This window comes from Camelus bactrianus, chromosome 15 (assembly GCF_048773025.1).
Source record: "Camelus bactrianus isolate YW-2024 breed Bactrian camel chromosome 15, ASM4877302v1, whole genome shotgun sequence".
Classification (NCBI taxonomy): Eukaryota; Metazoa; Chordata; class Mammalia; order Artiodactyla; family Camelidae; genus Camelus; species Camelus bactrianus.
In genome coordinates, this window is record NC_133553.1 from 64,837,055 (window position 1) to 64,894,737 (window position 57,683).

The window sequence follows — 57,683 nt, forward strand, 5'->3', positions numbered from 1 at the left end:
TCCTTGTTCCCCAAAAAGGGCTGTATGTGATTGGGGTTTCTCTGAGACCCAGGCCCTCCTCCTTCAGGCAGGAAAATAGCTGGGCTGGGTTTTCTCTGCAAAACTGGGTGGTGATCGCTTTGCTTGGGGCTGGTGTCTGTCCTGTCGTCCCTCAGTCGGAAGCTCTGTGCTCTGCAGGGCCTCGGCCGCGCTGAGTGTCCCGTGCCCTTTCCCCAGGTGGGATCGTGCTCATCTCAGGGACAGGCTCCAACTGCAGGCTCATCAATCCCGACGGCTCTGAGAGCGGCTGCGGCGGCTGGGGCCACATGATGGGAGACGAGGGCTCAGGTGAGTGCACGCCGACTGGGCTGGCTCAGGGTCCTGGACCCTTCCCTCCCTGCAGCTCCCCATCTTCCTCTCGCCGCCTCCCCTTGGCCTGCCGACGCCTGGGGGCTCTCTGGGACACCTCCTGAATCTGAGGGCAGGGTAATGACTGGGATCATGGAGATGGAGCTGTGGGACTCCTGGCTGGCCTTGGTCTTCAGCAGCGATTTGCACCCAGGACTCAAGAGCCATGCCTCAGCCTAATGGCTGTTGCCTATCTGTGCTGACTGTTGGAGTCCTTAGGAAGGACCTGACACTACGAAGGTTAAGGCTGTAGCCGTACCAGTCTGCTCGTGGGAAGGAGGGATGGAAGCTCCCACCACCACCTCTATATGGGTAGCAGGTGTACGTTTGCATAAGGGCCCTTAGGGCCCCGCTCCTGGCAGTGACCGTGGTGGTTTGTGTGATAGCTGACTGACCGTGTCTGTCTGCGGGGGTAGGAGCTGGTGTGACCCAGCTTCACCTGTTCTGTCTTCCCCCTCCAGCTTTCCATCATGTGGGTCAGTCAGATACAGTTTAGTTAGAGGACCCCAGGCTGGGAATCGGGGCACCTAATTCTCTGTAATACCCAACCCTGTCTAGGTCTGAGTTCCCTTCCCTGTGAGCTTGGGGAGATTGCCCCCATCTTCTTAGCCCTCTCTGCTCTCTGCAGCCTACTGGATTGCACACCAAGCAGTGAAAATAGTGTTTGACTCCATCGACAACCTAGAGGCGGCTCCGCATGACATTGGCTATGTCAAACAGGCCATGTTCAACTACTTCCAGGTACTTCCCCTGCCCCCTGGTAAACGTGCACACCTGGGATAGGGCTGTGGGAGACTGTGCAGGGGTGAACGCAGGAGAGGGGCTGGGTGAGCCAGAGGGAGGTCGGGGTGAGTTGTGGGTCAGAGCTGGAGGATGGAGAAGTCATAGGTGAGGACAGGATTCAGAATGAGGCAGGTGGTGCATTCCAGGAGGGTTCCGGGCATGAGGAGGGGGTAGGGTAGGGACAAGCTAGACTTCACTCTTGGGCAGCGAGACTCTGCTGAGAGGTGAAGGCAGGTGCCATTTTAGGCTGGAATGGGAAGGGCGGGGTGAGATCGGGGGCGGTGCACACAGACACAGGGACAGCGGGGAAAGTCAACAGATGTGTTGGACAGTGAGCTGCCTCTGACCTGCACAGGCCACGGAGGAGAGCGCATTCAGGAAATGGGCGGGGAGGGTTCTTGGGAAGGTACAGCCTCCTACCCCAGGCATCAGGGACTGACCGCCCTTCTTGGTTTGGGCTGTGCTCATTTGTAGTGGATTAGGAAACAGCTGCCTGGAGCTGAAGCAGAGGTGAAAGGTGGGAGAGGAGAAGGGAGGTAAATTTATCTGATAGACGTCTCTCTGGACGAGGGCCACTTAGGTGAGCTGGGGCCAGGGTCAAGGAAGAGTAGAGATGCTGGAAAGAAGGACCTGTATTCTCAAGGCTTAGGGATTGACGATTGAAGAGGAACTCTGGCTTGGGCCAAGGTAAGGAGTATGGAGGGGCCAGGAAGAGAAATCACTTCTCATGGCAGTTGCTGTGGGAAGTGGAGTTAAGCAACAGATTGGTTCCAAGCTCCCACTGACATGTCTGCTAGTCCCTCTCTTATCCTTTAGTCATTCTCATTAGGTCGTTACAAAGGTTGAATGACACAGTGTGTATAACATGCTTAGTACGTTGCCGTAAATGCTCACAATTTAGCCCCCACCCCCTCTTCCTTCCATTTTGCCGGGGGATCTCTGGTTCCTCAGGACCTTCAGAGGTGTTACAGGGGTGTAAGCTGGTTGAGGAAGAAGATAGATCTTGTGGTCAAATAAGAGGGGAGAAACAAATCAATTTCCTGGTTAGGACTTCTCGGAGCCCTTGATCTGCCCTGTGACTCTCTTTAAGAGAGGGGTGCAGTGTGCGGTGTCCTTAGATTCCTTCGGCCCAAGAAATCTTTTCAAGAGCTCCTCGGGGAACTACAGAATACTCTGGTGGGCACATATGTGTGTTCTATGTTGCGTCCAAGCTAACCTCTAAAGAGCAGCAGGGTCCATGTTGGGGAAAACGGACCTTTCTCAAATGAGAAATCTCAAATCCTTGGACTCTCTAGAGCGTAAACATTTCCCCAGCTTTTCAAACAGTAGAGATATCGGGAAGGCCAACTGGGTGGGCACACTGGGGGTCTTCCTTTGCTGCTGCTGACTGTCTTGTGCCCTTTCTGCCTCTCAGGTGCCAGATCGGCTAGGAATTCTCACCCACCTGTACAGAGACTTTGATAAATGCAGGTTTGCTGGCTTTTGCCGGAAAGTTGCAGAAGGTACTGGAGGTGGGGCAGGGCTTTATCTGGTTTTGTTCTGCAAAGACCTCCCCAATTGGAGGGTGGAGTAGGGGTCACATGGGGATTGGAAGCCAATTTCCCTTTGTCCAGGTGACCTGTTTTCTGCCACCATGGGCCTTGGTACTGGTGGGCCTTGGGGTGGAGGCAGGACACACAGGTTGTAATGACAATTGTTTTATGTAACCTGGTCCTTTTGACAGCTGTCATGGCTTGTGCAGGCTGTGTGTCTGTTTCTGAGAAACGTATGAGGCTGTTGTCCTTTGGGCAAATCTATAACTTGCTTTTTTAACCGATGATACCCACAGAACTAGGGGATCCTGGACAGGCGAGGCGTGTTTGGCTGGGTATCAGGAGAAGCTGAACCACAGGGCATGTTTGTTTGCACATTTCTTTCTCCATTATACAGCCCACACTCCCTTCATTTGGATTCCTGAAGCCTCGGGGCATTGTAGGTCCCTCTGAGATCTGCTGGTCTGAGGCCCCTTCAGAGCAGAGCAAGGAGGGGGCTGGGCTGACCACCAGCAGACTGTTAGAGGCGGGTGGGGGGCCCCGACAGGAGTACCGGCCAGCTGCTCAGGTAGGGTCCTGGGGCCCCAGAGCTGAGAGACCTTCAGGGACCGACTGAAGAACTCAGTGTGAGTTGGAGTACAGACCTCCAGTGCCAGTGTGCCCCCTAGGGGGGTTCCCCTTCTCAAGTGCCTGGAATGAGCCACCTCTGTACAGGGCACCCTTCCTGGGTGGAAATTCCTGGTGGGGGCCGAGGGAGTAAGGACAAAGGGCAGCTTTGGAGGCTGGCTTAGCCCCGTGCCATGCCGTGAGCATCTGTTCCTGATTCAGACCTTGGCTGCCTCTCGGTACTCCTACCTCCCACTGTTGCTGCCCTGCAGCAGAGAGAGAGAGAGTAACTGAGGACCAGTGGCTCCCCATTGTTCACCAGCTCTGTTCCCTCCTCCCTACCCAGGTGCTCAGCAGGGAGACCCCCTCTCCCGGTATATCTTCAGGAAGGCTGGGGAGATGCTGGGCAGACACGTGGTGGCAGTGTTGCCTGAGATTGACCCGGTGAGTTGAGGTGGGAAATGAGGGGTGGGGAGCTGCTGGGCCAGATTTGACCCTTCCCCATTAGGGGTGAGACTTTCCCATAAAACTGTGTAAATGGGATATAATTTGAAAGGAACTCTGGGTATGAGAAAACATCTGTGGGAAGTGTGTAACAGAGAAGTGCTTGGGTTCAGTGCCTCCCCTCTGGCTGGTCCCAGGCCAGTATACATAGAGTCAGTTGTTCAATGTGGTGAATGCGCTGCGCCCTTTCTTTCAGTCCTGCTTCTGTCTGTTTCCCTCCCTTCTCTTTCCTTCCTCTGTTGTTGCTTAACCCCCTTTTTCCTTTCCCTTCTCTCCCTCACATTTATGACTCTCCCTATTTTCTACCCTTTATTCTTGACTCCATCTCCTGGTCCCTGGCTAGAGGGGAGGAATTGGGCTAGAGTGGGCTGGTCTTAAGAAACTCCCCACTTTGGCACTGGAGAGGCTCGGTTGCCCCCAATCTCCATTTCTGCTCTCTGCCCAGGTCTTGTTCCAGGGTGAGATTGGCCTCCCCATCCTGTGTGTGGGCTCTGTGTGGAAGAGCTGGGATCTGCTGAAGGAAGGTGAGAAGAGGTGGGGGCAGGTGGGGATGGGCAAGGGTGAGGGGTGGGGCTGGGAAGGAGGTGGCCTGGGAGAACTGGGAGGACTTGGTTACCTGGGCACTGAGGCCTGGACAGGCCACTGAAGTCTCAAACCAAGACCCTCAAACTTCACTTTTCCAGGGAGCCCTTTTACAACGTCTCATCCAGCTTCCTTGAAGTCACAAAAAGGTCTTTTTTCCCAAAGAATATATTAAATAAGCATCACCTTTTAAAAATTAAAGACAAATGTAACTTTGGAAGTCGGAGCTTCTGACCAGTATGTGGCAACATCCTCATCACCATAATCCTGGCCAGAAGGAAAGAAATGTGCTGTCCGCACCTTTGCAGCTTGTTTTGGGTGGCTGTGTGGTTCCCATTAGACATTCTGAAGTAGCTCAAAGGCCTCTGATGCTCCCTTGGAGCCCTTGAGTGGCACTGGGTGCTGGGGCCCCACAGCTGTCCCTGGGCTCCCACACCTGGTGCGCCATCCGTTAGGGATTTGGCATGTGGGACCTCCATGCAAAGCCTCAGGGCCTGGGCCTCTTCTTTCCCTCCCTCTTCATCCCCACCTTCTCCCTGGTCTCTCATCTCCGCCCTCTGTGTTCTTTCCTGCAGGTTTCCTTTTGGCGCTGACCCAGGGCAGAGAGATCCAGGCTCAGAACTCCTTCTCCAGCTTCACCCTGATGAAGCTGCGGCACTCCTCCGCCCTGGGCGGGGCCAGCCTGGGGGCCAGGCACATCGGGCACCTGCTCCCCATGGACTACAGCGTCAATGCCATTGCCTTCTACTCCTACACCTTCTCCTAGGGGGCTGGCCCTGGCTCCACCCCCTCCAAGCCCAGTGGACATTGGGTGCTGGAAGGGAAGGGAGGAGGCTCTTTCTTTTTTTCCCTTTTTAAAAAAAAAAAAAAAAAAACACATATAGAAGAAAATAAACGCACTTTACCCACTCCCCAATTGGATGGTGTTATCAGGCACACATGCTGTGTACAGCCTCAGCTCACCTGCCAGGAGGTTATCCCAGAGGGCTCAGAAATGGTTTTAGCTCAGGGTTTAAAGCCCCACTCGAGGTGCTTGGCCTGTGGTCACAGTCTGCTCGCCCAGCAGCCAGGCAGGTCATTTATGTGTGTGCTGCCCCCCCACCACATTAGCATACTCCTATGCCGTGTGGCTGCCACTTCACCTGTGGTCTCAGTTTTCCCCTGTCCAAGTGGGTAAAGATCCCTGCCTGACCATCTTTAGTGAAACTAAGTGTTCTCCATGCAACATCCCCAGAAGTAACCTTAGACACAGCACACCCTGTCTTCATAGTCCCAGTAGGATTTTGGGGATGGTACAATTCTAATCTGGGAGAATTTTTACCTCACTGGATTTGGTACTTAGAGGTAAAGGGCACATTGTGCAGTTTTTCTGCATGAATGAGTTCTTAAGAGGTTATGAGGATGGCTGAGGTCCCAGAAGGCCAACTAGACACAAATGGGTGGTCTACCTATTCCTGGAGACTGCTGGCCTGGCTCTGGTTACAGGATGACAACTTTGCATTTGTTGTGTGGCACCGGAAATGACGAACGTCAGTGGAAAGCAGATAGGATTCCTGTATAGGATTCCTGTCCTGTGGATACTGTAGTTTGATCAGTAAAGACAAGCCCGGGGCTTCCTGTTCTGCCTGTGCTGGGTGAAGACTGAAGACAGTCTTGACCCACAGCGGCTGCCTCTCCGGGTGTTCAGAGTGGAAGCTGTTACAAGGCATGGATTGTGTCCTAAACATCAGTTCTCAAGCTTCTGTGCATCAGTTATTCACAGACTTGTTTTAAACTCTGATTTTCATTTTTTCCCCCCTTTTGTAAGGTGTCTGATTCAGTAGATCAAGGATGAGATGAGATGGGAAATTGTCATTTTTGCTAAATAACCTTGGGTCATTTCTGCTGCAGAGGTCCACGATCTGCACTTGGGGGAGCTCTCCCCGGTAACTTTGGAGTTCTGATTCAGCTCTTGAATACCCGTTTCCCAAGTCAAATGACACTGTTCTTTCACTGTGTACAACAGGACGGTGGTGGCTCTCATCCCGTCAGCTCTAGCTCAACACAGCAATAAGAACTCAAGCCATGTCCCTTCCTGGGGGACAGTCAGCCCTCTTCACATCTAGGTGTGGTCCCAACAGCTGGGGGCCAGCTATCAGTGAATCCCCAGTACATCATATGGTGAATAGCTTGCAAAGAACAGGGACCCAGCAGAGGGGCCTCGACAGGATCTGACAGTCCTAAGAACACTTTACTAATGAGTGGCCTCAAGACCAGGATCAAGCAGTAGTTTGGATTTAGAATCTAAAACTGTATGAGTTTATAAATAAGAGACATCTGTTCTTCAGGATACAACCATCACTTCCTTACCATTGCCTAGCCTCTGCTGTTCCAGTTGGACAGGAGGTTTAGAGCACAGCAAGGAGCACATCATGACGGATTTTTAATGCCAACATGTAAGTGTTGACTAAACGTTAGTTGGAAAAACGAAGGCGGTATTAACGTGCACAAGGTCAGATGTGTTCCCAGTTCCCATGACCAAAGGAGATGTGATGAGTTGGCTTTTTCTCCAACTAGTCAGGCTCCATTACACGGAGGTTGCAATGCATAAAGCGATGTTTGATGAGATTCTCTCCCTTTAATTTAAAATGTATAACCTCCTTCCCTATAAGATACCAGGAACAATGAAAAGGATGCCGTAATGCCAAGGCGCTGGATATATGATTCATATCTGAGCTTTAACAGCCTTTGGACAAGGCAGGAGAGCTTGGAGCAAGAACAGGACTTGAAGAGGCCAGCGCTGCCTTAATCTACCTGTGTGATCTCGTGGACGGCACAGCCTCGTCTGTACCATTCAGCAAACATTCACTGCATGTCTTCTAGCTGTGATGAGTGCTCTAAGAATTTTTAATCTAAGGATGAAAAATGAGTGTACCCTTACACCTTACACCAACAGAAAGTGGTTGAAAATTTAAGGAACTGCACAGTTTACAGTATCTGCACTTTTCTGTAGTATATTATACTTAAGTTTAATGACAATTTTAAATGAATGAATACCCCATTCACTTCAAGGCTGTGACCAATCCAGGCCCTGTATAAATAGAACTATAGCTGTAAACAGGCAAGTGAGCTCAGAATTTTTTAAAACCTGATTGTAGGAAAAAGGCAAAGAAAAGACAGCACTCAAAGCAAAACCCATGGGCTACGGTCTAGTCCTGTGATCTTTTTAACATATAATAAAGCCGAGCACGGATGATGTCTGCTTGTTAACCCCTGCAGCCCTGGCCCCTAGGACAGTGCTTGGTACCTAGCAGGTGCTCAGACGTGTTGAGTGGTTGAAAGGCAGATATAGAACCCCTTTGTTTTCTAGACGAGTCAGTTTTGCCCAGCAATAGGAAAATGACAGCTACCCAATTTCCCTTCAAGCCCAAGGATTTCCTGTTACCACCTCTGTTCAACGCTACACACATTATTGCCACAGTTACTACCATGGATTGAGTGTCTATTATATGCGACCCAGGAGTCTGAAATTAAATTCAGCCTAATTTTCACAATAACCCCAGGAGGAAGGTGTTACACCATCACAAATAAACAGGTTCAGGCCAAAGGCACAAAGTAGTGGAGGTGGGATTCAATCAGGCCTGTGACTTCCAAGACAATGCTTTTACTACTTTGTAACACTATTTACAATGGAGAATTACACAACTAAAACTGATCTACATTGAGACAAAAACCAAACCAAACACACACCATACACCCGCTGTAATAGAAGGACCCAACTGTAGGAAAAAGGGTACCACTGCCAGCAAATGTATTTTATTCTCATTTTAATGAGACTTTCAACAGCTGCCATTTGGTTTGTGTAGCAAATTTTTTAAAAAGTAACTTTTTTCCATTTTTGATATTTTTATGAAAATCATTTTCTTCAGTTTTAAAGCCCTGTCCCTCCCCCAAAGAAGTATTAATAACTACCATGTAATGTTTACTTAGGAAAAGAAAAAAAAAGGAACAGAAAGAGCTTTTAAAAACTTGAGAAACAGGGATAAAGGTCCAAAGCCCCGCCCCGGGCCCGCTGGACGTGCTCAGCTGCAGGCACCGGCCGCACTTTACTCTCCACGCTGGCAGATGCGTGGGCCATACACAAACCCTCTGGGGACCCCTTGTACCACAAAGTCCACTCCCCTTCTCCTCTTGACCTTCTCTGCTGGCTGCCCTCTTTCCTTCCAAATCGGTCCAACAAAGGCAGCACGATCTTTAATACAGGTTCAGCTTTGTAACGGAGAAGGCACTGCATTGAGAAAGTTCAGAGATTCCCCCATCCAGTCGGGGAGGAAAAAATATCCAACACAGTACTGATGGTTTCACTTTCTTGTCCGCTCAAACACATGCTTGTACTTATTAAACTGTCAGATGCTTCGGAAGCCCTGACGTGTAGACGGCACAGGAGTTTCATATAAAAAAGAAGTTGCAAAATTATTATAAAAATTTCTGCAGCAGTTCAGGCCTCAGAAGCTTCAGGTGGAGATTCTGATGACAAAGCTGGTTCTGATAAGCCGTTCCTCTGACATGCACAGCCGCTTCCCCGTGAGTCCTGTGTTCTGAGGGTTCCATTTAGACCACAAGAGGTTGAAATCCAAGTTTAAAAGACTCTCTGCTGACAAACTGGTAATATCCACCAATGGAATATTATTCAGCAATAAAAAAGGAACAGACTACTAATACAAGCTTTATGTCATGGGTGAACCTCGAAAATACACTCAGTGACAAAAGCCAGATCCAAGAGACTATATTTTGTATGTTTCCATTGAGGTGATGCCCAGAAAAGGCAAATTTACAGAGATTAGTGGTTGCCTAGAGCTAGGAACAGGTATTATCATGTAAATAGGCATGAAGGATCTTATTGAGGGAGATAAAAATGTTCTAAAACTGAGAACTGTATAGCTGCACCACTCAAGAAAGTTACTAAAATCAGTGAATTGTACACTTGAAATGGGTGAATTTTATGATATGTAAAACATGCCTCAATAAAGTTGTTTAAAAAAAATAATAAAGTCCTTGCCTCCCAAATGATCCATCAAGTATTAAACACTTCTGCAGGCTCCCAACCAACAGGACAGTATTATCAGTGTTGAGTTAGAGTGAAAACGCTGTACTAACTCATAGTACACAGCTTAGAGTGTTCTTCATTAGTTACAATATTAAAAGTAGCCAGTCAGAAGGTAGGATTGGGGAGGAAAGGTCGGCAGACCTCACAAATGACTCCTAGTAACAAAATCTAAGGGGGCTTTTTCTTTCAGAATAAAGATGATGCATCTGTCCCTTTGTCGATTTCTCTTCTGTCCCCCCGGGGACAGGGTGGTGAGTCTCTTGGCAGCATCCTGTAGAGATCAGTGTACTCAGCTGTCCTATTTGTATGACCCCCCACCCCCACCCCCGAAGTCTAGACTGAGGACAGCAGAAGGTGCTGGGCAATGAGGCAGGAGGCCAAGTAGCCAGCAGGGCAGTTGAGTGTTTCCTTGGGTCAGCCTCCTATTCCCCTGTCCTTTGTCACTAATTGCAGCTTTAAGATGGGAGAAACAAAAACAAAATTAAAAACAAAGGGGCAAAAAAAAGCCCTTTCAAAATTGTAACTAACCAAGCCTACGGATGAAATTCACAAGGCAGCAGAGCAGTGGCTGCAGAAAAGTACTCTGTGTACCACACAGGGACCAGAAGGACTAATGGTCTCTGTGGGCAATGAGGGGGGAAATGACTCACGTGGGGAACTGTGGGCAGAGGCAGGAGGAAATCAAGTTTCCTGATAGCTCTGGGTCCCGACCAGATCCAGGTCAATCCTTCTGTTCTCTCCACCCGCTTCCCAAACTAAAGAGATCTGCAATTATCCTGGAGGACAGTGGCTGTGCAGTCTTCCAGGCGCACACCTCCAAACCTTGGTCAAATCTGTCAGGCCTCTGCCTGAGCCCACCCCCCAACATCACCAAAACTAAGCAACATTATTAACCTGTGATGCCAGGATGTTTATCAAAGAACACTTGCTACCCCCAGTCTCAGCGGTGTTGGCTCCTGGGCTCCTGATGTTTATACAGACATGGGTTTTGCAGCGGCACGAACACAACAAGATTCAGTCAAGCTGTTTCCTTTGGCTACTTCTTCACACAACTTTCCTCTCTGACGTTATATTAATTTCTACTCTGAGGTCACAGGGTTTGACTGACATCCTTACTTCCCAACCTCTTCAAAAATCAAGACAAAATTTTGACATTATAGCAATGCACAACTTGAAAAATGGTGATTGTTTCACTAAAAACATTTTTAAAGCCACCCTTAGCATTAGAACCCTAATTAAAGAGACGCTGGCTGTTCTGGCTTTGGGAACTAGAGGTGTTGGTAAGGTTCAGCCTTTTCCTAATGATCTTTTTGGGTATGACTTTGTATGATCCCCAAAAGTCAACTGCTGCAGTCAGAAACTGGTCCAAAGACCCACAGCTGTAGGTCTCAGGCCTAGGCTGCATCCATCAAGCTTTCTGCTACAGTTCAAAGGCCATTTCCTTTTTTTTTTTTTTTCCCTCTGGAAGACCAAGAGATAAAATAATTTTCATTTTGGAGTCTCAGAGTGCAGTAAACACAAAAATAAGAAATCAATCACTAATAAACTGACACTGGGACCAGCCAGAATTGGCAATTGTTAAAAATACATATTCGGTTTCTGTACTTAAACTTCTAGTTGCCAATAAAAACAGCTTAAACTGTAGTGGCTTAAACTCAACATCAAAGGGGTCACTTGCAATACCAGTCACCCTTAAAGGGTCAGGTGTCTAGCCTGCCTTGCACCCAGAACCTATCCGATGAGGAAAAGTCTGAGACAGAGGTTCCCAGCCTTTCTGAGTGAAGAGCCAACAAGACCCGCACATATTTTCTGCTGAGAAGCTGGCAAACTCTGACTGTAGCTGAGCCTGTGGTCTGGGTGACAACTGTGCTCCCACCTCATAACGTAAAATAGAAGGAGAAAAGAGTAGGCTTAAAGAGGAACCGTTGGAAGCACAAACCCATGCGTTAAAAAGGGGGGCACACTGCTAGCTGCTTTCTGATTCTGAAGTCAGCACGCTGGTTCTGCACAGGACTGGGAAGCCCAGCCCTCAGGCTCCACTGCTCGTCCAGCAGGAAGCTTTCTTCGTCCTGACCAAACATGCCTTGTGAAACCGGGCTGAAGACTGACATCCAAGCCGAAACCCCACAGCAGGTGGAAAGACAAGCCCTGCGGACTGCACCTCACACCTTCGCTTATCCTGGTGTCGGAAGAGCAAGCCTTCTTCAGGATGAAGGAACGGCTTAATCTGGACCCCTCTAGGACTTCTCAGACCAGGAGCCACACAACAAGAATGCACAATGCTGTCTGTGATGGAAGACACCACCGGCTGGAAAACGCCTCTTTCTGCAATCCCGACACACTTCCAGCAGCCTTTAGAATTCTGAGCTTGGACGAGTGAATGGAGATGGGAGGAGGAAAAGCCACCCCCGCAGGGAGAGGCCTCTGCCTGCACTTCCAAGGCCCTCTCCTTATTAAAGGTAACAACTCCAGCTGAAAGCTGCCCTGGAATTAAGATGTTTCTTTATTTGTAGCCCTCCCTGAAAACGAGTTACGAGTTTCACTCTCTTGATGTAGAGGCTTTGGGAATTCATAAGCACACCTGGCAATACCAGCTCCCTCCCTAAGCTACTTCCCTGTGACCTGTGACCTCACAAGGAGGGCATCTTTCAAATGACACCATCCTACAGACTTGAATGAGGGAATGATGTGGGTTCATATTTTCAATCCGACATTAGCCTGTGGCCGTTCAAAGAGTCAACAAGGGAGCTCATAAGAAAAAGGACAAATTCTGAAGCTTTCCAAACCCTAGTCTTTTCCTTTCAACCTCTGTCCCACATCCACATACTGTATTTACAGACTTTGTTTCAAGTTACACCATCTTTTCCTGACAGGCCGATCACACGGCGGCGGCAGCAGCCATACAGAAGCCGCTGTCCTTCTCAGGCCCCTGCGAGGACGGGCAGGACTGGATGCGTTCTTTCAGCTCTGACTCTGCTGCTGACACCTCTATCACACAAAAGCAGCTCCTAGCGCCCGGTTTAGTTCCTCACGAGTACTAACAACCAAAAACCCCTGTGACTCGTAGGCAGGAAAGAACGTACCCAGAACGTCCAACCAGGAAAACTCAAAAAGCTTCGGTGTGTGGGAACAGCAAAACTCTCTAACTGCTAAAGCTGTCCCAGTGGGTCACAGGGCCACAGGGTCAGGCGGGGCTCATTCTCCTGGGCTTTTGTGTAGTTATTCTGCACAATTCTGTAAGGTGGGGAGAAGCATCCAACGTGTAAACTGAGCTTCTTGTTAGTGTCTTGAAAAATACATTTACTTGTACAAGTGCATAAACCTTTCTAAGGATACCAGGCGGACCAACTCATCATGAGGCTGGAAAAAACCTGTCAAAATAAACTTAAGCTCCAACTAGCAGGATTCAGAGATGACTTCTCCAGGCTGAAGCTGACGACCAGCACAGCACACCTCTCCTATACCTTTGGCAACAACATCTTTTCTTAAAAACAAAGTAGGGCTGGTGTGGAAAGGAGACAGGGGACCGGACAACATGAGGGATGAAGTGGCAAACCCACCCCCGTGCTCTTTTACCTTGTAAGTGATGAGTCTGATGGTAGCTGGAATCAGAGGCTTAAGAGCAGGCCAGCAGCAACTGAATGACCCAAGTGATAATCACCGGCCCAGTCCTCTCCTTCGGATTTACAGCGTTCACCTACCATAAATGGGTGCTTCACTAACCATCCGAAGTACCAGTAAGGCAGCGCTTTAAGCCTGGGCCTTCCTGAATGGGTTTCAGGGCAGGGAGGCACAGGCTCAGCAGGCCATGGCAATCCCAGTTCATCGCAGGAAATCCCACGGGGTCGGGGAGCTGCTTTCTCTGGTTCCAACACCTGCTTCTCCCGCTCATCCCTCTCGCCACCCAGACTCAACAAGTAGTTCTGCAGGTGTTCAACGCCCTTGGTAGTAAGCTTACAGCAGGGTGAGAAGGGCATTCTTAAATTAAACACCTGGGCTTTCTCGGTCAGCTTATTTTGCTTCAACACACACAGTAGAACATTCCTGATGAAAGGGGAAAGAAGACTGCAATTTCCTTAAGTCAAAAAGCTAATAACAGTAATAGGAAATTGCTCTGAATGAAATCAGTAGAACAAAAGAGCAATACTCAGAGGCTTGTAGAGTCAGACTGAGCGCATTGGTTAACTCTAGTCACAGTGTCAAGTTAAACCACTGTTCCCCTTCCCCGCTGCGCACCCCTTGCCCACCCCATCCCTCTCTTCAGCTCTGCCGTTTTGTGCAGCACTGTCCCCAGATGTGGGGACATACAAGTCCTCCTCAAAGCTTTCTTCCAGCTCAGTACTTCACTCCTGGAATAAATTCCTTGGCATCCGGATTCAGGTTACTTTTGCTCTGAAATAAGAACCAAGAGATAATAAATCCCAAGGCAAGCTGCACTTTCAAACTTATTTTCTTCCTGCTTCCAGTATTACCAGTACCTTCCTCTCTGCTTTAAGGAGAGGGAAAAAAAAAATTCCCTGCAACTCCAGCTGTCACTGCTGGGATGCTCTCAGTGGCTCCTACGTATTAAGCCCTGCTAACCTCATTCTCTCCTTCCTGCTTTAGACTCCTATTCCCTTCATGGTGCTTTCGTTAGAGGCTTGTTAAGTGCAACTCTAAAAATAATTTTTTAATTCATTGAGTACCTTAGCTTAATGAAAATCAGAGTACTCCAGCAAGCCAGTTTGGTTACCACAATCCCTAGTTGGTTTTTTTTTTTTCCTCTCCATTCTGCTGCATTCTCTTTGGTATCTACTCTCGGGAGAGTTGCCATATCTAAAACATTGGCAAACTGCAGGGCACAATCATTCAAAACATGAGTTGTGTTGAGAATGGTATCACTTACAGAATTCTGACATTACGTAACTGTGGAAGGCAGGGAATTCATTTATCCGGTCTTCTAATTACATGTGAAAAATGGCCTCTTAGGAGTATGTTCCTTCCACAATGAACAGGCAGTTTTTCTAACAGCATCATTCAAAACTATAAATACAGATTTGCGGGCTAGTAAAAGGAAAGGACAGCAGCAGATGATAATCTGAAACCAAACCTCTTCCACGCTCAAATTTTTATCCTTAATCCCAGTTCTGCTTTGAGAAGCCCACTGGAGAAAATGAAAGCTGGTGATGTTGCAATAATGACGCTTTCACAGCGCTCTGAGTGGTGCATCTTCAATGTACCCTCTTATTAACACGCAGGTGATGAGTGAAGGAACAGCAGCTCAGAGGGCCCCAGAGCTCGCCCAAGGTTGGAGGGCCGAAGGGAGAGCCTGTGACTCCAAATCCCACACTCTTTTCGCTATGTCACACGTCGAACTACATATGCTCTTACCAAAATATCTTCAGAATCATGACCATCACTGACCGACAGTCCATTGAACTGTTGCTGCAACTGGCCCATGGCCTGAGGCAGGTCTCGCGATGGAATAAACCAGTCTTGGTCTTCCTCATCCAGCATCTCCTGGAAGCAGCGGTCAAGGAACTCTTGCTCCTGCAGCTCCTCCTCCACCTAGCAAGCAAGGGCAAGAGCTCAGACTTACTGTCCCAGTGGGACTCACACCTTTTTTCTCCACCACTTTCTTTCAGAGGTTATTACTCTGCAATTAAGAATGATCTTCCAGATATCCCACGCTCCTGGATTGGAAGAATCAATATTGTTAAAATGGCCACACTGCCCAAGGCAATCTACAGATTTAATGCAATCCCTATCAAATTACCCAGGACAGATTTCACAGAACTAGAACAAATCATAATAAAATTTATATGGAACCATCAAAGACCTAGAACTGCCAAAGCAGTACTGAAGAGAAAGAAAGAGGCTGGAGGAATAACTCTCCCAGACTTCAGACAACTCTATAGAGCTACAGTCATCAAGACAGCATGGTATTGGTACAAAAACAGACATAGAGACCAATGGAACAGAATAGAGAGCCCACAAATGAACCCACAAACTTTTGGTTAACTAATCTTCGACAAAGGAGGCAAGAATATACAATGGAATAAAGACAGTCTCTTCAGCAAATGGTGTTGGGAAAACTGGACAGCAGCATGTAAAGCAATAAAGCTAGAACACTCCCTTACACCGTACACAAAAATAAACTCAAAATGGATCAAAGACTTAAACATAAGACAAGATACAATAAACCTCCTACAGGAAAATATAGGCAAAACATTATCTGACATACATCTCAAAAATTTTCTCTTAGAAGAAATAAAAGCAAGAATAAACAAATGGGACCTAATGAAACTTACAAGCTTCTGCACAGCAAAGGAAACCATAAGTAAAACAAAAAGACAACCTATAGAATGGGAGAAAATTTTTGCAAATGAAACCGACAAAGGCTTGATCTCCAGAACGTATAAGCAGCTCACACGACTTAATAAGAAACAACCAAACAACCCAATCCAAAAATGGGCAAAAGATCTAAACAAGCAATTCTCCAAGGAAGACATACAAATGATCAATAGGCACATGAAAAAATGTTCAGTATCACTAATTATCAGAGAAATGCAAATCAAAACTACAATGAGGTATCACCTCACACCAGTCAGAATGGCCATCATTCAAAAATCCACAAATGACAAATGCTGGAGAGGCTGTGGAGAAAGGGGAACCCTCCTACACTTCTTGTGGGAATGCAGTTTGGTGCAGCCACTATGGAAAACAGTATGGAGATTCCTCAAAAGACTAGGAATAGACTTACTGTATGACCCAGGAATCCCGCTCCTGGGCTTATATCCAGAAGGAACCCCACTTCAGGATGACACCTGCACCCCAGTGTTCATAGCAGCACTATTTACAATAGCCAAGACATGGAAACAGCCTAAATGTCCATCAACAGATGACTGGATAAAGAAGATGTGGTATACTTATACAATGGAATACTACTCAGCCATAAAAACCGACAACATAACGCCATTTGCAGCAACATGGATGCTCCTGGAGAATGTCATTCTAAGTGAAGTAAGCCAGAAAGAGAAAGAAGAATACCATATGAGATCGCTTATATGTGGAATCTAAAAAACAAAAACAAAAACAAAAACAAAAAACAAAAACAAAAAAAACAAAGCATAAATACAAAACAGAAATAGACTCACAGACATAGAATACAAACTTTTGGTTGCCAAAGGGATGGAGGGTGGGATGGGATAGATGGGATTTCAAAATTGTAGAATATATAAACAAGATTATACTGTATAGCACAGGGAACTATATACAAGATCTTGTGGTAGCTCACAGAGAAAAAAATGTGACAATGAATATACATATGTTCATGTATAACTGAAAAATTGTGCTCTACACTGGAATTTGACACAACATTGTAAAATGATTATAAATCAATAAAAAATGTTTAAAAAAATGATCTTCCATGAGATCGACTAAGAATTACAATGCTTCTAATGACAGGCTAGAGAAAATGAAATTTTTAGTTTTTTTTTTCAACCAAATTCATTCAAAAATAAGACTGAGGAAATAGTGATTCAAAATAACAGAAATTCCAGGTCTTCACAGATCTTCTGACATCTCTGATACATGACACAGATACTTCCCACTCATATGGCACTCAGAGAAAATCATTTTAAAGCTTGAAATTCTTTTCTCAATCTTTTTAAGAAGCAATTCTCCTTAAATGTCCCATCTTACAAGTAAGAAGGTATAGAAACTATGTAACTAGACCGCGACCTGAATACCTGAGATTAAATCAAAACCAACTCTAAGCTTCTGGCCCACTTTTCTGGGAATGAGGCCCCTTCCGGAGAAAAATACTTTCAGAACCTTAGAAAGATGTAAAGAACACTTTTTGGCATACCAACAGAAAATGATGTCATCGTAGTATTCTTTCAAAACAAGAAGAAATAATGTGAATAGTGAAACAAAGTCGTATTTCTTAGAGGTTGCCCTAAACTAAAGCAATATATAGCTAGGATACTTTACATTTCTTTGCACACTGTTAACTCTTAGTAAAAAGTATGCTTTACTCTGGAGAGTAAGTGTGGTTTTAACAGGCCTCCCGCTTCGTATCTGGCCATCCACTTCCTGCAGGCTGCCTGGTGACAGAGTCGCGGCTCACTGGTGCCACCACTAGGGGGCTGGTCAAGCAAAAATAATCACTCAAACTGACTAACACACTTAACCTCATGAATTCAAAGGAAAAGTCACTGGTAGCGAGCTTAAACATACTATTTCAGTAACATTACAATTAGCCACACTTTTTTTTTTTTAACCTCAAATAAGTAAGTTTCGAGGTACTTAAAACACCAACAACTAGAAAATATTTCCAAACTACAAGATTTGACGGTACTGCTCAAGATCTGCCCCAACTCTCCCCAAGAGCGTTAATGACTCTGTATTAAATCAACGCTGTTCACAGGCACAGTCCAAGAAAATGGTTACTGGACCCAGGGGTGTGACAGGGAGCATGTTCTATGTACTAGTCACACAGGCCACAACACAGGGAGCCACAGGGGGTGGAACTGCTGGCTGCCCCCTAAACTTGTTTCCTTCTCCCCAGAGCACCGGGCTGTTCAGTTAAAACCACATTTCCAAGTAAGGGAGGGTGTAGCTCAGTGGTAGAGTGCTTGCCTAGCATGCACGAGGTCCTGGGTTCAATCCCCAGTACTGCCATTTAAACAAATAAACCTAATTACCTTCCCTCCCCTGAAAAAAAGAAAAAGAACCCCACATTTCCTGTCTCCCATGCAGGATATGGCCATGTAACTATTGATCACGTAATGTCCCCAGAAGGGATATGAGCACTTTGGCATCACCTTTGCCTTTGGCTCTCTTGCTTTCTTTGTTATCCTTCACCTACTCAGCTGATAAAATGTCCCGGGGGGTGGCAGAGCCCCATCACGGGGGGAACCGAGTGCTCCCAGAGTCACTGGTCTACCTCGAATGCTTACCTTGGGCTGTTAATATCACAGAGATGTAAGACAAACAATTACTGCCGGACCTTTGTGGGAGCAGTCTAGCCTTCCCCGACCTGATACACTTCTCCATCTCAGACTTGCATTCTGCTGGTCCCCGAGTTTCTATTTGCGCTGGCCTGTCTGCACACAACTGCTGTTTCCCAGAAGTCTACACTGGAACACCACGCCACTGGATCCTCTTTTAATCAGTGTGGTAGAAAAATTTCAATACCCTCCTCCAAGCTACTTTCAATCTGGTCCCTTACCAGTTGAAATTGCTTCTTGGTCAGTCCAGACCAGGCTTCTGAGTATTTTTAAGTTATTCTAACGCCAATGAACCCATTCTCTTAGAACAGACTGACAGTAAACTATTACAGCTGTTGAGTTACACGTGTCAGTGACCTTCCGCTTCCTTACCTGCCTGTTGAAATCCTCTTCATTCTCCATCCACATGTACTCTGCAAATGGGTTTTCTTTCTCATCGTGCCCATTTAACGCCTGGTCCTCTTTGGATTTTACATTGGGTGATGTATTCACCACACTGGATCCATTCATTATGATAGAACCTAAATGGGAGCAAACAAGAAAAGGATAAAATGATACAGGGATCAAAGGAAATGAAAAACCTGTAATATCCACATTCCTCCAGATGCCTCTGCAGTTCTAAATCAAAGTTATTAACTACAGATAAACAGAAACTGCTAGTCTGGGACTGTTACAAAACTAGCCATATCCTGGAGTTATCAACTATACAGATGTACAATTCTTTAAGTGTTAAAAGAAAAAAAATGTGTAGGCTCAGTTAACCTTTCTAGGCAAGTGGGTTGGCAGTGGGGAAAATCTTTTCAAGCCAAATTTCTCTAGGTTCTTCTAGAAACTAACCAAGATCACACAGTTTTCTTAACATTTAAATAGGGAGAGAAAATGCATTCTTAAGAAACACTGTAAACAAGTGCATCTTATTCTGATTCTTAGGCTCTGTTTTTCTTTAAAACATATTAAAAAAAATAATACATGTTCATTGCATTTAAAAGCAAAAGGGAAAAAAGTAAGGTAACAGTTGTCTAACCATCCAGAAAACTTAAAAAATGGTTAACAAAGTTGTTGGATATAACCCTCCTGACTTCCCCTATGTGTATGCAGATCCATACACACAGACCCGTTCCCCAGGTGCCCACTCGTACAGTAACAGTGCGACGCTCCAGCACTGGCTTTTCCTCATTTCTAGGTTAACATAGCTGTGCTGTCATCTGGTGTTTTTCCCATGTTCTGTATTATAAAGGTTGGATGAACTTTTTGTGTTCATCTTTTCTGATTTCCTTAGGATAACTCTTAGAAATAGAACTGCTAAACTGAAAAGAATTTTTTTTGGAGACTTGATTTATTGCCACGCTGCCATATGAATTTAAATTCTCACTGATAGTATGTAAGTGCCTGTGTCTCTGCATTCCTGTTATTTCTTTAAACCACTGCCAACCTCATAATAAGAGAAAACTTGCAAGTTATTATTTTCATTTACATTTCTTTGATTTTTACTGAGGCTGAGTATTTTGAGGTAAGCTTACTAGCCATTTATACATCTTATTTTGTAATTTTTCTGCTAAAGTACTTCACCTGTTTTTTTCTCAGGGTATATATCATTTCCTTATCTTTTGTAAGAATTTTTACATCTGTCATAATTTTTATTTTTCATAAACTAATTTATAAATAAAAATTACTTATTTATTGTATTTGCTTAATTTTTTTGATGGCAGTTTTTGCTGGCTTTAATTTTTGTCTACATCTTGTGTGAGTGTCTGTCTGTCTATGGCTTTTAAAGTATGTACATGTTTTTCACTCTAACTTCCAAATCCATTTTGATGTGTTTGCTATCATCTGGAATATGTCTTTTTTCCTGTTCTTTATTCAAATATTAACTATTCTTCAAAAACCACTGCAGTCTTTATACTACCTCTCCTAAGCTCTTGTACACAGTGAGCATGGTGTTAATACTACTTAATTGTTGTTTCATGTGTGTAATTTTTCTCTTTCCAATTAGATTCTCAACTCCTGAAACACAAGATGGAGGTTTATCCACTTGTAACTTACCTAAATATTAGGAACTCCAAAAACAGGTGGATCACCAGGTTTAGTTAGGCCGCTTTCCTTTCTAGCTTGTCTCTTCACTCTCAGCTCCATTCCCTCCCACACCCTCCCCGGGGCATCTTTACGCGGTAACAAGTTCTTTCCTCACTCATTTCTATCTTGGCAACATTCATGAAAAAGTCCTTCTCTGCTTCTGTGTACGCTAAAAAATGTTGGCTTACTCCCCTTGAGAGTTTTTGCAATTTTCTAACCTGTTACGAACAGTAGAAAATCTAATCTTAAAAGACAAAGTAGAAATTGTACAGAGTATGAAATAGATGGAAAAACGATTCATTGATAGTTCAGAAAGAATTTAAGACAGCACCCATTTAATTTACTGTTGGTTTAAATAGGGCCCGTAGTAAGAAATATACCAGTTTACCATATTTATATACAGACAAAAGAAATCAATGATTATTCCAAACACTGTTTCAGAATAATAGTTCCATAAGGCTCTAAAAGGTGGGGTAGTTCTTTATTTTTACCACTTCCATTTGCAGCATAAAAATGACAGTAGCAAGTCTGCTCTAAATGCCAGGGCAACTGCCTTAGTGGGTATTCTTGATCACAGAGACTCTTACGGGTCTTGAACCTTGCTGGGTAGCAGATGACACAGTTCTATTTCCAAAGACTCATTTGGCAGGTGTCTACCACCAACACAGTGATTTCTCCCCATCATTATGGAAGTCATCCACAGAGAATCACAGTTTGGTTTTCTAAAACATCTGCCTTTGCCCGGAAAATAAAACCTGAGTGCTCCTGACCAGAAGGGAAAAAGGGAAGGCAGAGGAAGACAGAACAGAATAACCTGGCTAATTCAAGAGCAAGGCAAAACACAGAGAATTAAATTGCAGGGTACACTCGCTCATGAGAAAGGGAATGGAAAATTACCAGAAACTCAACATGGAGATGTTACCCAATTTAACGCAAACACTTTAGAAAAGGTGAAAACGCTGAGCTACGAGACTGTCAGCACCAGAAGAGCGGTCTTCTCGTCGTAGGTTATACAGTGTTGATTTGTATTTTATACCAGTCCACCCGTGTATTCCACACAATTGGGAAGTTTGCTTTCTCCAAATAGCAGCAACCCAGTAACTTAATTTGTATAGTATTTAACAATTTATAAAGCACTCTCATACCTATGCTGTAACTTATGGCACATAATCTGCCCAACCTCACTTTGGAAAAACACCTAGACAGTGCTATAGTAAGACCAAAGAAGGTACCGGTTCAGGGGTTAAGCAAATTGAGTTGCTGGGTTAGTTCAATAACAGTACTGGTCTGTAGGCCGACTGGGTGACAGAGAACTGGGTATTTAATGCACCCCTTGCCTTTAGCAGTCAGGTGTGAATGGGGAGATTTTGCTGGAGATTGGTAACACCTAGGTAGGACATTCAGGATGCCTTCCAACCTGGAGAAGACCCCAGGTAAGAGAGGACCACGGCCTGCAACTTCCCTGACCTTCCTGCTTCCAGAACTGCATGTACCATTCGCTGTTTTCAGCTCCTCTCCAGCTTCCTGTCCATCACGCCTACCCGCCAAGCGCACAGTGTTTCTCTAAACTACCCTGCTTTGACCTTTCACGTTCATTATTTCATTTGATCCTCCCACATCAAGGCACATCACTGTGAAATTCTACTGTAGTGGAGACAAAGAAAATACCCCCGAAGCGTCCACAGATGGGGGAAATGCTTGGTTACATATGTAGGATCACAAATCAGAACGGCTGCCATGGTGTCAGCTATACTACACAGAGGCCCAGGGGACAAGGAACTCAATCTTGTTAACAACCATCTGAGTGAGTTCAGAAGTTCGTCTTCCCCTAGTCAAGCCTTCAGATGAGGTTGTCACTCCCGCTGACAGCCTGACTGTGAGTTCACGAGACAGAGGCACCCGGCTGAGCTGCTGCCAGCTTCCTGACCCCCAGGAACTGTGAGATAATAAATGTTTGTTGTTTTAACCTGCTAAACTTTGGGGTAAGTTGTTATATAATAATAAATAACTAATGTAGGTATTCAACAAACACTGACAACTAGCTCAGTCACACAAACCACCAGTTGCCACATCTTTCCACTTACCTATTAAGAGGACAGATGTGCAGTGTGAAGTAGGTCATTGCTTGATAAGTTCTTCAAGAACTAGACCTCAACAGTACATAAAGGAGTTGGTCTCTGGTCTGTGTCTACAGTGCATTAAGAAATCTAAGAACTATTTGAAACTTACTCCCCCTCCATCTCACTTTCCTTCTTATACACGTGGCAAATATGCAGAAAATGGAAAAAAAACAATGTCATTTGGCTGAAGATGGGAAAGCATGTAGTCCTGTTCGGAGTCAAAGCAGGTCAAAGCAAAGTTCCTGCCAAGCATTTGATTTAACACTTCATCATGGCCAAAGGCTTGTGTTTAAGATATTTGGCTTGAAACAGGGGCCTCGGTTCCCAGCCATAAAGAACTTCAGGACTTTTAATATATCTAGGATATTTCTAGAATACAAACGTCATCAGTTCAACACTTTGAAAAGCCACAACTTTCAGATCCAACACGCTCATACCAAAAACTGGCTATTTTTGAACCTAAATGAGATTTCTCAGAAGCTATAAACCTAGATTGTGCCCAGGACAACAGCTTGACTGTCAAGAATACTTGGGACTTTTGAATGAATTACTGGGAAAAAGTCTTTTGAGCCGTTGATATAAAAACTAGTCTCTACTATTCTGTTTCCTATAGTTTGGTAAACTTCATTCAGTCTGGTTAATATCATTTTAAAAATTAAACATTGTGGTTTAATGTAAACAGCTTTACATTTTACTTTTATTTTACTCCAGATATGCTGCCGCTAGATTCAGCTTTCGTCTTTTCCCAGTCACATGTCAGCAACTCAGGTAATGAGATGCACTCGCTCACTAAAATCTGTGTGCCTGTCTACCACAGGCACTGTGATTGGTGCTTTGGCAGGGTACATAGTCCTTGCCCTGCAGTATTTACATTCTCCCAGGAGAGAGATAAGCAAATAATTAAGAATAATTACTATTGAGTTAAAAGGAGAAGTAAAAGGGACTATTAGAAAACAACAGGAAGACCCAACCTAGTCCAGGAGTAGGGGACAATTAGGAAAGGTGTCTCTGCACAAGCAACAGGGAAGGAGAGGGAAATGCATGTGCGAAGACTCGGAGGCAGGAGGGAACTTTCAGGAACTGAAGAAGATAGGAATGCATAAAGTTGCAGGGTCAAAGGAGAACCGGTGGGAGAACTGGCAAGGAAGAAAGAAGAGGTTGCAGAGGCAGGTGGGACCAGATCACGCAGGACATCAGAGTCTACACGAAGGATTTTGGGTATCACCCTAAAAGCAATGAAAACCATTAAAAAGGGTTCTCAGCAGCCCAGTGACACAATTCAATTTAAATTTTGAGACCAGTCAGGCTGCCATATGGAAAATGGATTGGAGAGACCGAGGGTGGATAATGGGAGACCAGTAAGGCAGCTAATGTGCTAAATCCAGATGAAAAAAAATGATAGCTATGTGGACTAAGATAATGGCATTAAGAAGAGAGTAGGCAGATTCCAAAACTATTTTAGGTTGTTTTTGTGAGGAACTGGATGGGGGGAGACAGGGTGAGGGAAATATCAAGGATAACTTTGGCACAAGGAACCAGGTGGGTGGTAATGTCATTCACGGAGCTAAGGAACTCTGTGGGAAGGGTAAGCTTTTCTTGGGTGCTGATGGGGAGTGAAGGAAGAAAGGGTGATGAGTTCTGTTTTGGACATATTAAATGCGTCATGCCTCTGAAACACTCAAATGGTGATGTAAGTAGGTTGTCTATATGCATCAATAGGAGAGGTATGACTAAACAGATAAATTTGGAGTAGTCATTTACATAAACGGTAACAGAAGTCATGGGACTAGAATATATTGCCTAAGGAAAAAGGGCAAAGGGAGATGAGAAGAGGATTCAGGACCCAGATCTGACAAGTTTGAACATTTTAAAGCCTTCCAACCCATGAACACGTTCTATCTTTCCATCTGTTTGTGTTGTCTCCAATTTCGTTCATCAATGTCTTATAGTTTTCCAAGTACGGGTCTTTTACCTCTTTAGTTAGATATTCCCTAAGTATTTTATTCTTTTTGAAGTGATTGTAAATGAATTTGCTTCCTTAATTTCTCTTTCTGATAGTTTGATGTTAGTATACAGAAATGTAACAGATTTCTGTATATTAATTTTGTATCCTACAACTTTACCAAATTCATTGATAAGCTCTGGTAGTTTTTTTGTTACATCTTTAGGATTTTTTATATATAGTTTCATGTCATCTGCAAAGAGTGACAGTTTTACCCCTTCCTTTTCAATTTGGAGTCCTTTTATCTCTTTTTCTTATCTAATTGCAAGGGGTAGGACTTCCAATACTATGTTGAATGTAAGTGGTGAGAGTGGGCATCCTTGTCTTTTTCCTGATTTTAGAGGAAATGCTTTCAGCTTTCCACCATTGAGTATGATGTTAGCTATGGGCTTATTATATATGGCCTTTATTATTTTGAGGTATGTTCCCTCTTTACCCACTTTGTGGAGAGTTTTTATCATAAATGGATGTTGAATTTTGTCAAGAGCTTTTGCTGTATCTACTGAGATGATCATGATTTTTTTTTTCAGTTTGTTAATGTGGTGTACCACACTGATTGATTTGCAGATATTGAACCATCCTTGTATCCCTGGGATAAATCCCGCTTGATCATAGTGTCTGATCCTTTTAATGTATTGTTGGATTTGTAAATATTTTATTGAGGATTTTTGCCTCTGTGGTCATCAGTAATATTGTCCTTTAATTTGTGTGTATGTGTGTGTGTGGTATCTTTGTTGGCTTTGGTATCAGGGTGATGCTGGTCTTGTAAAATAAGTTCCAAAGCATTCCTTATTTTCCTGCAATTTTTTGGGCTAGTTTGAGAAGGAAAGGTATTAACTCTTCCCTAAATGTTTGGTAGAATTCACCTGTGAAGTCATCTGGTCCCGGACTTTGTTGAGTTGGTTTTTTTTTTTAATTACTGATTTAATTTCGTTATTGGTAACTGGTCTCTTCATTTTTGTTTCTTCCTTGTTTCATCTTGAGAGATTGTATATTCTAGGAATTTGTCCATTTCTTCTAAGGTGACCATTTTATTTGCATATAGCTTTTTGAAAGCAATTTCTTACAATCCTTTTAGGTGTTGGTAGTAACTTCTTTTTCATTTCTGATTTTACTTATTTGGGTCTTCTTTTTTTTTCCTTGCTGAGTTTGGCTAAAGGTTTATCAATTTTTATCAGAGAAATGTAAATCAAAACTACAATGTAGTATCACCTCACACCAGTCAGAATGGCCATCATTCAAAAATCCACAAATGACAAATGCTGGAGAGGCTGTGGAGAAGAGGGAACCCTCCTTCACTGCTGGTGGGAATGCAGTTTGGTGCAGCCACTGTGGAAAACAGTATGGAGATTCCTCAAAAGACTAGGAATAGACTTACTGTATGACCCAGGAATCCCACTCCTGGGCTTATATCCAGAAGGAACCCTACTTCAGGATGACACCTGCACCCCAATGTTCATAGCAGCATTATTTACAATAGCCAAGACATGGAAACAGCCTAAATGTCCATCAACAGATGACTGGATAAAGAAGATGTGGTATATTTATACAATGGAATACTACTCAGCCATAAAAACCGACAACATAACGCCATTTGCAGCAACATGGATGCTCCTGGAGAATGTCATTCTAAGTGAAGTAAGCCAGAAAGAGAAAGAAAAATACCATATAAGATCGCTCATATGTGGAATCTAAAAAAAAAACAAACAAAGCATAAATACAAAACAGAAATAGACTCACAGACACAGAATATAAACTTGTGGTTGCCAAGGGGGTGGGGGGTGGGAAGAGATAGACTGGGATTTCAAAATTGTAGAATATATAAACAAGATTATACTGTATAGCACAGGGAAATATATACAGGATCTTATGATAGCTCACAGAGAAAAAAAATGTGACAATGAATATATACATGTTCATGTATAACTGAAAAATTGTGCTCTACACTGGAATTTGACACAACATTGTAAAATGATTATAAATCAATAAAAAAAGTTTAAAAAAAGGTTTATCAATTTTATCTTTTCAAAGAAATAGGTCTTAGTCTCGTTGCTCTTTTGATCTTTTATTGTTTTTTAGTCTCTGTTTCATTCATTTATGCTCAGATCTTTATGATTTATTTCCTTCTACTACCTTTGGGTTTTGTTTGTCCTTGTTTTTCTAGTCCCTTTCATGTAAGGTTAGGTTATTTGAGATTTTTCCTATTTCCTGAGGTTGGCTTGTATCACTATAAACTTTCCTGGTCATGATGCATCCCATAGATATATGTCTTACAGTGTTGTAGTCATAAATAATGCATGATATGATTTCAGTTTTCTTAAATTTACTAAGGTTTGTTTTGTGGCTTAGCATATGATCTATCCTGAAGAATGTTCCATGTGCACTTGGAAAGAATGTATATTCTGCTGCTTTTGGATGGAATGTTCTGTAAATATCTATTAAGTCCATTTGGTCTAATATGTCGTTTAAGGCTAGTGTTTCTATATTGATTTTCTGTCTAGGTTATCTGTCCACTTATGGAAGTGGAGTGGTCAAGTCCCCTACTATTACTGTGTTACTGTTGAGGTCTCCTTTTATATCTGTTAATATTTGCCTTATGTATAGGTGCTCCTATGTTGGGTACATATATATTTATAATTGTTATATCTTCTTCTTGGATTGGTCCCTTGATCATTATGTAATATATTTGTCTCTTGTTACAGTCTTTGTTTTAAAGTCTATTTTATTTGATGTAACTATTGAAATTCTGACTTTCTTTTGATTTTCATTTGCATGGAATACCTTTTCCCATCCCTTTCAGTCTGCATGTGTCTTTAGATCTGAAGTGAGTCTCTTTTAGGCAGCAAATATAGGGTCTTGTTTTTGTATCCATTCAGCCAATCTGTGTCTTCTGATTGGAGCACTTAGTCTATTTACACTTAAAGTAATCTTTGATAGGTATGCATTTATTGCCACTTTGTTAATTGTTTTTGTGGTTCTTTTTTCTTTCTTTCTTTCTTCTTTTGTTCTCTTCCTTTGTGATTTGATGACAATCTTCACTGTTACATTTGGATTCCTCTTTCTTTTGTGTATATCTATTATAGATTTTGGGGTTGTAGTTACCATGAGGCCTATCTATAGCCATACACACACACACACACACACACACACACACACACACACATAGTTGTTTTAAGTTGCTGATCTCGCAACTTCAAATGCATTTTAACAACTGCATTTTTACTCCCTTCTCTTCATGATTACTGTTTTTGACATCATATTTTACATCTTTTTGTTATGTGTATCCTTTAACGGCTTATTGCAGATAAAGACCTAAATATACAACCAGAAATCATAAGAATCCTAAAAGAAAATATAGGCAGAACACTCTTTAACATAAATTGTAGCAGTATTTTTTTGGATCTGTCTTCTAAGGCAAAGGAAACAAACGCAAAAACAAAAAATGGGACCTAATTCAACTGAAAAGCTTTTGTACAGCAAAGGAAACTATAAGCAAAATGAAAAGACAACCTACTGAATAGGAGAAGATATGTGCAAATGAGACCTAAAGTGGGTTAATATCCAAAATATATAACAGCTCATACAACTCGTATTAAAAAAAACAAACAGCCTGATTAAAAAATGGGCAGAAGATGCAAATATATATTTTTCCAAAGGACACACAGATGGCCAACATGAAAAGATGCTCAACACTGCTAATCATCAGAGAAATGCAAATCAAAATCACAGTGAGATAGCACCTCACAACTGTCAGAATGGTTATCATCAAAAACACCACAAGTAACAAATGTTGACAAAGATGTGGAGAAAAGGGAACACTATTGGTGGGAATGTAAATTGGTACAGCCATTGGGGAAAACAGGAGGTTTCTCCTAAAATTAAAAACAGAACTACCATATGATCCAGCAATTTCACCCCTATGTATATATCTGAAGAAAATAAAAACACTAATTTGAAAAGATAATGCAGCCTAATGTTCACAGCAGCATATTTATAATACCCAAGATCTGGAAGCAACCTTAAGGGTCCATCAAGAGATGAATGGATGAAGAAGATGTATATATACACAATGGAATACTACTCAGTTATAAAAATGAATGAAATGTTGTCATCTGCAACAACATAGATGGACCTGGAAGGTATTATGCTTAGTGAAATAAATCAGACAGAGAAAGACAAATACTGTATGTTATCACTTATATGTAGAATCTAAAAAATACAACAAATGAATAACTATAACAAAATAGAAACAGACTCACAGATATAGAGAAGAAACTAGTGGTTACCACTGGAGAGAGGGAAGCAGGGAGCAAGATAGAGGTAGAGGATTAAGAGGTACAAACTACTATGTATAAAATAAGTAACTACAAGAATATATTTTACAATGCAGGGAATACAGTCACTATTTTATAACAACTTTAAATGGAGTATAATGTATTAAAAATTTTGATTCACTATGTTATATACCTGAAACTAATATTATAAACTGACTGTACCCCAATTAAAAAAATAAAGTGTTCAGCACAGCGCCTGTCATATCACAAGCAATCAATGTTAACTTTTATTTGATCATAATTAATAAGTCATGATTTTACTATTTAATAGCTCACCTCCATAATTATGCATGCATGTTTTGCCTTTAATGGTAATTGTTGCTAAACGACCCTGTTACTGCTGCTTGATGGAGCTCCCAGTTCTTTTCTATTGGCTCCAAAGATTCCTCTACTACTCCAATAAGATTGAGGTATGTATTAAACTTGTTACATGCAGACTAATAAAAGAATATTATAGTCTTCACTTTGGAAAAAGAAAAACATTGCCTTGTGAGGATCGTGACTGAACTGTCGTTGAGTTGGAGATTATTTGTCCTTAAGGCACACGTTGTTTTCGGGTAAGGGTCCTGTGAGTGTGTAGGTAGACTGTTACAGTTATTCTAGGCTAAGGGTCCGAAGAGTATCTTAAGTTTCTGGCAGGTATTCTGGATGACTTCATCAGGTCAAAAGGTCAGATTCCATCCAGGCTGAGTTGACACTTCATTAATGGCTTCCCAGCTCCATTTGAAAGAGCTCTCTTAGCAACACTGATTCCATTTTGATTTACCTTTCATAATGTAAAACATAGTTTTATATGATATGTTATATTTTGCACTAAAATAATTTCTCTCTCCCCTTGTTTTACAAAGTCTTTTACTTAAGTAAATAAATCCATCAGCTTTTCTCCATCATTTGGTGTTAGATCAAGGTGCAAAGAAAGCAGAATGAATAGTTCCGCTTTTTGGGGGGGAGGTAGTTGGGGAGGACACATAAGATACATACACAGAGATTTTAAAAACAGGTTCCAGATCGATCTCTAATTAGAATGATCTTGTCCCCACTATTTCCATTTCATTTATTCTTGGAGAAGCTGCATGGCCTTTAACAGAAAACAAGGAAGTAATCACTCTGCTAAGCTTTCCTGTCTTGACCTCAATACACAAATGCTCCATTAGTTATCTTCCATTGGATGCAAGACAAGGGCTTGCAAACAGAATGTTATAATGCTTGTTAAGCACAGAGAAAACTGAACTTACCTGCAATTAGAAGTTGATAAGAAGCTTTCAAAAGCTTACCAGCTGTCAAGAAGAAAATCATTTGAGTTCCCTAATAGTAAAATACATTAAAAACCCAAGTAAATTACAAATAGAAGCATCTTCTAAATTAAACTCAAGGCTGCCAGATTAGAAAGACAATATAAATAGAAAACAATCTCTTTTCTACTATTATTTAAAATGTGTTCTATACTGACCTATAAATTTGCCCTACTGATGAAATGGAATCTGAAAATCTGGATACAGACATTCTGGGAGGAATAATACTGAACTTAATTACTGCAATAGTCTAGTCCCTGGACCACCGCCAAGAATACAAAACAGAAACATACTCAAACAGGAGTAAGAATACATTTAGTAAGTGTAGAGAAGGCATTTTCCTATTCAGTGGTTCTCAATCTCTGAAGCACATCAGAATCACCAGGAAGCTTTTCCACAGTCATAGCCTTTCAGATACTCTGATTTGTTAGGCCTGAGCCAAGGTCCAATATTTGTACTTTTGCCTATTAACTGCTATAGGCAATTCTGATACACAGAAAGACTAAAGATTAAGAACAATTTCTCTAATACAGTGGCAAACTCTATGTGGAACGGTACAAATCCCAACTGCCCTAATTCCTACATAAGCAGTTCCCAAATTGGTGTTCTATAAAACATCAGTCTTGTGAATGTTCTTTGCAAAAAAATATTTTTTAATTAATAAAAAAAAAATCCATGATTAAGTAAATTCATTGCTCTAAGAAGACTTGTTTAACTACCAAGCATTTCCCCAATTAATTAACTGTCTTATTATCTATTTATTACATTTTAAACTAACACCTAACAAACTTTTAGAAGCAATGCTTTAAGGATGTTCTGTGATATTACTATTATCTTACTGGAAATGTACAGAACAGACATAAAATGCTCTCCATAAAGGATTTAAAGGTACTCACAGTGAATCAATGATTGACTACAGTCAGTGGCAAGTTCTCTGTACCCAGATCTGCCCTTAAGCTCTACTTCCCAAGGTAAAATTCATCAACTGTCTTCCCAGGATAACATCAAATGGTGATCATAGGGACCCTGACTTCTCTATATTCAGCTCCAACAAGGTATTATTTGCTATTAACATGGAAATATTGCAAACTGTGAATCTTTAGCAGATAACATTCATCAAAACATTCCTATGGGCAAATTATTACGTATGAAATATATGTAACTTTTCTGAATAACGAAAGAACGGCCTCTAAATGTCTTAGACTGATCTGATGACAGTTTAACTTATTTTTCAAATGCACAATAATATTAGAAGTGCCAACATACAAGCCTAAATACAATCTCCGTCTAAGATCTCCCCCGTTTCACATCTGATTGTACATATATTCGAGTAAGCATTACTATTTGTATTGAGAACTGTCTATATATAATCTTAGAAGTTTCTTAAGGGCAAGAATCAAGTCCTTTACACTTTCTGGCATGCTTTTGTGTGCCCACCAGGTCTTCAATAAATAATTTGTTGACGGAGTGCCATTTTTAGAATGCCGTATTCTAAATCCCATTTCCAATAAATTTACCTATGGAGACACACACACATGCGCGCGCACACACACACACACACACACAAACATCTCATTTCCAAGGAAGGGAAGCGCATGCCCTTAGGGGCCTGGATGTGGGCTGAGCACTCTGCATTGAGTATTAACAGCTACTCCCCACAGCCAGCGACAATATCACTCAGGAATCTGTTTTTGACAGGTTAAATTACTCTTCAGGGGAAAAAAAGGCTCTTCTAGTCCATGAAAATATTTTACATGTTCCTGTTTACTATTTTAGCATTTAATAACACCAGGTGGCTATAATATTCTCTTCACGGCCTGCAGGCTAGCTATAAAATCTTGCCATAGTGGATTATCTAAACTGGAAGCAATCCATACCATGAAGCCCAATAAAAATCACCAAAAAAAGGGACCACATGCTCATTTTATTTGATATATTTCTGGGGGAAAAAGAATTGTCTTCCACAGCAAAATGGGGAAAAAGGAGCTAAGCAGTTTAAATACATGTGTAATGAGGAAGAGAAAACTGTATTCACTGGAAGTCTTTTTAGGAAAGATACCATTTAGGGTGGGAGAAACTCCTTGAAAATTAATTTGGGGTGGAAAGTGAGTCCTTGAGGGGCCAAGGTAAGAGCAGAACTGTTCCATGGGAGAAAGGGAAAGGGTTCCCTGGTTAGCGGGGTCACAGTGCTGGAACAAAGTAAAGATGAAAAAAGTAAGAGGAGTACCTTTCAGACAGTGAAAAGTCTCACATTTTGTAATGTGGACTCTACCCTAAAACACTCATTTTTAGTAAAACTACTAAACTTAGGAGCCTGTGGATTTTTTGGTGTGGAGAGGCAGATGTGATGTCTAAGTTGCAAGGATGGAACAGAATTAGGTCATGAATTGGGAAAGTGTTTGATACAAGCTTACCCAGATTTATAAGGGAAACAGAGGGTACCATAAGACAATCAAGTTACACAGAGGAAGCAAGAAACCCAGCCAAATACCAGGGGACGAAGATGAGAAAAGAGTAACAGCTCTTCTAAGTACTTCACTAACATTCTCTCTCTTCACCTTCACAACAATCCTGTTGAGGTAGGTGCTATTATTATCCTGGTTTTTCAGATGAATTCTCTGAATCCTCTGATGTTCAGAGATTTGTTAAAGGAAGGTGCAATCTAGTAAGTGCCAGGATTGGGGCTTCACTTAGGTCTTTCTGTCCTCAAAGCCCATGCTCTTAATCACTACCCTACACTCTCACACTTCCCACTTTAGTTCCAGAATGGCTATGATATAAAACTCTGATTTTTCTCAAATATTGCGAGTAAGAGTGGGAGAACCAGGCTGAAGAAAAATGCCACTCAACCAAAGGACTAGGTCTTTGGAAGGAAAATACAAATAAGGTCACATCACACAACAGTGTGTTAAATCAAAATACATTATATTCCCTACTATGAACATACAATGCTCCATTTAATTTGTAGCTTGCTGGCACTTTTAGGATGAGAAAGCAGACCCCATACTGGTCTATAATCTCTTAAGCACAATTCCAAAACACAAAAAGCTCTAAAAACTAAAAATTTTCCATATGCTTCACGTCAAAACACAGTTGACAGTCAAACTTGGCCTGAACTGATGTGAAGCTATATATAGCTTCATTTATCTTAGTGTGAATACTCTTGTTTCTCTGAGAAATATTAATGTGTGTGACTAAGGATTCGGCACCAGACCCACTGAGGTATTATAAAACCCTCAGAGAAAGCATCGCTCTCAAATCTGAAAAATTCTGAATTTCAAAACTTATCTAGCCAAAGATTTTGGATCTTCTGTGGATCTGTATTCCAAAGTATTTTAAAAACTTAATTTCCAAAAATGAATAGATCAGAGATACACAATCTTTAGGATTTCACAGACCAGTAAATTTTCACAAATATTTTCAGGACAACATAAGACGACAATTTGTTTTAACTAAATAAGGATGACAAAAATATCCTTATCAACATAATTTTATAAAAGGATATTGTAACATCCAAAAATACAAGAAGACCTTAATTCAATGCAAAAACCAATTCTTTATATTGAATACATGTAATTTTACGAAAAACACTATGTGGTCCTAATTTTTTTATTTCACAGCTGGTTAAAGTTCACCTAGGACCAGCTCTCATCTGGTCTGAGGCACAGAGCCTGGGGGCTCCATAAAATTATTTCAGGAAGTTGTTAAAAATGCAGCCCCAAGGCTCCATTCTAGGAGATCACGATTCAGAAGGTCTTGGGGTGAGACCCCCAAAATCTATACTGTGTATTAGAAAGCTTGAGGGTTGTTTCTCAGATGCAACAAGCTTCAGAACTGCTCTAGTCTGTAGTCTCCTTTTCCTCCCAATTCTCCTCTGGAGGGGTCAATGGAGCAAAACAGGAAGGTTTCCAAGTAGGGAATCTGCCCAAACCACTGTCTGTAATACCAGTTCTTCCTCCAACAGTCAATGCTGAACCAGCTGGTCAACCTGAAAACTGACGGTGTCAGCAGAGGAACCACATAAATTAGGTAGCAGACAAGTGAGAAAAACTTGTTGAAGCAAAACTCCTTCACGAAAAGGTGTGGCTTCCAGAGCAGATGCCTGAGTTCAACACAGGTATCTATGTCTTTAGCTAAAATAATAAAAATAATAATTAAAAAAACTGTGTGTAGGTATGGGTATTTTATATATGCATATATACGCGTGCGTGTAAATGTGTGTGTCTATCTATTCCTTCATAGCTGTCTCCTGTCTCCAGTTTCTGTGTCAAGTCTGTGATTTTGGCCTTCATTTTTCATCTTCAGAGGGATTACAAGAATTACTAGTATTACCTCAAACAATGTAATGACAAATCACTTAAAAAAAAAATCCAACGTATGCTTGATGTTTTATGAAGCAGATTATATTCTCCAACATATTACAACACAATATAATTCCAATGATTTCTTTTTTTATTTTATTGAGTTATAGTCAGTTTACAATGTTGTGTCAATTTCCAGTGTAGAGCACAATTTAATTCTTGATTTCTTAAAAAAAAAAAGTTTCTTACTCTCTTAAAATATTGTTTAAAAAAGCTTAAGAATAAATATAGCTAATATCTTTTAAAATACATAAAACTTTCTATTTAATAGGCACTCAAAGTTCTTTCCCAAAAAAATAAAATCAGGCCTTTCTAAAGCAAGGCTAAATGTTAAGTGGGGAGGACAAAACGGAGGTATAAATAACCCCCATTCTCACGTAATCCTCTTTGATCAGAATCCCCCTGGTCTCTAAGCCTTGTGAATAAAACGGTATTTCTCACTTGGTATTTGGCTCAGATTTCCAATCATAAAACAAGAACTGTGGCACCTCAGTGCACCTGGCTCCTTACCTGAACTCAGCACAATGCTTAGCAGCAGCCGAGAGTTGAACCTTTCATGATCTGCTCCATAACCCATGTGCTTCTTATACTCCCAGACCAAACTTAGCTTTCTTCTAGAACCAGATTTCTAGAATTTACAGTTAGTATACAGCAATGGCTTTCAAACTTCAGTTCCTGGCCTAGCAGCCATCAGTATCACCTGGGAACTTGTTAGAAATGCAAATTATCAGGCCCTACGCCAGACCTGGGGAATCAGGAACCCTGGGTGGGGCCAGCAATCTGAGTAGTAATAAGCACTTCAGGTGCTCCTGAAGCACCACTGGTATACACCAAACAGAAAAACGTGTTTCCTTCTGTGGGTCCAAAGCCAGGGGTACTGTATGTTTTATCTTGATATGAAATAAAGACATCCAAATAAAAGATATACTTTCCTCACAACTCCCACTCTCCATCCAGTGTGTTTTATTTTAATGAGTTAAATAAGAAAACAAGCTGCAATCAGAGATTTAGACTGAAATATATACTTAACAGGCATTGGTTCCCATCCAGCCTGATTTCACACAATACCATTTACATCCTCTTACATCTAAAGTTCTAAAAAAGGATCTTTTTATTGTGCGCCTCACACACTTTAGGGATTCTATAATAAAACATCAACTAGGTCTGAATATATCAAACTTACTAAAGAAGAAAAGTGGAATTATTGGCTATGTATTAGAACTGCATTCAACAGGGAGTTGAAATTTAGGATTTTTTTAAACCTTTAGACTCCCCAAGTTAATAGAATTAAACCAGAACACTCCATTCTTCAAAAGCTTCTAGCTAGGGAGTTTTACCGCATTGCTTATTGCTTTTGGTGGGGATAAAGCAGAGCCTTGGTAGGGACATTTTGTATACGTGCAATGCTTTGGAACTAGACAGTTACATCTGTCCAACATTAAAACAAAGGCTTTATAAACTCTCAGATGGCGAGTGTAACGTCTGCACTAGCCTAAGGAACAAAAAGACACTGAGAACACCATTTCCAAACAAAAGCAAGCTCTCACTAGGTAATTACATTCTGTTCTCCTTTTGTTTACACTCAAATCACTATGTTAAAATTTGACTTCCTCTGAGATTAATGTATTTTAAAGGATAGGCAAGACCAGTCTACACTCCACAAAGCACCTACTTTCAAAAAGCAGGTGATTCCTATGCAACTGGTTCAGAAGACAAGCTAATGAAGAGAGCAGTCCAACGATTAGTATACAGGCAGCTCAGCACACTAAACAGAACAAAGATAATACAAAAGAAAACCATAGACCGACTTCCATGTTAGAAACATGTAATTTCAAATAAAACATGAGCAAGTACAATCAAGCAATGTATCTAAAAATTAAAGCAAAACAAAAACACTTTGATCAAATAGGGTTCAGCCCAGAAATGCAAGGAAGGTCTAAAATTTAAAAATATGAAAATGTATTTTATCATATTAACAGGCAAAGGAAAAGAAAAAAACTACATGAGCATCTCAATAGTTGCCAGAAATATATATAATTCTATTCTTAAAAATGCTTACATGCATTAGAAAAGGTTTAAAAGGAAAAAAAAACAATGTTTTGGGTGGCGGAATTAAAGATCATTTTTCTTTATATTTTGTTTTCTGAATTATAAAAAAGTAGTTTCTTTTATAATCAGCGAGATATGTTACTTTCATCTGTGTATATTTAAATCTCTTCTTTTTCTTATCTTTTCTCATGTAAGTATGTCACATATAGAATAGGCAGCTAGAATTTCTTGACTCTTGAGGTAGATGAGACCACTTTGGGGATGTGCATGAGACAAACCTGCCCTACTTTTTTTTTTTTAAAGGTCCTCCTATAGCAACACAGAAAAAAATTTAATTAGGTAAGTTTAAAAGTATTAAAAGTGCAATGAAATGAAAACTCATTTGTATGCATATGAAAAAATACAAGCGAATATGAAAAAGAAAGCAGCTATTCAAGCCATGGGGACTGCATTCTGGCAGTTTTAAATCATTTCATTCTTCTCAAAATATTTTTTAAATATTCAAAACTTGGTAAAAGGAGAAAAATAAGGCTGCCAACTCCTCCCTGGGGCCTCTCTTCCAATCTCTGCTACTGTTACTATGTATTCACCTGGTACCAAAAAGATGGGCAGCCCCTAACATCCTTTCTTCTTCTCTCTCTTTACTCATTTAATTCACCATTCATTCACTCATTTTTTGAAAATGTAATACAAACACATGATTCAAAAATTTTTTTAATATGTAAATATATATAAAGGCATATGGTGAAAATCCCATTTCTCCTATTTCTTTCATTGGTTTCTTATATATCATTTTAGAATTTCTTCTTGCAATTATAAGCAATGTATAGTCTCATTCTACCCTTTTTTCTCTCTTCTTCATTCTTTTTACAACTATACAATATTCTACGCTTTGGATGTTTATTTAACCAGCTCCTTGATGACACACTGGAGTCATCCTTTTCATGCACGATATTACAAAAATGCCAAGCATAACTGCATATGTACAGCAAGTTCATTTCTGAACGTGCCTTTCATGAAGCTTCTGAAATGGTTCAGGATATTAGATTACCACAAGGGTCACACGTTCACCAGGCTGAGAAGGCAATGCCTTTCCTCATTATATACAAAAACAGTAGTAAAAGACTTAACAATTCCTTGAACCAAGCAAATGTACTCTTAGGGGACTTATAAAGTGACTAAACAAAACACCCAAGATGAACGCATTTCTATTAAAATGCATACGCACACAAGAACATGCACAGAAAGTATACATCCATTCAATATGTCCATCAAAATGGTAACCATTGTCTCAGTATGGTAGATCTATGAGGTGCTCTAGTTTTTCTCCCCTTTCACCTATGCAATGCTTTCTAATTTTACAATGGTAAATACACACTATTTCTGTAATATAAAATTAAAAACTAAAAATAAAATTGATTCAAATTAAGCTGGATACGTTCCTTCACCTGTCTTTGTATAGTACTTCAGAATTCATAAAGTATGTTTATATGCATCATTTAATTCTTACACTAACCCTATGCATTTTTATTTTGTCAAAATGGGAAAGGAAAAAAAATAGAAAAGGAGGCCACAGATGGTTAGGCAGTTGTGCCCAAGGTCATTCAAATAGAAAGCTGGCAGAGACAGACTTCAAAACTAGATCTTCTGACTTCAAATTCAATGCGCTACCAAAAACATGATCATTGCTTCCTTAATTTTAACAATATTTTGGGGAGTTAATCACATAATCAGAATTTGACAAATGAATTAAAATTACACAGTAAGGTCTCAGACCTTAATGCTTATATGATCAAGTATTACTGAAAAGAGGGAACACTGGCATACAGTCCTCAAAATTCCAGAGTCAGAAGAGGGTGTGGATTTTAAATATGCTCTTAAATAAAAGACCCAACTGGCAAGGTACATGCTTAATATGGCCTAAAATGAATGCAGAATAAAAGTAGCATCCCCTCAAATTGGAAGAGTCTCACTTTCAAGATGACTTTTGCCTTTGCCACCACCGTTGACTCCTGCTCCGGTTCCGCGACACCCCAGGGTGTCTCTGATCACTTTACAGAATTTCAAAATATGAATAAGCCAGACTTTTCAAGGATGGGTGTGATCATATAACAATTTTTTCTAAGTTTGGGACTTACTAACCAAGATGATAATAACTTCGGTAGAAATGTATTCTTTTTCTCCAAATGTCTCTCTTTTTCTGAAAGATTATATATGCTATTTTACAATGCACATAGACACTATCAATAAATCTTAGTTTGGTAAAGATATATTTTAATTCAATTCATCATTTCTCAAACTATATCTCTACAATTCTTCTCCAAAAGATAAACATCTTTTGTATGCTGCAGGGGGTGGGGGTGGGGGATTGAGGAGAGGAGAAGCCATGGTTAAACACAATGTACCCCTTTCGGAGATCTACAATCCACAAAGGACACAAAAATAAAAGCTCTAGAGCAGTCCTGCATTACAGAAATCTTTGTTTAACCCAGCATATTTTGACACAAAATTCTTCTGCTACGGCATAGCTACTCATGTCTTACGCTCAGAGAAGTTACTGAAATAACTGTAACTATTAATTGAACGCCCACAACAGATATAGCAAAAATGGAAAATTCTTCAATCTTTCCTACCACAAATATTCTTCATAAAGTCCCTACTTTTGGTCTTGCGAACTCCTACCTCTTCATCTACCAAGGCCTAGCTCAAATATCACCTCATTTGAGAAATTTTCCCGCATGGCTCCATATTACTAACTAATCCTTTCTCCTGGTTTAGGTAACATTTTGTTCATATCTCTCTTACATGATAAGTCAAGTTCATCCATCTGTCCTCCACATTAGCTTGTAAGCTTCTTGAGAATGAGTCTGATTACATTTCAGCATCTTGAACAGTGTGGGACACATATAAGCTTCATGATAAAGAAGTAAATAATTTCACTACAGTGTAACAGTTCCCAGAAGTCAATGCTTGTTTTCTAAACTGTTACTGATACCCTGTCAACAACTTGAGAATATTACACTTTCTCCCTAAAATTTGCATCTGTTACTGAGCAGCTGTGGTCATGGTTAACTCAGTCGTGACTTGCCCTCTGGCCAAGCCCAATGACAGTTTTCCCGTTAGGTGATTTTTGTTTGTTTGCTTTTTGTTTGTTGTTTTAATCTATAGGAATGTTCCGTAAACTTCATTATCTTTTTATAAGTCTGTGCCTTTGCACCTGCTGGTCCCTACTTGGAATGCTGCCTCAAGGATTTATACACCTAGAAAGCATTCCTACTCATTCTTAAGAACCAGCTTAAACAATGCCTTCTCTGGGAAGCTTTCATACCCTTCCATCCTTTCAGGAAGTTAGGGAATTCTTCAAGTCAGGCATTTGTGCATTTATTACCATATATCAGGCACTGAACTAACTGGATAGAAGGATACAGATGTTGATCCTGTCCTCATGGAACTCAAAGTCTAGTAAGACAGCCACATGAACAAATAACCACACTATAATAACGTTAAGTGCAACACCAAAACGAAGACCTTTGAAATATTTGACATGTGTCAATTATCTTGTTAGGTGTTTTATTAAACACTGTCTATAATCATGTTAGATAGGTATTTGAATTGGACAGAAGTCCATGAAACTCTAAGGACTGCTCTACCCTCAATTGTTTTCTGAAGAAATTGTCTCCAAAGGGGTCTTTTCATATATATTACAGTCTGTGTCATAGAAAAATACATGAAACTAATTCTACTACTTTGGCCACAAGTGCCTGGACCAGACTCAGAGCTCTAAGGACAATCCACAGCTTGAACTTAAGGGAGATTGCCTAGGACATGGCTTGGTTCAAAATTCTTCTCAGTACGGATCCTCCATTTTAAAAGGTGACAAACCAATCCAATCAGATGCTCTCTCATAGGAAACACAATCCTGGGTGAACAAGCTCTGGTCTCCAGAGCTCAAATCCTATTTGAAATACTGCTAAATTATTGTTTTATAAGGTTTTGAAAGCACTAGGGTCAAGGGACAATACGGTGGCTAAGATGATATCCCACTCAAGTTTACATTAAACCCTCATCATCAAAAGTAGTGTGTGTGCCTCTTTCTTCCAACCCACAGGGACCTAGCACATCACATCATCACTTTTGAAATTAGGAAATAGGCTTAAGAAGTTCAACAGCTTGACCAAATTCACTCAGTTGCTGGGTGGCAAAGGCAGAAATCAAAGACCTGGCTAACTCGATTATTTTAGAATATCCTGCCAGTAACATGGAAAAAATGGCCTCAAAACCAACTATTAACAAGTAGAGAGGCTCAAAAGGAAGAGCGTATGCACAGAGGAGAACAGAACTGTTCAGGAAATCAATGTGCTAGGGCATGTGAAGCTGGAGGGGCCGCACCGGGTATCACCTTGGCCAAGTTAATCTCTAATTCCCTGAGCTCCAGGCTGTTAGCTATCTGTCTTTCCTATTCAAATTTAACATCTATAAGGGTAGCAGCTTAATCTCTAGTTTGTTCACCACAGTCTAAAACAGAACCTGGCTTATAGTAAGTGCTTAATAAATATTTGTTGAATAAATGAATAAGTGAATAAATTCTCAAAGACGCTAAAGGCACATTCCACAGTGGACTGCAGGGACGGTTACCATGAAAGACTCCAGGGTTGATCTTCAAGTACAGTTGACCCTCATTATTTGTGTATGCTCTATTTGTGAATCTGGTTACTTGCTAAAATTTATTTGAACCCCAAAATCAATCCTGGTGGTGCCTTTGCAGTCATTCACGGATAGGCACAGAATAGCAAAAATTTTAAGTCACTCCTGGAGCACGTTCCCAGCTAAGGTCAAACTAAGCAGTGCTCTGCATTTCAGCTCTCACGGGAGTGACTAAGGAACAGACAGTAGGGGGCAGTGTAGTGCAGTGCAAGGAGTTCTGGCTCATGGGCCAGTAGGACAGGGTTTGAGTCCTAACTTCCGCACTTGTTAGGGATTGGCCTCAGGCAAGTCACTTAACCCTTCTGAACCTCATTTTCTCTTGTAAAATAAAGAAAACCGAATCTACCAGGATGGGTTGTATTCAGGATTTAAGATAAAAATCTATGTGAGAAATGTACATATTTTCCTTAGGAACAACGGTTCAGTATTTGCTAATTTAGAGTTCTGTGTGATTTTATAGACCATAATCACTGTCAATAATGAGAGTCAACTTATTTATAACAAAATAACAGAAATATATAGAAAACAATTATTTGGATAGAGTGTAGGCAGTGGAAGGCTTCAAGAAGATTTTGAAATCGGACCTCATCAGGCACATAAGGTGTGGAAAAGGCTTGAAAGAAGAGAGAAGAGTGCCTGCAGACAGGCCCAGGTATGTGAAGTAAACAGGTAGGTTCAGGAAATGGCACTTTAGAAAGTCTAGAGCAGTAGGAGATGAGGAAGAACACAGGGCCACAGTGCTTCTCTGCGTCCTGTACATCCCCTACACTACAGAATCTCTCCCTCTGCATTTAATTCGTGGTTTACAGGTCTCTTTTCCATTAAACTATGAGCTCCTTAAAGGCAAGGAATCTAGGAAGAAATCACAGCTACAGTGCTCTAAATTTGCAAAGAAATAATTACTAAGCATAAACATACTTGAAAAGACTGTACAAAAATAACTTTAGTTTTCCAGTGCAGCCTTATACCAACTCGCAATAGTGACTAACTCATAGGTTTGCAATTTGTCTAGGACTTTTATTTGATGACTGGTAATAATTCTGTCATAAATCTTTTTATTGTTCTAGACACCTGGGCATTTGTTACAACAGTTTTAAGATCTTCCTCTTTTCAGTGTGATTTTTTGTATTAACAGGGCTCAAACATATGGTCCATTAGACAATGCTGCCTCCTCAGAGTAAAGATTCCTTTTAATTCATTCTACTAGACCTATTTCTCTATATACAAGATACAGTATTACCACAGTAAAATACAAGGTAGCATATTGATATATATGTCACAAATAGGATAAGGAAAACAATGAGAACTTTTCACAAAAGCTTGTGAAATTCTGGCCAAAACACAGTGGACATGATGTTAAACTCACTACTTACATTTCCCCACTAGGAACTAGGAAAAATAATTCCAATTTATGTAAAGTCATGAAACTAAGCACTGTCAGGACCTACAAGGCTTTGTATCCGTGTTTTCTCCCCTCCCCCACCTCCCATTTCCACGCACACAGGGTAAAGGACCCAACAGGCTTATCCCAATACTTTGATTTCCTCCATCCCCTCAAACAAAATCCTCACTGTTCAAAATCTAAATTAATATTTTCAAAACTCTGAAGTCTCAATCAAAACTAAGTATGATAAGTTACTTTTCCCCCCTAAAATTCTTGACATATTTTATTCAGGCACAACATAGTTTGTACTTTTATCTGGAAACATATGGCTATAACCAAAACTATTGAAACCCAAACTAAGATACTATGAAGATAAATACAATGCTGTTTTTAAACAGATTCAATGCTATATTATCCACAGTCTGGGTGTGATCAAATCACATTATGCTATACAGCTAAAGTATATCCTATATTTTATGACAAAGTAGGGTGGTCAGGCCCTTACACTGCAAACTCTGGGAGACTCCAGCTATGCTGTTTAAAGTATAATCCAATCCTATCCACTTGAAAAATAAAACATTTTCAAATTTCTTGCTGCCAGCAAACCCTTGTCATTTGCACTTTCAAAAATTATCACCAAAACAACTGTAATGGGACAAAGATTCTAGAAAGGATATAATGATCAAATGCCATTTTAAGGAAGGCAAGAATGGTTTACCATGAACAAAACCGATTAAAGTTTCCAGCCTTGCAAAGCTCCCTCTATAGTGTATTCTGCCTCTCTCGCGTCCACCTTCCAGCTGCCTGGAAGGGGCAAGTGGAAAACGTTAGTTTCCAAGAGAGGTGAGAATGAAATTCAGGGAGTGGAAGGGAGTAAAGGACCCATTCGTTGAAGGGAAGGATGAAGCGAAGTGGCTAAGGTCCCTAACTCAAATTAGGTATCAAGAATGAGGGCTAGAGTAACGCGGAAAGCGAAGGGAGTATCAGAAACGCAAATAATGCACGGGGGCCCGCGAAGGGGAGAGGGCCGATAATGCGCAACTCTTTCCCCCTCCCCATTTTGGGGGGGTGGGGTACGGAAGGAGGCTGCACTGGTCAGTTTGCCTAGCAGTGGTGCACCGGGGCAGTAAAGGGACTCGCAAGCCTGAGGTTTCAGTCCGAGTGTTACAAGGGGGCTGAGGGAGTCCAGGGAAGCTGGGAGTGGGGGAAGAATAGCGCGCCAGTGCGGGGAGAAAGGGACTAAAGACCGCATAGCGCCCCCCGAGGGGCAGGGGCTGACCCCAGCGGACGCCCTTTCTCGCCGGCCGCCGCGACGTGGGACCCGCCGCCTTACCCTCCCCACGGGAGCTCGGGCAGGCGCGCGATGCCCCTCACAGCCCCGACGGCGGCGGAAAGGGAGGCGCAGGGCGGCCCCCAGAGCCGGGAGAGCGGCGCTTCCCGCGGGTCCCCTCCCCGGCAGCCCGGGCGCCCCTGCCCACCTGGGCTGTCCAGAAGCCTCTCCTCCAGACCGTACTCCGCCACTCCTCCGAGAACCTCAGCTGTAGCCGCAGAGGTCGCCGTCGTCAGAACAGTCTCGGCCTCCAGTACCAAAGCGTGAGCCACAGCACCCGAGGAGCGCCGTTACCACTCTCCAGGTTACCTCTTACTGAACACTGACTCCTCACCCCGCCCCGGAACCCAAGCCATTGGTTGCTGGGCACCGCCCCATTCGTCTATTGGGCGAAAGAGGACGCCGCTCAGTCACCTAGAAGGGCACGTGTGCTGTTTATTGGTCTAAATGTGAAGCAGTTCCCGCCCACTCCCGCAGAAGTTCCAGCGTCTGATTGGTATCAATGTCTGTCTTTTTGCTCCCTTCGGTCTTTCCCTTGGGGTGGAGCGCCTCCTTGCGAGAGACACCGGCTCTGATTGGCTGAAACAACGCTAAGGTAGTCCAGGATAGGCACTGGGCCAAGGATGCGTCTGGCCCCCACGTGGGGGAGGAGCTCAAAGCGCAGCACCTCTCGGTTTGTTTACACAAGCGCTTGCTCCCATTTCCTTCCATTGGCTGAGCCAGCAGCCACTCCCACCGGATTGCGCCACTCAGTCTAGCAAGGAGGGGCTTGGGGGCGGGTCTCAGTGGGATTTCCCCAGCTGTCAATTACCCAGGGAGGTGCTTTGAGCAAGGCCGGCTTGGTACCTGAAGCCGCCCTCCGTTGCGGAAATTCGGGAGTTGGGCTTGTAGGAGGGGCTGGAGGGAAGCAGAGGGACTCTGCCACATTTCTAGAGACAAATTTAGCTTCTTGGATTTTTTTTTTTAAATCCTTACTTCCTCATTGGATTTAGGGTGTCCAGTCTTTGCTTGCTAAGGACGTTGAATTTTATCCTTCAGAAAGTGGGATTTCTTTATAGAAGTCTTACTTTATACATCTTTGTGTCTCCCCACCTGTCATGTTAAATATGTACATAACACAAAGTGGAGGCTTACTAATTCATTGCAAAATGAGTGGATACATGATAAAAATGACAAGAATAGCTAAGTAAACTCATTAAATAACAGTAATTTAAATATATATGTAACATTAAATATAAGAATTAAGTAAATATATAAATAATTAAATTCATTCACTTAACAAATATTATTGAGCAGGTTATGATGCTCCAGACTCTGATCTAAGTTCTGGGTATATGATATGAATAACATAATAAAGATGCACCCAGGGTGCTTATTCACCAGCTGAGGAAACTGACAGTAAACAGGTAACCAAAAAATAAAATGTCATGTTTTGACTAAGCACTACAAAGAAAAATAAAGCAGGGTTAAGGAATGGTTGAAAGAATAGCTGTTTTTGATTTAAGTGTTTAAGAGCTGTTTGAAGAAGGATCATTGAACTGAGACGTGAATAATGTGAGGAGTGGGAAGTGGGTACCCTCTCCAGGGCCGTTAAGCTGCACAAGTCTAGAATCACTAGTCATATTGCTCCATGCATTTACAACTTGTGTTATTAGGTATATATCCTTTTAGGATTGTAAGCTTTATCTGACTAAATAGATCTTACAAGAAACACTTATCTCTTCTAGAAAACAAAAATCTGTCTCCAAGATGAATTCCCCATACCCTCCACTGCTTCTTTTCTTAAGGTGGCTTCATAAGTCCACAGCTTTGAAAAACAGGGTCTTCAGGTCAATGTGGTATTTTTGTGCAATCAGAAATACTCTTCAAACTGAAGATTTATTACCAGGATAGCAATGGGATGTGGGGAAGCATTGGTGGGCTCTTGGAAGGGTTGGTGTTACCTTCCTAGCTCTGACACTGTCTCATAACTTAATGACTGGATATCACCAATAATAAAGAGAAAATCTTAAAAGCAGACAGAGAAAAAAAGATATATACATTTTGGGGGAGGAAGTAAGAATTACATCGGACTTATAGGAAACTATGGAAGCCAAAAAACAATGAAGGAGGGAGGCAGCCTTGTGGGTACCTGGTGGTAGTATGCAGACTAGATGGGAGTTCGAAGGGACAGAAAGGAGACAACAACCCATCATGGAGTTACAGGGGATGGTGTCAGTTAGAGAGAGGGAGACAAGAGGAGTCCACTAACCCTCCCCGACATCCCACTGCTCCCCTGATGATAAATCTTCAACCTTAAAGGATATCTCTTTTATTTTTACTGTGGTAAATTACACATAACAATTTTTACTATTTTAACCATTTTAAGGCTACAGTTCAGTGGCATTAAGTATATTCATATTATTGTGCAACTATCACCACTATCCATCTCCAGAATGATTTCATCATCCCAAACTGAAATTCCATACCCATTAAACAATAACTTTCCTTCCCTCATCCCCTGGAAATTACTATTCTACTTTCTGTCTTTATGAATTTGACTACTATGGATACCTCATATAGGTGGAATCATATAATATTTGTCCTTTTGTGCCTGGCTTATTTCACTAGGCATAATGTAGTCAAGGTTCACCCATGTTTTAACAGTATAGCATGAATCACAATTTTATTCCTTTTTAAATCTGACCAGTATTCAATTGCATATATATATATATAAATATGCCACCTTTTGTTTATCCATTCATCTGCCAATAGAATTTGAGTATTGTGAGTAATGCTATGGTTGTGCAAATATTTGTTCAAGTCCTTGCTTTCAGTCCTTTTGGGTATATACCCAGAAGCAGAATTGTTGGATCACATGGTAATTCTATGTTTAATTTTTAGAGGAACTGCTGTTTTCCACAGCAGCTACACCATCTTATATTCCCACCAGCAGTGCACAGGAGTTCCAACTTCACATCGTTGCCAACATTTGCTATTTTCTGCGCTTTAAAAAAAATCTATTCTTATGAATGTGAAGTGGTATCTCATTATGGTTTTGATTTGGATTGTCCTAGTTATTAGTGACGTTGAGCATCATTTCATGTGCTTTTTGGACATTTGTATATCTTCTTTGGAGAAATATATATACAAGCCCTTTGCACATTTTAAAATTAGTTTTTTTTTTTTTTGGTTTGCTTTTGAATTGTACAAATCCTGTATATATATCTGGATAGTAATCTTTATCAGACGTATGATTTGCAAATATTTTCTTCCATTCTGTGGCTTGCCTTTTCTCTGTGGATAGCATCCTTTGATACTTGAAGAGTATTTCTGATTGTGCAAGAACACCATGTGGATCTGAAGGCTCTGTTTTCCAAAGCTATGAGATCATGTAAGCCCATCTCTCACCATGCACCTGAAGGCCACCTTAGGAAAAGAAACTGTGGAGGATACAGTGGAGGCTATCATGCAGACAGGCAATTTTTTTTTCTGAAGGAGCTATGCATTTCTTGTAGGTTCTATTTAAATGACTTAATCAGATAAAACTTTAAATCAGAGTGGATATCCATTTTTTTTCCTCTCCCTTCACAACCCAGAGAGGTTTCTGGGAGAAAACTAGATCAGCTAGAGAACTAAAGTAAAGAAGTTACTGTGCACACCAGCTGCATCTTAGACCAGCTGCAGTGAGCCACCTGAGGCCATCCTGGATATCTTCTGGGGCTCCAAGAAGCAATTGTCAAGAATATGTGGCCCCTTGAGCCCTGTGCTGGGCTCAAGCGGAGGAACTCTTTGCCTCTCTCCTCAAGATAGTTATTCTATCCATTCATTCTAGAGATGGGGAGGACTTCTACACCAATCCTGGGGAATTTCCTCTCCAACACTGCCTGTCGGGTTTCATCCTCCCATCATTCACTCAGCCATGGCCTGACCAGTGTAGGTAGCCAGGCTTATACTCCCTTAGGCAAATGATCTTCCTTTAGGGGCACTGATTAGCCCAGGGTAAAAGACATACAGATATTGGCATTTGGAGATCCTGAAAAAAAATGTTTGGGTCTTACTTTATTCCTTATGGAGAGATCAAACCCCATTACACACAGTTATCTTTACAGCATCTCATTCTATAACATGAAGAGTCAATGATTACCAGACTATCAAGGAAAAGCCTCTAACATAAAAGTCAAAGGTCAAAATAAACAAACAGAAAAAATTAAACTCAGTAGAAATAGAGACAATATAAGAAGCCAAAAAAAAAAAGAAAGAAAAAAAATGAACAAACAAAAAACCCTGTAATTAATATCCTTTAAGGGTAAGACATTTCATCACCAATTGAGAACAAAATGCTACTTTAATAAAAGAAGCATTTAGAGAATAAGAAAGACTTTTCAGAAACTAAAAATGTAAAACTCTTTGGGGGAGGGTATAGCTCAAGTGGTAGAGTGCATGCCTAGCATGCATGACGTCATGGGTTCAATCCCCAGTACCTCCCCTAAAAATAAACAAGTAAGTAAAACTAATTATGTCCCCTCCAACAAAAATAAATAAATAAATAACTCTTCAAAATTCAGTGTTTTATTTTGCTCTCCCATATAATAAGCCTGAAAGTAAGAAACCCAGTGCTTCCACATCGTAGGCAGCAGACAGGAGTAAGAAGAGTATGTTTCTTCTCTTTAAGAGACTTCAAGGAGACGTTTCACTCATCATTGTCCTTCCCATTCTGCTGCTCAGAACTTAGTCAGATGGATATACCTCACTGCAAAGAAGGCTGGAAAATGAGCTGTTCAGTCTGGATCTCCAAGTAGCTATTAAAAAAAAAGAAACAAGGATTCTACTATTAATTAACAACGAGAGACTAGATATAAAGGCTGCAGAAGAGCACGAAGATAAAGTTGATGAAATGGCCCATAAAGCGAAATAAAAAGAAAGTGGGATAGAAAACAGTAGACAAAATGTAGGAAACGTTCTAGAAGTAGAGGACAGAGGGAGGGGTATAAATTCAACAATACCAGAAACATAGCTTATAGCTAAAATCGTCTGAGTCTCTTAACTGAGAGAACTCAACAAGTGCCCAAATCTTTGAAGAAAAATGGTTCCCACCAGTAATAACTGATATTTGTTGAATTTTTACTATGGGCCAGACACTTTATAAGTATTAACCCACTTCATCTCTAACAGAACAGTATGAATACTGCAATTATTCCCATTTACAAACAGATAAACTCAGGTAGGGAAAGGGTATGGAATTTACCTAAGATCATTCAGCTAGTAAGTGGTGAAGCTGTGTTGTGGTCTCTTTGCAGATGAGGAACGGATTCGGATGTCAACACTAGTGATACCACATATGTACCAAGAAGGCATGAAGAGGTCTATTATGCACATGATGAGGTCTTCCATGCCCCAGGCTCCCAAGGAGGTCAGAAAATATCTTGACAGAGGCAGGAGGGATGACTAGCTTTGGCTCCAATTGCAGTTAGTGAGTAGGGGTGTGGTTAAGAGTTTTCATGTACAGACATGGTTGCATGGTTTGAACTTCCCAAAGGAGGGGCCATGGGGCTTATGGTTTTGCCTACATGCAGAGGAAGAGAAGTGGGAGGGGTGGGGACTGAAATCTGTCAGCATTCAAATGTAAAAAATGAATAGAGATAAGGAGGAGATCCTAAGAGTTCCCAGAAAGAAATAGGTCACACAAAAAAAATCAGGAATCAAGAAACTCAGACTTTCCATAGGTAACATAGAAGGACAGAGCCAGGGGAATGATACATTCAAAATCATGCAGGAAATTATTTCTAATCTAGATGTCTTAGTCTGTTCGTGCAGCTGTTACAAAATAAACTGGATGGCTTAAAAACAACAGAAATCTATTTCTTGTAATTCTGGAGGCCAAGAAGACCGAGATCAAAGTGCCAGCAGATTCAGTGTCTGGGAAGGGTCGGCTTCCAGGTTCAGAGATGGCAGTGTTTTCACCGTAACCTCACATGGGGGAGGGGGTGAGGGATCTCTCTAGGTCCTGTTTCATAAGGACACTAATCTCATTCATGAGGACTCTACCTTCAAGACCTCCCAAGATCCCATCTCCACATATTATCACATTGGGGATTAAGTTGCAACATATAAATTTTGGCGGGGGCAGGGTGCGGAACACAAACATTCAGTTTATGGCACTAGAAAAGGTATCCAGCCATACTATCAATTAAGTGTGAGAATGGAACAAAAATATTTTCAGACAATCAAGGTCTCAGCAAATTTACCTCTGAGGTACCTTTTTTCAGGAGCTATTGGAGGATATACACCATCAAAGTTAGAAAGTAAATAAGAAAGAGAAAGATACAGTTATATCTCAATAAAAGTGGAGTGAAAACAAAAAAGAAAGAGGAAGAGACAGAACCAAGGAAAGCAGGAGACCTAACAGAAGAGAAGACTGAAGGGAGTCCCCAGAAGGACAATGAAGGGACAGTGGCCGTGCGGCAGGCCTGGAGGGCAACCTGCTTGCAGTGGAGAGGCGAACCCGGGGCTCCAGGAGTGATGTCTCCCAGAAAAAAATGAAATAGACATGTCATTTATATGTATGGGCATATTGACAGGCAATTTTATAGCTGGAGATGAGTTAGTGATAAATGCATAGAAGACTAAGGGATTTATAAGTGCCAGAAAAAGACAAAAGAAAAGGCATACTCCTCTTGGTGGCTTAGCTACAAACAATAATAGGAAATACACATATAGCACTTACTATGTGCAAGAAACTGTTCTAACTATTTTACATTTATTAACTCATTTAATTCTCACAGTAACTCATTTTGCAGATAAGAAGTCTGTGGCAAAGAGGTTAAGTACCTCGATGAAGCCACACGGTACTTACATTTCCTCTTTCTGCTGTAACAAATTACCATAAACTTAATTGTTTAAAATAACACACATCCAAAATAAGTTTTGATGAGCTCAAATCAAGGTGTCTGCAGGCCTGCATTTTTTCTAGAGGCTCTAAGGGAGAATCCAGTTCGTGGCTTTTTCCATCTTCTGGAGGCCACCTGTATTCCTTGCCTCCTGGCGCCTTCCTCCATCTTCAAAGCCAGCAGTGTAGCATCTTCTCTCCCTCTGACTTCTGCTTCCATCTTTACATTCTTCTCTTTTTCTGCCTTCCTCTTAATAAGACCCTGGTGGTTACACTGGGCCCACCTGGTAATCCAGGATAATCTCTCCATCTCACAGTGCTTCCATCTACAAAGTCCCTTTTACCACGTAAAGTAAAACATTCATAAGTTTTGGAAATCAGGGCGTGGGCATCTTTGAGGAGACATTACTTAGCCTATCACACACAGGAAGGGGTGGAGACAGGATTCAAATCGAGGTAATCTATCTCCAGAGTTCTTACTCTTACTCATTATGCTGTGTTGCTTCTATGACAATATTTACATATTCAGAATCACATTGACACTCAATGTGGATTAACACTGGGACGCTAAGGAGAGGGAAAGTATGCAGTGAGTGGGTAAGAGAGCTAATTCCCCTTATTTCATAGCAGGAAGGAACTAATAGACTAAAATAGAGAGTCTAACACTCCCTCCACCAAATCCAAGAATATATGAGGATATGATTCAAAAGATAAGGTAAAGAAAGTTGAAAAGGTAGCCTCAAGGGTGGAGGACGAAATGTGATTTTCCCAGAAAGGCTTGGAAAACCAGTTGATTTTGTCAAATATGTGCAAGCATTATTTTGATTAAAGAGATTTAATTTGAAAACCCAAAGGTGTGAGTCTGGGATCTTGTTTACAGAGTTTCTATTTGCAGCATCCGCTCTGCTGGTTTTTACTCTCATGTTCCCTGTCTGCCTGACCTTCTCTTAGGATCCTGTTTCTTGCCTCTGGCTCCTTGCATGACAACTAGATTTGGCTGAGTTCCTCAGCCCTGGCACCCTTTCTTGGACACAGCTTTGGTATTTGTCCTCCAGCTGCAAGTCTGGGCCTCTCAGTATCTAAGCCTCTGCTGTCAGAGGAGAGGCAGACAAGGGCTTATCTGGTAGACTTATGGTAGGTTGCACTTTTCTTTCACTTTTAAAGTTGGGCATGACTATTAACAACAGCCAAGACATGGAAACAACCTAAATGCCCATTGACAGGTGACTGCATAAAGAAAATGTGGTGTATCTATATCTATATCTATCCAATGGAATACTATTCAGCCATAAAAAAGAAAAATGCCACTTGCTGCAACATAGATGGACCTGGAGATTGTCATCCTAAGTGAAGTAAGCCAGAAAGAGAAAGAAAAATACCATGTGATATCACTTATATCTGGAATCTAAAAAAAAAAAAAGACACAAATGAACTTATTTACAAAACAGAAATGGACTCACAGACATAGAGAATAAATTTAAGGTTACTGGGGGTGGAGAGGGGAAGGAGGTGGGAAAGGATAAACTGGGAGTTCGAGATTTGGAGATACTAACTACTATATGTAAAATAGATAAACAGCAAGTTTATACTGTACAGCACAGGGAACTATATTCAATCTCTTGTAGTAACCTATAACAAAAAAGAATATAAAAAGGAATATATGTATGTATATGTCTGACTGAAACATGCTGTACACCAGAAATTGACACAACATTGTAAACTGACTATACTTCAATTTAAAAAAAAATTAAAATAAATAAATAAATCAATATTTAAAAAATGTTGGGCATGAACATGTTATTTGCTTTGGCCAATGAAATGTGAGTGGAAGCAATGTGTGTTATTTCTGGACAGGTATCTTAAAAGCCAGCACATTACATGCCATATCTTCTTCCTACCACAGTGATCATGTAACAGGTGTTGAGATGAAGCCTCCATCAGTTTGGGTCTCTTGAGTAACTCCAATGAGCAGAGTTCCCTGCTGCCTCACCCTGGACATATACAATGAGTGACAGACTTTTGTTACATGAAGGCTCTGAGATCTTGGAATTGATTGTTACCGCAACCTGACCCAACTTATCATGGCTGGTATACCAGAGCAATGAATACAAGGCAGAGTCTTTAAGAACTCGATGGGTTAAGCCCAGAAAACCAAGTTCATTCAGTGATTCCAAAGGGCATGAACAGAGCCTCAGATGATGGCAAAGTCAAGAGTCAAGAGCTGAGGAGAGCTGGGATAAACACCAGTTGGAAGTAGGGGGGGAGGGTATAACTCAGTGGTAGAGTATATGCTTATTATGCACAAAGTCCTGGATTCAATTCCTAGTACCTCCACTGAAAATAAATAAGCCAATTGAATAAGCCCCCCAAAATAAATAAATAAAAAGAAACTGCCACTTTAAAATACATACATACATACATACTTTTAAAAAAAAGCTGGAAGTAAAATTCAGAGGATGCTAGTTAATTTCTAGGGAAAGAACTGAAAGTGAGCAATCTTTGTCTTTATTATTCTCTCAATTCTGATCCACAGGCTAGTCTGGTGGGTTTGAAGGCTCCAGGTCAAGTGGACATGAGAGCATCATTACTATGCAGGTTGGAAGTGCAGGGAGATGTGGGAACATGGTGGGGGTGCTCTGATTAGAGAGAGGGAACAAATTGTTGAACACAAACCCTGCAGTGACAGGGAGCTCTGCAGAGGCACAGTGATGTTGATGGTTGGTTCCCTTTGAGCCTTTGAATGAGATGTTCTATTTGGTCATCACGGTGTGTGGTGGGCAACATTCAGGTGGACAAGGATGTACCCTTCAGAACTGAGACACGAACTGGGGACTAGGTCAGAAGTCAAATGTCTCTGAAGGAAGATGACCTCGCTGATTAACAGATTGGCCACTGAGGTGCAGATAGGGGATAATAATGGAAAATGTCCATGATGAGAGGTTGGGTCAAAAACATGCAAGGAAGCACTGGGAGTTGGAGAGGATGCACTCACTTCCCAGGTGTTCCTTGACCTCAGGATGGAAGTCTCAGGTAGTAGTAATGCACAGGATGTCATTTTTGATTCTATACTTTGTAGACTATATTCAGGGCTAATTAAAACTAGTCAGGAAGTGCAGTGACACAGCAGCAATCTGAACACGTGCTCCCTGAACACAGGCAGTTTTGGCTGTCTAGACTGAAAACTCAGACCATTCAAAAGAGGCAGCTGCCTGGTGTGAACAGAACTTCTCTGCATGTGGCAGATGCTACAGGCTATGATGGGATGTGTGCCCTAGCCTTAAACGTGAGCCCTTAGGAAACCGTGACTAAAAGTTGATTTTAGGCTGGAATTCCCATTTCTGGAGATAATATTTGACCTTGACTGGGGTCATCTTCCATGAGAAATGGGCACAGGGTAGAGGTTACCAGACCTGACCTCCCCACTGAGATACAGTCAACGCCATAACTTTGTTACAAGCTAAGAGTCTATAAAATACCATACTGGCTCAGACAAGTTCAGAGCCGGCAGCCTCTGGATTATAGGGTAATTTCCGGGACCTAACAAATCACATTGCCCTCTGAGTGAATTTCTCCAGCAGTTTCTTAGGTCTGCCTGATTTCAATGATTTAAATATTCATTTGCAAATTCTTCCATTTTAAGGACATTGGGAGTAATGATTCTTTTCTTCTCCTGAGTATTTGTATTTATGATGGGATCTGTATCATTTTTTTGTCTAGCATTTTAAATTATGTCATTGTGACTGCCTGATTTATTCCTCAGTAAAGTTGCCACCTCTTTAAGGGTCATATATTAATATTCTTGATTTCTCTCCCCCACATGCATGTGCCCAACAAGTATTTATTTATGGATTTATTTTAAATATTCATGTTGTGAACACATTTGCAGTGCCCACACCCAATTTATCTTTTGCAAACCATTATGTTTATATAGCAGTTTGTGTTCTGAAAGCAAAGCTCGTGCACATTCCCCATGACAGAAGGGTTCCACCATACTCTGGGAATCGAAATTCCAAGAATGCTTCCAGTTTCCAAATTTACCCATCCTGTAATGGAAAATTCAGGGCTGACCTCTCCCGCTGAGGTGGTAGTTTCTGATTGCACACTAGTGTACTCCCTTCCCAAGATTGCAGGAGCCCAGATCCTCTTTTGAGAAGCTCTCTCCCCATTAGAAACGCAGATTGTTCATTTAGCAATTAGAGCTGTCAGCACAGTAAGCTGGCAAGAGAGTGCAGCTTCTGTCACTGGGCAGGGAGCCCTTGGCAGAGCCAGGACTTCAGGGCCTAGGGAAATGGGTAGGACTGAGCTCTAATTTGTTACTTCCCCAGCACTTATTGGCATCCTGTATCCTGGCAAATGACATATGTATTGAGTAAACCTATATGGTAGGGAGGAAAGTTAGACAGGAAGTGCAGGAAGGAGGTAAAAACAGGAACAGTCTGTGGGTCTCCCAGGGCTCAGATCTAGGTGATGCTGCCTCATCCATTCACACCTCCACTCATCGCCCACCTACTGACCATTTATTCTACACCAGCTGCAAAGCTTGGTGCTGGGGACTCACATGTGAACGTGACATGGCTCTTGCCTTTGAAGGACACACAATGAGAGGGAAAGACCAAAATATAAATAAGAGCAACGACAGGTTTCAGACTCTATGGGGCAGAGAGAGAACATACAAATAACAACAGAATAGACTGTGGATCTCCAGTTTCCACCTGCCCCTTTGCCCTCAGGAGCCAAATTTCCCAACCGCTTTATCGTGCGAATACTTCCCAAGACTCCTCTTTGAGGCTTTCCATCACCTGAACAGGACATCCTAAAATTCCTCAAATGTTTATGGTACATGCCACTTGCGTGTTTTATTTTGGCCTGTAAAATGTGTTGAGCCTGGGATGGCTATTTAGGTGTTAAATGTATATAAATCTTCTCTCCGAAATTCCTTACTTGATGGTGGTGAATATCTTGTACTCTCAGTAATGGCCAGCATAGTGCTAATTATATAATTCTACTCAGTATATATTTTGAATTGAATAGTTACTGACTTATCAGAGGGCCCCTCATCTCTCTTTCTCCAGATACTCCACATGAAAAATTAAGAGAATTGCTCCATCCTCCTTACCCTCTCCTAGAATTGATGCTCAAGGGCTGTGAAAAATGAATGTATCTTTTCCAGATAAGGGTGAATAATTAGTGTTCTCCCTTTCACAGAATTCAAGATACAGACATCAGCAGTGCCCTTTGCTGGTCAAGACTCTTTAGATGCAACTGACAGAAACCAACTTGAAATTCCCTTAAGCAAAAAGGGAATTTGTTGGTTTGCTTAGTTGGAAAGCCTCAGGATTAGCGTCAAGCATGGCTGGATCCAGGGGTTCAAACGATGTCATTAGGCCCTATTTCTCCTTCTCTCTCCCTGCTCTGCTCTCCTCTGTGGTAGTTTCATTGTTAAGCAGGTTCTTTCACTCTGGTAGAAACGATGGACACATGCAGCTTTTGAATTTATGATTCTCACAACTTTCAATTCTGGAAAAAGACAGAGCCTTGCTCTCCAGCTATGGTCTAGTGCATCTCATGGAGTGATTCGGATTGGCTATAGTTGTGTCATATACCCATTCATTTGACTAACTGCTAGGGACAGAAGGTGGAAGCACCACAATTGCCTAGGCCTAGGTCACCCTCCCACCCCTGCACCAGGAGGTGGAGAAGGCACCATGATTGATAATACTACCAGAACCACTAAGGATGGGGAAGGGAACGTTCTCCGATAGAAAAAGGGATATTGGGCAGACAAAAAGGAGATATCCACACGCTTTTTGATCATTCTAACCTAATCCAGAAGCTGAGAGAATTTGAGTGCATGTAGGGCAATGGAACGTACTGAGGGACTGTTACTTATCTTTTGGAGGATGGCTGCATCTTGACTTCCCTTTCAAACACTGGTGGCATCCAACCGATAGAAAGTGAGCTAACTGCTCCAATTTGCTCCTTACTAGTTCTCCTTTCCTGTGCACATTAGATGGGGTAAGTGGGTTCCAAGCAGGTTGTACTCTTTGTCCCAACTTGTGGGAGGATGGTGGTGTAACTCCCCAGGTCAGAGACCATAGGAGAAGCGGCTAGTTTGAGGGGGGAGATGGAGGTCAGGACGTGGATGTGTTAAGTTTCAGGTGTCTGAGGAATGTCTAGGCATCATTTGGACATATGACTGAGGCCTGGGCGGTAAATAATGTCTTTGGGAGTTAACAGTGTATGTTTAGTAACTAAAGCCTTGGAGGTGAATGATGTGGCAGTTGGAGAAGTTGTACAATGAGAAGAAAGAAGGGTCCAGGACAGAACACTAGACATCAGAGAAGGGTGCAGGGGAATGAAGATATTTAAGGGACAAGCCAAGGAGGAAGACCTCATAAAGAAATAAAAAGAAAATTCTTAGGGGTGAGTATAGCTCAGTGGTAGACTGCATGCATACACAAGTTCCTTGGTTCAATCCCCAGTACCTCCATGAAGGAAGGGAGGAAGGAAGGAAGGAAGGAAAGAAGGAAAGAAAGAAAGAAGGAAAGAAAGAAGGAAAGAGAGAAAGAAAGAGAGAAAGGGAGAGAGAAAGAAAGAAAAGAAAAAGAAAAAAAAAAGAGTGAAAAGACAGACCATGCACTGGAAGAAGATACAATGCATTTACTCAATAAAGGATTGGTGTTACCAGTTTAT

The 57,683-nt window shown here is 41.5% G+C and overlaps 2 protein-coding genes across 3 annotated transcripts in view; one reads left to right on the top strand and one right to left on the bottom strand.

The window, feature by feature from the left end:
• Positions 1–5,242, top strand: part of NAGK (N-acetylglucosamine kinase) — a 9,184-nt gene extending 3,942 nt beyond the window's left edge. The window contains exons 5-10 of the mRNA XM_010963715.3: positions 217–327; positions 1,016–1,128; positions 2,585–2,672; positions 3,655–3,752; positions 4,258–4,336; positions 4,970–5,242. Coding sequence (XP_010962017.1) covers positions 217–327; positions 1,016–1,128; positions 2,585–2,672; positions 3,655–3,752; positions 4,258–4,336; positions 4,970–5,160 — 680 coding nt within the window. The 3' untranslated portion in view covers positions 5,161–5,242. The remainder of the gene's footprint in view (positions 1–216; positions 328–1,015; positions 1,129–2,584; positions 2,673–3,654; positions 3,753–4,257; positions 4,337–4,969) is intronic.
• Positions 5,243–8,183: 2,941 nt separating this feature from the next.
• PAIP2B (poly(A) binding protein interacting protein 2B) lies at positions 8,184–44,458 on the bottom strand. Of its 2 annotated transcripts, none has more exons than XM_074341287.1 (4): positions 44,271–44,458; positions 18,846–18,994; positions 14,884–15,027; positions 8,184–13,872 (listed from the first exon to the last, which is right to left on the bottom strand). In XM_074341287.1, exons 2-4 carry the CDS (start codon positions 18,981–18,983, stop codon positions 13,816–13,818), a joined length of 339 nt encoding a protein of 112 aa, XP_074197388.1. In that variant the 5' UTR covers positions 18,984–18,994; positions 44,271–44,458; the 3' UTR covers positions 8,184–13,815. The 2 variants fall into 2 exon arrangements, with proteins under 2 accessions (XP_074197388.1, XP_010962016.1); XM_010963714.3 differs by having other exon boundaries at positions 14,851–15,027.
• Between the last annotated feature and the right edge of the window lie 13,225 nt (positions 44,459–57,683).

Bases quoted from the DNA above. Each gene is read 5' to 3' on its own strand.
- PAIP2B (XM_010963714.3), bottom strand. From the start codon at position 18,983: ATGAATGGATCCAGTGTGGTGAATACATCACCCAATGTAAAATCCAAA. The intron at 15,028-18,845 runs GTAAGGAAGCGG...CTTGCTTGCTAG, and splicing joins AAGAGGATTTCAACAGGCAG to GTGGAGGAGGAGCTGCAGGA. The intron at 13,873-14,850 runs GTAAGAGCATAT...TTCTTATTTCAG, and splicing joins ATGATTCTGAAGATATTTTG to AGCAAAAGTAACCTGAATCC.